Genomic DNA, 71,197 nt, shown 5'->3' on the forward strand with positions numbered 1-71,197 from the left:
AGCACCAGGACTGAGAGCTTTTGGGAGTCCCAGTTACATCTAAGATCATTTAAAACCTTTAGGAGAGCAGTCTCTGTGCTGTGGTTCACCCTAAATCCAGACTGGAATATCTCCAGGATCTGTCTATCATTGAGAAAATCAGTAATCTGAGTAAAAACAAGTTTTTCTAAGACTTTACTTAAAAATGGTAAGCTGGATACAGGTCTGTAGTTATTAAAATCATTACAATCCAAATTGCTCTTCTTCAGAAGGGGCCTCACCACCGCCGTTTTAAAGGCAGCAGGGAAGACACCCAACTGAAGAGAGCAATTCATCATGTATAAAAGCTCAGCCTCAAAGAATCCATAAAGTGTTTTAAAGAGTGAAGAAGGGATTGGATCTAAAAGACATGTGGTGGGTCTCACTGTGGAGAAAACTTTCTGAAGGTTCTCAGCATTAACCAGGACAAAGCTGTCCAGTGTCTCCTCAGGTACAATCGAGCCCTCAGATGTGTTTACAATCATATCGTGAGAAGATAAAATATCAGATCTGATGGTGCTGACTTTTCCCCTGAAGTGGTCTGCAAACTGCTCACAGAGCGAGTCTGTGGGGGTTCTTTTGGAGCTTTTAAAATCAGGGTTAAATAAATGATCTATGGTGGAAAAGAGGACCTTGGGATTATTTTTGTTAATACTGATTATTTTGGCGAAGTATGAATTTCTTGACTTCCTTAATGTATTATTGTACATTTTAAGTTGCTCGCAAAATATTTGATGGTTGATAGTATTTTTATTTTTCCTCCATCTCCTTTCTGCTGCCCTGCAATTTCTTTTGAGTTTTTTGACTTCTTCGTTTCTCCAGGGTGATGCATGTTTTACGTTAATCTTTTTGGTGGTGAGTGGAGCAACGGAGTCAAGGCTTTTCTTCAGTTTGCTGTTGAAATAATTAAAAATCAAATCGCAGGGTGCAGGTAAAATCACAGGGGGGCATTCGTCTAAAACCCTGGTAAAATTTGCAGCCACTTCAGAGGTTAGATAGCGCCTCCTCACAGTTCGCACCGAGGTCTCCCGCTGAATAAAACCGGTGATGTTAAAAAACACACAGTAGTGGTGGTCAGAGACAGCCAAGTCAACAACAGAGGACACGCTGGTGGACAGCCCATGGGTGATGACCAGGTCCAGAGTGTGTCCTCTGTTGTGAGTCGGCTGTGTGACGTGCTGGGTAAAATCCAAACAGTGAAGAATGTTTAAGAATTCTTTTGCTGCAGGGTCAGAAGGATTATCTATGTGCAGGTTAAAATCACCGGTTAAAATTATCATATTATAGTTTGAATGTATGTTTGTTAAAAATTCAGAGAATTCCTTGATAAAAGCAGCGCTGTCTTTAGGTGGTCTGTAAACTGTGACAGATAAAACTGGAGGGCTGCTGAAAACAATAGCATGGAATTCAAAAGTGGTAAAATGATCAAATAAAATTTGTTTGGTGGTGAGTGTGTTGTTGGCTAAAGATGCAGTCCCACCACCTCTCTTACCACTTCTAATAGAAAAAGAGAAATTAAAATTTGGTGGGGAGGCCTCAGTGAGAACAACTGGTGCATCCGAGCCCAGCCATGTTTCAGTTAAAAATAAACAGTCAAGTTTATTATCTAAAATTAAATCATTAATAATAAAAGACTTGTTCGACAGAGAGCGTACATTTAAAAGTGCCATACTGACTGAGACTGGTGGATTTTTGACAATAGAGTTGAATGGATGTTGATATTTTTGAAGAGGCCGGAGGTTATTAATGTTTTTGGAGTTACTGGATTTATGATAATTCTGTTGCTCTCTGTTTGTGATTATGACGGGTATTGTGTTGACTGTGGGAGAGAGAGGTCCTAGTCCAGAGTTTTGTGTATTACTGTTAAAAGTGGAACAAATATAGGAGCTGGGACCAGGGGAACATCAGTCAGTGGCAGACAGATCAGCAGGTAATGTCGGTTTGGGGTAGTGACAGGGCGATGTGCGGGAGTGCTGTACGCCAAATGCCAAATTGGCGGACAGCAAACGGCGTCCCCAGGCGTTGAGGTGGAGCCCGTCTGCCCCAAAAGGATGCCTCCTCTCCCAGAAGGCATCAAAGTTGTTAATAAAACCCAAGCCGTGGGAGACACAGGCGGAGGAAAGCCAGGTGTTAAGACTGAGCAGCCGGCTGAAACGGCCTATCCCTCTGCCACAGGTGGGGGTGGGCCCAGAGATAAAAGCACTCACCTGCAACTGACCAAGGAGGCTGAAGAGTTGGAGGAAGTCCAGCTTCAGCAGCTCAGATTGCTGTTTGGGGATGTCATTGGTGCCGATGTGGATGATGAGCCGGTTAACCTGTGGATGGGATGCCAGAATGTTGGGAATTCTGTCCACTATGTCAACAACAGTGGCTCCCGGGAACGACAGCGTGAGCGCCCCCCTCATCCGCACGTTCCTGACGATGGAATCCCCGAGGACCAGCGTGGAGAGAGGAGGTGCCACCGGGGGCTGTTGGCCATCTGAGACGCCCGCGCCGCGACACCGGGGGTGTTCAGATGGAGATGCGCCAGGCGGACTGCGTGAGTGACTCCCAGGTGGCCGCGCCGTGGGTCCTCTTCTCCGAGGAGCCGGGGTAAAGCACAGCTCTCCGCGGTGAGTTTGCACCACAGCGTCGGGTTGCCCGCCGCGGCTCCGGGGGCGTAGTGGTGGAGATGGCGCAGACCTCAGCGACACAGCGGGATGGCGAGGGCTAGCAGTCAGAGGAGGAAAGTCCACAGGATCCAGGACATTGAATTTATTCTCCAATACTACCGCACCGGAGGGGTGAGGGTGCGAGAGACGGATCCTCCTGCCCCATCTGCAGCCACCATGCGTCTCAACCGTGGTCCATGGTGGAGTGGAGCTGACCAGAGCCTTGGGTCTGGCCCCTAGCTGAAACCAGGAGTTCTCGTCCTTGGCAGAAGCACCAGCGACGCAAGTTGAGAGCCTGTGTTGACTGTTGGCGGGATCTTGGGACACAGCAGCTGGATGGTGCACTGTGTCGGCTAGCTCAGCGCTAGTAGCGGTGGTTTGAGCTTTGCCAAGGAGGATCGTGTCAAGTTCGCATTCAGCCCCCTGGATTTGGTATAGCGTGGATATCCTTTGTTCCAGCTCGATCACTTTTTGGCTCAGGTTGATGCAGCTTTCACAGCTGGATGTTGAGGTAAGTGGTGCCATTCCGGAATCTCGTACTGGCGACAGCGTCAAAAACAAAAACAGAAACTGCCACTTTAGCTTACGTTAGCTAAAAAGTCAGTCGTGACGCAGCAAGAAAAGAGTTTATCATTTAATTTATCATTAGGTTTGTCTCTCTGCTTAGAACAAATGGATGAAACACAGTTCCTTACAGATCGATTTGACTGAGCTTGTTGTACCGGAGTAGCAAGTGACACGGGATGCAGGGCTAGTGGCTGCTGAACAGGAGGCTGAACTGAGGGTGACTGAAACAATGGTTGGGATGACGACGGTGGTGGAATTGGAGACTGAGCTTGAGGCCGGGCGGCTAACTGAGCTTGAGGCCGGGCGGCTAACTGAGCTTGAGGCTGCAGTTCAAAAGAATAAACAGTCCTGGTATTATCAGAGCTGGTGTTAATTGTCTCTGGGATATATGCCACAGTTTTAGCAGACCCTGGGTTAGCTGACATGGGTTTAACAGGTTCAGAAGAAACAGAAGAACAACAGCCCTTTGCTTTCGCTGAAGTCTTAAAAATGCCAACCTGGGAGAGATCGGTTACCACAAAGGTAGGTAAGCTTTGCGAATTAGCTCCCACTGACACACCCCGAACAACCCCAGAAGAAAAAGTCTCAAAGTTCAAATCGGAGCTGTTATCCTTTTTACTCACCACAGTCGGCCGCTCTGATGTCCCGGGGTCCGACTGTGGCGAGGGGCGTCGACGGCGTGAGTGCCGTTTCCTATTCGAAGGCTGGACCGACGGGCCGGGCAGAACACTCTCCGTCGGGTCAGGAAGTGAAGCATGAGTTGCAGGGTGGGTGGTAGCAAGGGGGAGAAGATGAAGCTCGTTCAGAACAAAATTCTGTGTGAGCGGGTGAAGTGAGCTGAGCAACCAGGGGAGACCAGAAACTAAGCGCTGTAGCCGAACAGCTATGCCTTGGCGGAATTCTCTCCCCTCATGCTCCAGCCATAAGTTAATTAATTTGTCTACCGAGTAAATAATGTCCTCGCCCGAGGAGTCAACCCGCTCCTCGGGCGGGTTGACTGCTGCTGGGTCCATAGTGGTCGGATCGTACTGTCACGGCTGGCGGGGTGAGCCGTGTGGTGTAGGAGAAAAAGGACCCAAAATGCAGGCAGTGGACTTGTGATGAGAGCGATGATTTATTTACAGAAGAGGAGCGACCGAACAGGCAGTGAGAAAAGACAAATGACTGAAAAAAACCTAGACTGGAAAAACTAAATGACAAACCTAAGCATGAACCAAGAGCTGAGAATGCAGAGAGACGTCGATACACCGAGAAACACAGACGATCCAACGATGAACAGAAGCCAACACACACTATAAATACACGCTAGGTAATGAGGAGATGACATGCAGGGGTGGACACAGCTGACACTAATGGACATGATGAGAAGCAGACCTACAAAGTAAAACCGGAAACACACAGACTGTTTTGCAACAAAAACGCAGGGACCTGAACAGAGCACAGAGGGGAGACACAGCTGGGAGCAATTAGGCTAACAAAACAGGGGAGAGGTAAAACTGAACACACTGACATAAGACATTAACTTTCAGAATAAAACAGGAAACTAACAGACACAGAGAACCAGACAGGACACTGAACTTGACAGGCAGACTCAATAACACCATGGACAGACAGAGGGAACACAGAGAAGTGGGAGCAGGCAGGCAAAGAACAGAAACCTAACAAATGGCAAAATCACAACAAAATACACACTCGGAATGAACAAAAGCATAAAGAAACACAAAACACTGAGTCCTCAGCCTCAGGACCATGACAAAGAGTTTCAGGTTTCTTCTCTGTTGTCTCCTGCGAGATGAACACACATTCCTTCAGTAACCCCTCTTGAGGGTAATAATCGTAGAATCATTGGTTTACACATATAAATATCTGAGTATCTTGATTGATGACTCGCTCACCTTCAAACCACATGTAAAGAAACTCATGAAGAAACTGAAGTTAAAACTGAGATTTTATTTTCAAAATAAGTTCTGTTTTTCTTTTAATACAAAGAAGTTGTTGCTACAACATTTTTACATGTGATGGTAAAAAAAAAGGTATGAGCATGTACAGCATGAAACATGTGCAGCATTACAGGTTTAGTACAGTGGGGCAAAAAAGTATTTAGTCAGCCACCGATTGTGCAAGTTCCCCCACCTAAAATGATGACAGAGGTCAGTAATTTGCACCAGAGGTACACGTCAACTGTGAGAGACAGAATGTGAAAAAAAAAAATCCATGAATCCACATGGTAGGATTTGTAAAGAATTTATTCGTAAATCAGGGTGGCAAATAAGTATTTGGTCAATAACAAAAATACAACTCAATACTTTGTAACATAACCTTTGTTGGCAATAACAGAGGTCAAACGTTTACTATAGGTCTTTACCAGGTTTGCACACACAGTAGCTGGTATTTTGGCCCATTCCTCCATGCAGATCTTCTCGAGAGCAGTGATGTTTTGGGGCTGTCGCCGAGCAACACGGACTTTCAACTCCCGCCACAGATTTTCTATGGGGTTGAGGTCTGGAGACTGGCTAGGCCACTCCAGGACTTTCAAATGCTTCTTACGGAGCCACTCCTTTGTTGCCCGGGCGGTGTGTTTTGGATCATTGTCATGTTGGAAGACCCAGCCGCGTTTCATCTTCAAAGTTCTCACTGATGGAAGGAGGTTTTGGCTCAAAATCTCACGATACATGGCCCCATTCATTCTGTCCTTAACACGGATCAGTCGTCCTGTCCCCTTGGCAGAAAAACAGCCCCATAGCATGATGTTCCCACCCCCATGCTTCACAGTAGGTATGGTGTTCTTGGGATGCAACTCAGTATTCTTCGTCCTCCAAACACGACGAGTTGAGTTTATACCAAAAAGTTCTACTTTGGTTTCATCTGACCACATGACATTCTCCCAATCCTCTGCTGTATCATCCATGTGCTCTCTGGCAAACTTCAGACGGGCCTGGACATGCACTGGCTTCAGCAGCGGAACACGTCTGGCACTGCGGGATTTGATTCCCTGCCGTTGTAGTGTGTTACTGATGGTGACCTTTGTTACTTTGGTCCCAGCTCTCTGCAGGTCATTCACCAGGTCCCCCCGTGTGGTTCTGGGATCTTTGCTCACCGTTCTCATGATCATTTTGACCCCACGGGATGAGATCTTGCGTGGAGCCCCAGATCGTGGGAGATTATCAGTGGTCTTGTATGTCTTCCATTTTCTGATGATTGCTCCCACAGTTGATTTTTTCACACCAAGCTGCTTGCCTATTGTAGATTCACTCTTCCCAGTCTGGTGCAGGTCTACAATACTTTTCCTGGTGTCCTTCGAGAGCTCTTTGGTCTTGGCCATGGCGGCGTTTGGAGTCTGACTGTTTGAGGCTGTGGACAGGTGTCTTTTATACAGATGATGAGTTCAAACAGGTGCCATTCATACAGGTAACGAGTGGGGGACAGAAAAGCGTCTTACAGAAGACGTTACAGGTCTGTGAGAGCCAGAGATTTTCCATGTTTGAGGTGACCAAATACTTATTTGCCACCCTGATTTACGGATAAATTCTTTACAAATCCTACCATGTGAATTCATGGATTTTTTTTTCACATTCTGTCTCTCACAGTTGAAGTGTACCTCTGGTGCAAATTACTGACCTCTGTCATCATTTTAAGTGGGGGAACTTGCACAATCGGTGGCTGACTAAATACTTTTTTGCCCCACTGTACCCTTGGCTTGGAGAGAACTGCAGAACAACTGGAAAATGACTGAATTCATTTCATTAAGTGATTTTAATTCAAAACTAGGCCAAGTCCATAACATGCAACTGTCTTTTGACCCAGTGTTTTGTGTTTTCTATTATTGTGATGTTGGTTGTGGTTTTCAAGCTCTTTGGTTCTGTTCTTCCTCAGTTTGGTGTTTAGTCATTCCTGCATATGTGTTCCTCTGTGTAAAGTCTGAGTTTCTCAGTCTGTGTCTTTGCATGTGTCAGTCCCTGTTTTATTTTGAAGGTCAGTGTCTCAGGTTATTGTATTCTGTTTTACTTCCCTCAGTATCGTCAGCTCTGATTTCCCCCAGCTGTGTCTCCCTCCTGTCTCCCAGTCCCTGATTGCCCTGTGTGTATTTAAGCCCTCTATTTTCTACTGTTCGTTGTTGTTTCGTCTGTGTGGTTCCCCTGCATCTCCGTTCGTATCTTAAGGTTTCAGATATGTTTTATGCTTAGATTTCCCTGTTTAGGTTTTGTCAGTTCTGTTCTCGCCACCCTCGCCTTTTGTTGTATGTCATTCTCCTCAATAAAGCTCACTCACACCAGAAGTGTCTGCATCTTGGGTCCTTCAATAATTCCCACACGGCTTGCATCGCAAACCGTGACAGTTTCAAATAGATTGTCATTTTAATTGAATTTTTTTTTTTATTTTTTATTTTGCATGTGTTCTGTTGCTGCCTGTGTTTAATTGTATAATTTTTGTAACCGTGCTGCTGCCTATCTTGACCAGATATCCCTTGAAAAAGGGGATCAATGGGATCTTCCTGGTTAAATAAAAAAACACTGAAGAATGGCTCTAAGAGTTTCACTGTTGACAGTTTCAGATCTAGTGTGCCTTTTCTCTCCAACGATGTGAATAAAATCAGCATTAGCTCAGAGTAGGTTAGTTAAGTATAATTCAAGTTTATTATAATCATTTTGCTTTATTATCATTTTTTATTCTGGTTTGCTAAACTGCTTTAATAAAATATCCTGCTATTAAGGTCTAAATTGTGAACATTCAGTTTTTAACTTAATAGTATTAGTTGTAGTGTAAATAGCTCTTAGATGTTACTCCAGCATTTTAAAATATAAGCCTCTTGGGGCCGACTGTCCAGGCCACTAAAATGAACCCTGTAATTAACTGCTAAACTGGTAAATTATCTAGAAGGGAACAGGTGTGGCAGACATAAACTGCACCTGCTCTCAGGACCACCATTTCCATATCAGAGGCAGGAAAGACACCTGGATGGCCTTGCAGCAGTTTGAGCTGGGCGAGTCCTCTCACCCACATTGGTTCCTGTATATGGGTGCTGGCTCTGCAGGGTGACAAATTTTTAACAGTGAAAAATGACTTAAATCATTTTCTGAACAAGCTCTTAAAGTCATTCAGTTTAGTTTTCAGTTGTTATAGATTTGTATTATCCACATGCATTCTGACAAATTAAGAAATTGGTGTGGGGACTTTTGTGTTTTACTTTTAACCCAATCATGATGAAGCTCAGTGTTTAGGTGCTCACCAGTGTTTCTAATATTTTGTCTACTACACATATACAGAGACTAGAATAACTCACCCGGTGTTATAATGTGTTGTTTAGTACATTGGAATCTGTTTTTTAAGGGTCATAAATAATGCTAATGCTGCATTTTATTAATAATAACAGAATGATGGTGATAAACAGAGTTCATAACTGTATTATTATTGTTGTAGCTCCTCACTTCGACCACTGGAGGGCAGTGAACACAATATACAGTCAACACAAACACCACAGAGCAGTTTCTCTGCTTATCACATGACATCATACATTCTGCATAACTCAGTATTTATTATGGTGGAAGATACGGCATGGTGATATAATATAGCAAAACCAATTTCATTATTTGATCTGATTTGCACAAAATGTTGACATTAAAAATTAACCAAATAATTAAAAAGCATCATAGCATCAATCCAGTAGCTCTTCTCCACGGTACACAGTTTATGAAAAATAAGATCACACTTGTTTCTGTATTAATGTGATGAGGGGAAAACAGTTACTATGTTGTTTCTGCTCTGATGAGAGGAAATGAGTCTTGCTGAGGCATCTGGTACACAGATCAGCTGTACCAGGATGCTGTTCACTGAAATCAGTCAAATTGAAATCAGTGAATGATTCTGTAATTGTTTAAAAAAAAATATCAAAGCTTGTTTGCACACTGCAGCTTAAAATGTAACTAGTAGCTACTTTATTTTATAGTAATCACACTGATATGTTCACACCCAGAGCTCTGTTAAACACCCTCTGAGCATCATCAGCAAGCTGGTTAAGGAAATAACTCAGAGTGAAGTAGGTTGTTTTAAAAGAGATGCCCATTGATGCTGCAGTTACAAATAGGAAAGAATTTCTGGATACTTTCCCAGCTTTACCTTGAACTGAGATAAACGTTTTCATGAAGAACTCTGCAGGTATTTTAGCCAGTTCTGACTTGATGACAGCACACAAATCATCATATGACACACCTGAGCTGGCAGCAAGTTTCTTCAGAGACTGCTTATCAAGACCAAACCCAGTTACATAATCTGTGACAACTGAAAGCATCATGCTGTCATCAACATTAACAGACAGCTCAGGAACTGGAACAGCTGCTCCAGCTGCAGACAGAGTAGAGTAGTATTTTATTGTGGACTGAAAAGCTTCTTTCTTCTTGTTGATGATCTACTGGTTGATGTTGGACATGGCACGCAGCAGAGCATCACTCTGGTGTGCAGGAAGTTCTCTCTCTAAGGTCTGTTGTAATTCAGAGAATTCATAAATGTGAGGCTCAAAGCTGGACACCAGGAAGACCTGTGGAGACTCAAAACCTTCTTTCTGAAGACCTGTGTTATAAAAGATAAAAAACAAAAAAGGCTCAGAGTTTAACTTTACTAACTTAATAAACAAAGAATGATGTTCACACTTGTTTGCACTGAGGTATAAAGAAGAGAGAATGAAAAAAAAAATTATTTAAACAAATACAAGGTAAGACAGAGTTCTGTGAAGGCTCTCAGTCATCCAGGTCATGGTACTCTAAGGAGCTTGGTAAGAAAAGGGTATGGACTTCTTTAGGTTTCTTGAAGATGTTTCATCTGAGAAGCCTTTTCAGGGCAAATTGATGGAGAGTCCCAGATTGTTATGCCTTATTGGGAATGTCCCTAAGAGGGTCGCTGACCCACTAATTTAGAGAATTCATAATAGTGAGGCTCAAAGCTGCACACCAGGAAAACATGTGAAGACTTGATGTCTACATCTGAGTCCTGTTTTACAGAAAATACATGCTAACATGAGGGGGAAAAAAATCAAACTAAGTTGTGAATATTTTTAAATAGTAAATTCACAAAGTGATATTACTTTGGTAAAAATGATTAGATAAGAAACTCACCTTGAACAGAGTCGTCTCTGATTTTTCTAAGAGTCCCCTCTTTACTGAAGTCTCTCTTTCTTTCCTCATCACGTATGTTGTTGTCGATCTTTGAGCGAACAAAGTAGAACTTTTTCTTCATCTTCTGAATCTCCTTTGCAAGTTTCACGTCATTTTCTCTGAAGCGATCAGCTGAGACGATGATGAAGACGTCAAAGTTCTCAAATCCAACAAGCTCCAGGTACTTCTTAGCTGGAAACTTGGTGGTGCCGATTCCAGGAAGATCCCATAAAGTAACATTGGGATAGTTTGGATGGAGGTACTCTGTGACCTCTGAGGTGGTTTCCACAACACCAGTGGGTGCAGCGCCCTCATCTTCATCACCAATGCTCTTTATGCCTCTTAAGGCACTAACAAAGGTGGATTTACCAGATTTAGATTCTCCTGTGATGGCGATTTTTAGTGGAATATTATTTGGTTCTTTTGAATATCTTTGAATCTTTTCTACTGCTGCAGCAGTGTCATTGTTCATCAGATCATTTTTAACTGAAGCAAGTACAGCCTCCATGTGGACCCTTAAATAAAAGAAAAAGCAGTTAGAATCACTGCACTCTCATCTCTGAATACAGATGATATCATAAATCCTTCATCACCATATAATCTTGAAAGTTTCTTCGTCTTTGTTTCCAGCTGCTCTGTCACATTTTCAGACTCGCAGGCAAAGAAAGTATCAAACAAATCAAACATGACACTCTGAATTTAAACAGCTAATCTTTGATTTCTTCCAGAAACTGATCAGTGGAGCAGAAACTCAGTCCTAACTCAGACTTTATATTTAAATGGAGACCAGAGAGCATGGGACCATGAATCTGTGCGTTTGACCTGATACATGTGGTTACCCCAGTGTGTATGGATTGCAAGGAGTGACAAAATTAATTAAATACGCCTTTATGTTTCATTAACATATTAAATTTGGAATTAATTCATTATTTAAATTTATTTAATGAATTAAATGCTCATTCATGTCATTTAAAACATTTAAATTATTTATTTCCAATGTTATTTAATGAATTTAATTATATACATTTAATTTTATAATGATTAATTATTGAAACATTTAATTATTTATTTTTTCACATTTTAATTAATTACTGACACATTTAATTAACTATTTAATTTAATACACCACTCCTGGCCCTCCATACAGGTGAGCCTCCTGATGTGATGGAAAGGTACTTTATGCGTACTGTGACCCCCCCCAGGGAGCTGACCAGAAATCTGAAGATTTTCACTTGATTAATAAATAGTTTCAAGTTATTTCAAAAGAAACAATGTTTGATATGACACTAGGGTTTCCAACTGTCCCGTCGTTTTAACCGGGACATCCTGTAAAATGAGCAAAACTGGTTCGTCATATATGTGACCAATTGTCACATATTGACCGTTACCTGCAATGTCACAGTGCATATTTACACTATGCTGAGCTGGTTGTGCATTGTGCTTCTGGTATGCCAGTGTGTCCCTTATTTAATAATTTAACAGTTGGAAATCCTATGTGTGCAGGGTCAGTCCAAGGACAATCAGTTAGTGCTTATTACTTGTGTTTCTCTACACATTTATAAACATTACTACAAACGCGCAAGATTTTGCTACAGTAATAAGAGCCCCATGGTTAGCGTCACTCTCATTGTTGTGTGAAAAGCTTCATATTCATCCTTCAGGTGCATCTAGATCCGTAACAGGTGTGCAGGTGTTTTCTTTGACCGATCGCGGAAGTCGTCCATGTAGAGTCGAGTATGACTGCAGAGATTCACAGCTCACAAACTCAAAAACCAAAACAAAGAAACCCAACAAAAACTGTAGCACCGATGTGTTCAGATTAAGGAAAGGTGGAAAAAAACACCACAGGCTGAAATTTGAGTGAATTTAATTTTGCAGACAGAAAGTTTGATACAGTGGTGGAGGTCTACCTGCGTGTGACGATGGTGGAGCGATGATGAGTGCAGAATGCAGCAGTAGTGCAGCCTTGTATTCGTGGTGGGCGGAGTCATCCAAACGTCGATCGTACCAGTGCCAACGCTCGTATTGGTATCGGATCGATAGTAACACGATAGGACTGTTTATCTCCTGTAAACTCACTTCTTTGCTCCCGGAAGCATGCCTGTGGAAACGCCTCCTCTCAAGCAGGACCGCAGTCAAGCCAGCCGCCTCTTTTCAGCCGCATTAAGTTTTTTGCGCTTCCACACCGCCCTTTACGGCAGCGCCTTTTCTCCTTATTTCCCGATCAAAAGCATAGACCCGCGCACAAGTACACGCGCGCGCGCACTCACACATGCACGCCCTCGCGTACAACGCTTTGGGACAGCCCAATACAGCCATCGGGAAAGTCTGGTTGCATATTCAAAAATTCATTAAAAATCAGTCTTGGTAGTTGATGTCCAACTTTCAACACAATCCTCCTCCTGGACACCTACTGTACCTCTGTGCCAAGTTTCATCTCAATCCGCTGCATCAATAATTGTTTAATATTAATGGATCAAAAATGCTGCTGAGAGAGTCATGACAGGGACTATAAAGAGACAGCATATTTCAACCATATTTTCTTGTCTTCACCAGGGGTGATTTTAGCCCATTTTGGGGGTGCTTTGAATCATTTTGGGGGTGCTGAAGCAAAAAACCTGTGTTTTCCTGGTTAATAGTTTGTTCTTAGGTTTAGTTCAGTGTCTAGTCTGTGGTGGTTATACTTCCTGTTTTACTTTGAAGGTCCGTGTCTCATATTATTGTGTCCAGTGTTACTCTCCCCTGTGTTGTCATTATGTTTCATTTGAGTCAGCTGTGTCCTCATGTGTCGCCACTTCTCCTGATCACCTCGTGTGTATTTAAGTCCTCAGTCTTCCTGTGTTCAGCGTTGTGTCATCTGTGTTTCCTCCTTTCATGCATTCATAGTTATCATAGTTCCTCTGTATTGTCTCTGTTGGCTCACTTTTCTCAGTTTTTCCCAGTGTAGGTTTTCAGTTAGCTCTCTCCCATGTTTGCCTTCGTTTGAGTTGTATTTATGTTTCAGCCACAATAAAGGCTCGCTTTTGGTTTGCGACTCAAGTTCCGTCTCCTCGCCTCTGTCTGCTCCTGCGTCCACCTCCACTCGGTCTGCCCCACTGACAGGGACAGGATAACACGCAACATGTTTTTAAAACTTTAAGCACTTATCTCCAAAAGTTGATTCTGGACGTAGCGTTTTGTGGGAGAAACGTTTCATCATCATCCAGGTGACGTCTTCAGTCTCAGCTGACTGCAGGTTTCAATCTTATAAACAGTACATTTGCATAATGACTGAAACCAGCCCACTGAAGGAACAATGGGCTGTGAGGTCAGTTCCTTAATCTTAATCCAATTTGATAGTTAAGATCATCCACTCAGCAAACAGATCATTTAAAATTCAGCCAATCTGCACAAATTTGCTTTTTGAACAGGTTTGTGCCTACCTTTAAATCTCTTTAGACCGGTCTTCTGTTCGCCTCATATCAGATCCAACCTTCGGCCACATTTGTTCTTTCTGTCACACGAAGAACCGGGCGGAAACACCAAATATTAACCCCGATTCTTTTGTCCCCATGATAGAACAGAGAAAACCGACTCATAGTGTGTTAAAACATTTATATTTCTTTTTATTCTATCATCTTCCGGAAGAGAGAGACCCCTGCACAGCTCAAATGCCAGTTGTAGATCTCTAGAATTAGAAGCCAAAATGTGTATCATATAGGTGTTATTTTGGTCCTTTACACAACTCCTCCTGACCTGACTTGGTGTGTGTGTGTGTGTGTGTGTGTGTGTGTGTGACGTAGTTCTGCTTTTTCTGTCTGGTTTCCTGTTCTTAATATATTGCCTCTGCAGCTCTGCACTTCCTGTATATTAGTCTGGCTGAGCACTTGGTTTATGAGTCAAAGCTGGCCTTTCTTTATACAGGCCTTTATTATTAAAGTACATAAAACAATATAATCAGAAAATAAGCACTAAGAATATATATTTATTCTTTAACAGCTCCCCCTTTTTAACTCATAAAATTTTATGAGTTAACCTAATTAACTGACTCCCTCATTAACCTTAACTTAGATCTACTGCTCCTAAAATGCCTCAGTCCACTGCAGACAGATGGTGATAAGGAACTGCAGGAGGAACTATCATGGAAGACCAGGCTCCAAAATGGATGGAAAATAGAAGAAGTGGCTAACGTCAAGTAAAAAGACAGCACAGATTTTCTGATCCACAGAGGCAGGAGTCTACCAAGGCACCAGGACCAAAGATGCAAAGGTGCCCTGGAGACTATCCAGGACAAATAAACAGGATGTAAAATGCAAGCTAGGACAGCATACACTGAGAGGCACCACCAAGTGGCTGGGATAGTGTAGAAGAACATCTGTGTCACATATGGACTGGGAGCACCCAAGTGCTGATGGGAGACTCAACAAAGGTGGATGAGGACAACAGGGCTGAGCACCTATGGGGCTTCTAGTTCCACACAAACAAGCAGGTGCTGCAGAACCAACCAGACAAAAGGCAAATGCTAACAAACGGCAGTGGCTGTGAGTCCTAGAAACACAAGCAGGGAAATCAAAGCAGGAATGAAGCTCAAAAAGGCTGAAACTCATTATATCCTAATAGTAAATACAAACAGAACTGTAAAGGCCTGCTGGGAAATCAGGAAGTTCTATCAGAAATAACAAAGTCCTTAAAATGAGGATGCTGTAATTATTTTCACCTGCTGAAACAGATTTTCTAATTGTGTTTTCTTCGGGTATCTGTTAGTGTCCAATAATACTGTAATATAGTGTCTGAGAAGATGTGCCTGATACAGCAAACACTCACGTATTCATTCATTATATCAGTGAGATAAGCCATGGAAATGTGAGCCTGAAGCTCTCTCAACACTCAGACTTACAACTCTAATGTTAAAGGTTATTTAACTGCTGTTTCAGTCGAATCATTTCATTTGTCATATCATCTAATGACTACGATCATTTCAAATCCAGCTGATAAAAGTAATAAATCTGTGAGAAGAATTAAAGAATCAATGGACAGAAGCCATATGGAAAAAGACGTTCATGGTTATAGAATAATATTCTATTAAATACTGATGTCATCAGAGAGTGTAGCTCTCATAGATTTACACGTATTATTGTCCTGAGAGGCATTAATATATGTGAGCAGATATGAAAGAGTGACGGATCAGAGCACATATGCAGTAAAAGATCCGTCCAAATATTTTTTGCCTTAATGAAATATTATTGTCATGGGATACAAACATTATACGATACGTGCACTTATTTAAAAGTTCCTTTACAGTTCTCTCCTGCAGAAGGAGCAGTGTGTAACGACTTTGTGCTCTGCTGTGAATACAAGTGTGATCTATACTTAAATCAGCTGGTTTACAGTCAGTGCTGTGACCCACACAAAGACACATTGCCTGGTTTGATCACTGGTTCAGGTCATAATCTAAAATATGAAAAACATAAACATTTCTTTACTCAGCAGCGTGTAGAGAAACACAAACAAATGAGAAGGTCATTTGTTTGAGCAATGATCAGCTGATCCCTGCTCAAACAAATGACCACAGCTCTGTGGTCAAACCAGTTTCACCGCTGTTTTCAGAGGGCGTGGTTAGAGATATTTACCCTCCACCAGCTCATCTATCATCAGACTGACTGCTTCATGCAGAACTTTTCATCACTCCAACAGCTCAGCACGCAGGTAAACCTTTGATTAAATGAGTTCTGTCTATAAAGTTCAATTCACTCAAATTCCAACCAGTGAACCTCTCCAGTCACCTGTTCTTTACCTTTTGCATGCTGGTGTTACGTTGTTGGTGTTTCATAGTTTTGCCCTTTCTGTCTTTCGAGCAGCAGCTCTCCAGTCATACTTCTCTCTGTAAAGACTTGTTTATGTTCTGTGAGTGACCCAAGTGGAAATGTATGTGTTTTCAAGACTTTAGTTTTTGCAAGCAGCAGGTGAATCAGAGAACAGAGCCAAAGACTCAAAAATTGTTTGTTCTTTTTAGATCATTTTCTAAGCACAGTCATTATTGAATCCTTATTCATAGCTAATTTAAACACTTACTGATTCTCCTTAGACTGACTCTAATGCCAAAGAAATCAATGATTAGCTGCTTAAATTCTGAGTTTTATGTTTGATCGGTTTGATAATTTCTTTGTCTTGAGTCTGACAATGTGAAAAAACTTTCAAGATTATTTGATGATGCTGGATTTTTATAGTCTGTATTCAGAGATGAGAGTGCAGTGAATATAACAACTTTTCCTTTTATTTAAGAGTCCACATAGAGCCTTTATCTGCTTCAGTTAGAAAGGATCTGATGAACAATGATACTTCTGCAGCAGCAGCGAGAAGAAACATGTGATATTTCACTACGTATTGCCATCACAGGAGAATCTGGTTCTGGTAAATCGACATTTGTTAACGCTGTCAGAGGATTACGTAATGGAGATGAAGGGGCCGCTCCTACTGGTGCTGTAGAACGCTCAAAGGAACCTATGCCATACTTCCATCCAGACTATCCCAATGTCACTTTATGGGATCTTCCTGGTGTTGGCACCATGAAGTATCCAGCTCATAAGTACCTAGAATATGTTGAATTTGAGATGTATGACTTCTTTATCATCGTCTCAGACACTGGTTGCAGAGAAAATGATGTGAAACTCGCTCAGGAGATTCAGAAGATAAACAAAAAGTGCTACTTTGTTTGCTCAAAGATTGACAACTTTATGCGTGATGAGAGAAGAAATGAAGACTTCAGTGCAGAGAGGAGTCTTACAAAAATGAGGGAAAACTGTGTTCAAGGTGAGTTTCTGTTTTGTTAAGAAAACACTTTATTATCCGAAAGTTGGGACTTATTTACTTTAACTGTGAAAGATATGGTTTCTTTATATTTCTTTATCACGCAGTTCTTCGAGAACAAGGCATCGAGTCTCTACAGGTCTTCCTGGTGTCCAGCTTTGAGCCAAACCTTTACGACTTCTCTCTCTTACAGCAGACCTTAGACAGAGACCTTCCTAAAAACAAGAGGGACACTCTGCTGTTCATCATGCCCAACATCAACCCAGAGATCATCATCAAGAAGAAAAAAGCTTTTCAGTCCAGAATAAAATACTGGGCTGGTTTGTCTGGAACTGTAGCAGCTGTTCCAGTTCCTGGCCTTTCTGTTGCTGTTGATATTGGGTTGATGGTTAGTGTTGTTAAAAGTTATGTAACTGATTTCAGTATTGATAAGTCATCACTGGAAAAACTTGCTGAGAGAACAGATGTGCTGTATGCTAATCTTTGTGCTGTTGTCAGGTCACCACTGGCTGGAGTAGAAATAACTCCAGAGCTCCTCACGAGGGTGTTGACCCAACTAGCATGCATAGCTGCATGTATGACAGCAGAAGAAGGTGTTAGATGGATTCCAGTAGTCGGACTTGTAGCATCAGCCGGTCTGTCTTTTGCTGTAACCTACAAAGCTCTGAATTCTTTCCTCGACACACTTGCTGATGATGCTCAGAGGGTTTTTGAGAAGGCTCTGGGTCTGAACTAGTAAGTAAATGATAATGTGATCCTGTGTTCAGTCTACAGCAGATCTCATTTTCTCTGGTCAAAGCAACAAGAACAGAGTAATTCTTCACAGCTTCATGCTCTCAAACTTTCCTCCTCATCTGTGCCACAGAGGGACTGGAAACCCCCAAGTACCCGAAGGGAGACACAGATGGGTGGTTGAGGACAACAGGGTTATATATAAGACCTCTAGTTCCAGCCCACTATATCAGAATTGTAATCAAAACTAAAGGAATTGTGGACACGTTCCACCCTGTGGATCCTTCCTTTACTTTCTCTTTCTTTATCCTTAAAATGACAATGCTGTAATTAGAAAACCTGCTACAGTGAGTGAAGCTACTTGTGTGAGAAGTTTTCTTGTGGTTTCTGTTAGTGTCCAAAAATACTGTAATTTAGACTCTAATAAAACTCTAATGTTAAAGGTTATTTAACTGCCGTTTCAGTTTAATCATTTAATTTTTAATATCATCTACTGACTATGATCATTTCAAATCCAGTAAACTGATTAAGGTAATAAATATGTGAGAATAATTAAACAACCAATGGTGGTGGAGTGAATTTACAAACCATTCAGGAACAGAAGCAGTAAAACCATGAAAACACCTCCATACACACAAAACTGTATTACTGGAAAACTGGACATAAAAGTGTCAAAAGTACAAATAAGTATTCTGAGAAAAAACTTTCCCCATCATTTCTTATGGCTTAATATTAGTTCTGCAAATGCACAATGGCTGAATTAAAAGGCTTGTTAGCAGGATCTGACATGATTAACTGCCAATATCTGGACAACAGACATGACCAACTTCCTCGTTTCACTGTCACATGATCAGTAGTTACAGGCCAGGTGTGGCACTCTCTGGAATGGTTCCAACATGGAGAGCAGCACACCTGGAGGGAAAGGTGGAGCAGATTAGGTTCCAGATTAGAGCTCAACAGGTATGACATCTGACCTTGGCCAGTTGATGAGCCATTTTGGTGACAGCTTATCCTGATAGTCGATGTTGAGTGAATCCAGATTATTGAAAGAGATCCTGGCTTTATTTAACTCGCTCACAGAGCAGGTTTGCATTAAATATCATGTTTTCAGTTTGGTCTGAGATTGTTGGACACAAGGAGTCCTGAAGGGTGTGACTATGAAGTTCAACACAGCCACACGTCCTTTGTGTTAGCTGGCTCCCAACCAGGTATGTAACATTATTACTATGGAGATTTAGCCAGATGCAAAGAGAGACACTTTGGTGACACATTGTCAGGTCTGCAGCTTGAAATTATTAGGGAAAAATGTTAAATGGATGAAAAATATAAAAGATTGTGCTGCTGATTTTTGATGTGATGTAAACCAAATATTTGAGAAAGAATAACACATGAAAATGATCCTTCCTATCTTCATCACAGCTGTTGTGGCTGGCCTCAAAGAAATCAAAACAGATCTGATGGCTCCGGTTTGTTCATCCTGTCTTCCTTCTCTCACCCCAACCAATCACAGCAGATGGCCCCGCCCCTCCCTGAGCCTGGTTCTGCCGGAGGTTTCTTCCTGTTAAAAGGGAGTTTTTCCTTCCCACTGTCGCCAAAGTGCTGCTCATAGGGGTCATATGATTGTTGGGTTTTTCTCTGTTTGTATTAACAATCTACTGTGCAATATAAAGCACCTTGAGGCGACTGTTGATGTAATTTGGCACTATATAAATAAAAGTGAATTGAATTTAATTGAATTGAACCTGAGGCACTGGTATGGGTAAAGGGAAAGGCACCTATACCAGCAGGTGCTACGAATTCCTACAGGTGTTCCAAACTCAGTTGGTAGTATCTGAAAATATTCAGGTTTGTGTATTTAAAATATCATAAGTTTATTTGGCTCACTGCAGTCCAGTTTGTGGTAGAAACAAAGTGTTTATTCTCAGAGTACCAGTTACAGGAAGCACAGAGATGTCATACCCCTCACTACCCACATTACACAAACAATATTTCCACTTCATGTGCCTGAGTGAGCACGTGTTGTATATACATAAATATTACAAGGCACAATACATGACCCTATGACTTTATGTTCGTGTTTCAGTTGTCCTTCAGTATTTTCTCCTGTTCACTGCGTAAATCCACCTTGCAGTCCATTGGTAGATTGATTGTGATAAAAATTGTTGTCATTGTTGTACTTAAAACTGTAAACCTTGTCCTGAACTGCATATTCAGATATTTTTCTGTCCATCCCCCACATCTAGGATGGTGGGGCATGCAATTAGTTATAGTGTTTAAGTGCAGGCACATTCTATGTAAGGTTCTGGTTTCCTTATTTGGTAAAGAATGTAATTCCTGCCATTTATGGGCTCACCTGCGCTTGTATAAGGTGGACCGTTAAAGAAGTTGAGCCATATACGTGGGTGAGGGGAGATGACCCCTTTGTGGTCAGCAGGAAGTCACACACACACACACACACACACACACACACACACACACACACACACACACACACACACACACACACGCTGCAAGGGGACACTGTTTTTTTGAAGTTGGCTGGGATCAGGTGAAGAGCTTTCAGCGCCAAGATGCTGATCCAACCGGCTTCCCTCCAAGTTTGAAACCGATCGAGTTCTGTCTTGTATCGCTCATGGGGATAAGTCTCTGAATCAGCAGGGCCTACGAGTGCAGACCTAACATCCATCTTCTCCTCTTTTCTTTCTCATCATTTCTCTTATTCTGCTGCTGTTTGCGGCTACAACTGATGCTCTTCACTGACATCACAAACAGTTAGTTTTACATGCTTCCTTTAGGCAGTATTATTGGAAGGCTCACAAGGCATTTGTAGTATTATGCAGATGACACCCAGCTCTATCTGTCCATGAAGCCAGATAACAGACACCAATGAGTTAAACTGCAGGAATGTCTTAAAGACATAAAGACCTGGATGGTCGCTAACTTTCTGCTTCTTAATTCAGATCAAACTGAGGTTATTGTACTTGGCCCTGAAAATCTTAAAAATATGGTATCTAAGCAGATTCTTCCTCTGGATGGCATTACCTTGGCCTCCAGTAACGCTGTGAGGAACCTTGGAGTCATTTTTGACCAGGACATGTCCTTCAATGCACATATTAAACAAATATGTAAGACTGCTTTCTTCCATTTGTGCAACATCTCTAAAGTTAGAAATATCCTGTCTCAGAGTGACGCTGAAAAACTAGTTCAAGGTCAAGCTTATTCATATATATTTCCAAACTGTCCATGCTGCACAAAGTGCTTAACAATGTAAAATGCCACTAAAATAAATAAAATGCACAACAAAGATGGAGTAAAATATAGAAAAACAAATAAATAAAAAAAGTCATGTATGAATACATTATCGTAGTATTAGCTATTTAGTTGTATTAATGATTTTAAGGCATTATATTCATTATTCAGTTAAGTAGGTCATAGGTCAAGTTGCTAAACATTCACACATAGAGCACATAGAACTGGGAGAATAGGTCAGAGGTGCATGTGAGAAGCAGAGACGACAGAGCTGCCGTTAGTGGGATAAGGAGTTGGTAAGCCAAAGCAAGGAGAACATAGTGTGCGAAGAAGTGGGCAGAAAGGACACGAGATAGGGAGGCAGGAGATAGAGAGGGCATTAGCAGGCATCTAGTTTTGAGAGACAAAGGTTGTTGATTTCTATGTATCAATATGTGCTTCTGGGACTGCCCCAGCGGATTTTGATGTTGGATGCTAAGCTGTTAAAATCCCCATGTACATGTAATAAAATTAATTGATTGTTTATTTTGAGAAAAAACAGGAATGGAATATTACAGTGTTTTGTGATGCATTATTCTGCTGATTTATACAGAAATAGTGTTTGCAGAGAATCATGGCCTTGCTTTTCTGATTACAAAGAGAACAGAACATACTGCACGGGAGATTCTCTCTCATCTCACACAGTGAACAGCTTTTTCTTCTATTTAAGAGTCCTCATGGAGGCTTTATCTGCTTCAGTTAAAAATAATCTGAAGAACAATGACACTACTGCAGCAGTAGCAAGGATTTGAAGATATTTAAGAGTTTTAGAAAAACCACATGATATTCCACTAAATATTGCCATCACAGGAGAATCTGGTTCTGGGAAATCGAAATTTCTTAATGCCTTCAGAGGAACAGGTGATGGAGATGAGGGAGTTGCTCCTACTGATGCTGTAGAATCCTCAGAGATACCTATACCATCCACCCATCCAGAGTATTCCAATGTCACTGTATGGAATTTTCCTGGAGGTAGCACCCTAAAGTTTCTGGCTCATAAGTACCTGGAATATGTTGAGTTTGACAGGTTTGACTTCTGGAGGAGGAACTATCATGGAAGACCAGGCTCCAAAAAGGATGGAGGATGGAAGATGTGACTAACCTCATGAAAAAAGACCGCACAGATGTTCTGATCCACAGAGCCAAGACGCCAAGAGGCCAACAGGACCGAAGATGCAAAGGTGCTCTGGAGACTATCCAGGACAAATACACAGGATGTCAGATGCAAGCTAGGACAGCGTACAGTGAGAGGCACCACCAAGTGGCTGGGATAGTGTAGAGGAACATCTGTGTCACATATGGACTGGAAGCACCCACGTCTATGGAAGCCTGTTTCCATGACTCGAAATTTCGAGTTATTTTCTTGAAATTTCGACTTATGTTTCTCCAAATTCCAAGTTAATAACTCGAAATTTGGAGAAACATAACTCGAAATTTCGAGTTACTTTTCACCAAATTTTGAGTTAGCTCTGCCAATCAGTAATCTACGTGAATTAGGTCACTTTCTTGTTACCTGGAAGCATATGGCGCAGAGTAACGTGCACTCAAAACCGTATCGCAACAAATTGGCGCTTTCGTGAGTACGTTTCTGATAGTAACACCATGTGATTCAGCTAATAAGACAAGGATTTCATCAGTTTTGAAGCCACGCTGAAAATACTCAGCAATCTGTGCATTCATGACTGGATATAATACCGGTAGCTTAGCTGTAGCGTTTGTAGCTGAGGGCTTCAGCTTCCGGGTAACAAGGAAATGACGTCATTCACATACATTATTGATTGGCAGCACTAACTCGTTGCTTTTCTCAAAATTTTGAGAAAATAACTTGAAATTTCTAGTTATGGATCCTTTTTCTTTTTTCTAAGTGGTGGAAACAGGCTTCCATACAAGTCCTTGTAACACTCACAATGGTGTCTCTTTAATGTAACATAAGTCGAGGGTTTATGATGTCATTAGTGTGTGCCACTGCCAGAGATGGGCAGTAACACGTTACTTCAACACTGGATAATACAGTATATCGAGTGCGGAGAGAGTATGCCCGTGCAGCGTTTAAAGCGTGGAAGTACTGACCTTACTTTGAGTTTGATTCCGTTAAAAAGTGACAAAAACATTTGTGTCCGTTGTTCACTGCGTGGGACGAAAACTTCTTTTTACAGCGACAAAACCCCTAAACCTCCGAGTCTGCTACCACGTAATGGGAAATTCACAGAGAAACTTGCGGATTCTTCCACCACTGCAGCAGGGTAAACCTCCGCCTGCCCCACTCCTGCTTTACAGGTGAAAATAGAGCAACAGGACCGCTGAGTCTTTGATTTTATTTATTTTCTGCTGTGTTTTACTTGCATCTATTTAAAAGAGTGAGTGTAAACACAAAAAACAATTTTATTTTATGTGCTGGAATATGCAGAAAATAGGTTTAAATGTTAAACGTTTCCATTTGATTGCATTTTTATGATGGATTATGCAGAAAAAGTAGAATTGGGCTGAAAGATCTATCGCTTTATCACATATTCAGGTTGTAAATCATGTTTTTAAAAAGTAACTAAGTAACTGAGTAATTAATTACTTTTGAAAATAAGTAATCAGTAATTAGTTACTGATTACTTTTTTCAAGTAAGTTGACCAACACTGGCCACTGCCCTCTCTGTGAGTTATGGGAGCAATGTACTTGCACGCGAATACATGGAGAGAGACAGACTTTATATGATTTACCTCTCCAGAAACCTTTGTAACGTTATGAACACTGTATGTCATGTTTGATAAGCAGCAACCGTTCAACCGGGCCTCGTATGGTTGATGAAGAGAATGTGCATTAAAGGACATGTTGTGGAATTCCCAGTACCAGTGTGATCGTGTATTCTTCCTACTATCCTGCTAAGGTTTCTACCGCCTCCTCTCAACCACTGAACACAACCCAACGTTACATCCTGATGGGAGACTCTACCAAAGGTTGATGAGGACAACAGAGTTGAGCAGCTATGGGACTTCTTGTTCCATACAGACAAGCAGGTGCTGCAGAACCAACCAGACAAAAGCCAAATGCTAACGTTTGGTAGTGGGTCACAATCCTAGAAACACAAGCAGGAACAGTGATGAAATCAAAGCAGGAACGAAGCTTAAAAAGGCTGAAACTCAATATATCCTAGTAGTAAATACTGCTGGGTGTCACAGTACGGCTGTGTGCAGGCAAGATTAGGACCCAAACGCAAACTCACAGAGTCAAAAGTTAAACTCAAAAAACACAGCTTTATTGCTGGCGTGGAGTGGGACACGAAAAACAATACAAAATAAACTAAACTGGGAAAAACTAAAGCACAAGGAGCCACAGGGAAAAATCACACAGCTATGATGGAGGACGCAACACTGACAAAGAGAAACATGGGGCTTAAATACACTGAGGGATAACGAGGGGGAATGAGCCACAGGAGGAGAGCACAGCTGAGAGTAATTAAGCAGGACGAGGTAAGGGAAGCAAAACTAGAAACATTAACATAGAACAGACTGTGAAAGTAAAACAGGAAACACACTGACGGAACTCAAGACATGTGGACTTAACAGACTGGGGGAGACAGAACATAGGGATCTGAAACATGGAACAGAAAGGCACAGTAGATCAACATGAACATAACAACGCCACAGGGGAAGAGTAAAACTGAACACGATGAACACAGAAACACCAGACCTCTTCACAATAAAACAGGAAACATAATGAGACGTAGACATGACAACCCAAACTTCACAATGTAAGACACAGACATGAAACACATGAAAAGCAGGGGAGATTTACCATAGTTGGAAACACGAGGGGGAAATAATAAGAACTAGAAACACTTAAGCATGATAACAAATGAACTTAGGAACCTGAAGGGCTTACATAAACTAAAACATCAAAATGAACTAAAACTCAAAACACTGGGTCATAAGACCCAGGATCGTGACACTGGGAAATCAGGAAGTTCTATGAGGATGCTGTAATTAGAAAACCTGTTCAAGTAAGTGAATAATTGTGTGAGAAGTTTTCTTTTGGTATCTGTTAGTATCCAGTAATACTGTAATATAGTGTCTGAGAAGATGTCCCTGACATGGCAAAACACTCTCATACTCAACTATTATTCATTATATCAGTGATATAAGTCATGGAAATGTGAGCCTGAAGCTCTCTTAACACTCAGACTTACAACTCTAATGTTAAAGGTAATTAAACTGCTGTTTCAGTCGAATAATTTCATTTTTCATCTGATCTACTGACTACGATCATTTCAGATCCAGTAAGCTGATAAAAGTAATAAATCTGTGAGAAGAATTAAAGAATAAATGGACATAATTCCTGTGGAAGGACCTTCATAGAGCCATGGGTAATATAGTCTTTGGTCACAGAGGGTCATATGATTGTTGGGTTTTTCTCTGTATGTATTATTGTAGGGTCGACCTTACAATATGAAGCATCTTGAGGTGACTGTTGTTGTGATTTGGCGCTGTGTAAATAAATTTGGATTGAATTGAATTGAATGTGCTACGACCGGTTGATGAGGGAAAGAAGAGGGGATAAAAGACATGCTGTGGATGAGAGCCAGAGATTTATAACAAATATTTAGTTCAGAGAGGTCTATGACACATAGTGACTGAGGAAGAAACACTCAATGTGCAGATAAACAGCATCTGCTTTCTGCCAATTGCTAAGCATTATGATTGAGCATGTGTCAACACGTCTCCCAACTCTACTGGTCCATTTGAAATCGAAACAATAATCAGCTATGTGACTGTCGACCTAAGGCTACCCAGGCATACAAATACCCACAACTCTTTTCATATTTCCCAGTTAAAATCTGTCCATTCCAGTCCTCTGACCATGCAGGTCTGAATCTGAACCCAGACAGATAGAAAACCAAACCCAGCTAAACAAACAGCCTCAGAGATGTGGAACCAGTTTTTTCTCACTCATCTTATTTGCGTGTTGTGTTTCCTGGTCTTTGGTCTCTGTGTTGTGTGGGAGAGCACACAGTTCCTACATTGTTTGCAAAGAAGATGTACTGAAGCACAGGTGTTTTCATAGAACAGTGGGCGTTGCTGCCTGAAAAAGCAGAACAGATCATGTTGCATGAACTAACATCCTCTTTAAAATATCAGTTGTCAACCGATGGCTTTGTTAAACACAAAAGAACAAGTACCTACAGTATAGTATTACAGTACATCTCACAGAATGACTGGAACAGTTTTCAGTACTCACAGTGAAGAAAGGTGATTAAAAGTATTTGTGTCTGACCTTTATTCCTTTACTCCTTTCCTGATCTTTGAGTTTGCTGGGTTTGAGTTAGTTCTTTAAATAAGTCACTCCCTTGTTTTCACTCTATGAGCTCCACACTAAAGTTTCCTGCGATCACTGCACATCCTACTTTATTTTCACTCATGTCTATCTGTGTGATGCTAAATCCTCCACAGAGACCATTAGATGAAAACAAACATTAGCCAGTCGAGTATCCTCGCAGGTCGGGCCTGGATCAAACAGATTCCAGAGGTGCTGCTATAAATCATGTCGTCAGCAACCTGCTGCTGTGAAAGGAGTGACACTCGTTTCAACACAGTATATTTTCACATTGAATACACATTTTCCTCCGTGTAACATCTAACATTTCTCAAAAATACAGTGTGATACCATAACCAACACACAGCCAATAAAAACAGTGTCCTTCAAACAAAATCAGTAACCTCCTCAGCTCTTGCTGGGACAGTGGCGCGGCTGCCCCTCTGTTGGTTTTCCATGGTCTCTTGCGTTCTGGGGGCCTCTGGATGTCTGGAGTTTTGATCTCCTCCATACCTGCTTCATACCCTGGAGGACGGGGCTGTGGCCCCCCCACACTCCCTAGCAGATCGTTACATGGAGAAACCTTTGGAATACAAGCACGCTGATCCACACAGGTATGCACACGGGTGTTCACTGCTCGTAGACTTAAATTACACCCTTCTTGGCTACTACTTCGAAGCACATCTGTCCTGCGTGCTGCACAACAACATTGAATATTTAGTATTTACTGCTGTTTACACTAAGCTAGATTAATGCGATGGTGTTGTGTTTAGTATATTGCTTTGTTTTTTTTGTTTTTTTGCTTGTCTTCTATTCTTCTCTCAACAGGTGATCCAGGAGATTTTTATTTTTTTTCTCCCCCCCTTTCTCACTGTCCCTCTCCCCTTCTGTTTTTCCTTTCCTTCCTCTTTCTTTCTCCCTTTCCTATCCCTCACTGATGTCTGTCCCGTCTGTAACATCTGAAAATAAAATATAATAAATAATAAAAACAAAGATCGACCAAATGGACCAATACGGCAATGCCACGAAGATCCATTTGGCAAAGTAAATCCATTGGGTATCCTTGTTGGTCTTCAGACAACAATTCTGATGGCTAAAGAACCAAATGGGACAGGCAAAAAACAAAAAAAACAAAAACAAAATCAGTAACACAGAAAAGTGGCAGCTAAAGGGTTAAGTCTGCAGGTCCACACACTCATGTGAACTTAGAATCTCTCTCCTCTTGGGTCTGTGTCATTCTCCTGCTCCTGCAAATAAAAGACATCCATCCACCCTTTTTGCACTATTTGGGTGAATTAGGCACTAGAAATGAAGTCTCTAATCCTAAAATAAGTCAAGTCTTTAATCTCCATTTGAAGTCAGTCAAACCTTCAGTCCATCACAGTCCAGTCACATGCATTTATACCAATTATTGCTGACAGTGGAAACCCGCGCACTCATTTGAGTATCCACTGACAGCAATCTGATCTAAAAAAGAAATTAAATAAAAACAATTCTTTATGATTTTGTTATGGATTGAATCGCTACAATCCTTTTAGACCCATTGGATGTGGTCAGTGTCCCAGACAGGTGTACCTCTGCTAAGCCCATTGTAATCTGAAGAAGCTCACCTTGTACCTGCTCTCAGTGAAATATTTCATAGCACTTTTAATTCCAATCTTGGAGGCCTGTGTGGAGAGCAGGGAAATTATTTTTGCTGCTATTGTTAATAATCATCATCCTTACCATTGCATTGATAATATAATCTACAGCATTGATATTGCATTCAGATGTTTAAACAGTGTGTGTCTTTCAGAAAGACTAAGTTGCAGGCTGACAGGAAATTGCAGGTTTGCAGAGCGTGCTTTTGTAGAAGTGAAACCGAGAGCAGAGTCTAAGTGCAGGTTATTCTGAGGAGCTGGTTAGACGAGGCTATTTGAATAACCAGGTTATTCAAATTGTCTTTTATACTTTTACATTCTTTGATTAAGCTTTCAGTAGAGGTTCTTGATTAAAACATTTATTCAACATAGTACATACAGTTTCAGTTAGGTTGTTACACATAAGGATGAGCCTCTGTTCTGGTAAAAGGTCAGAAGTGCAATGGGTGACATGAGAGAACATGTAAGGTCGACACATACACACATACACACACATACACAGTAGATAGACGCATTTATAGGTGAGAGGTTAGTCATGTTTGTCTCTGCAAAAAGAGGAACAGTTTCTTGCAGGATGTGTGCCTTGTGTTCAAGACGAGAAGTGAAAGTCAGAAGGGACAGGAAACACCTGCCGTGAAGACGGAGACAATGTTCTTTTTAAACTGTGTTAAAAGTCATTGTGGCTTTGATTTGACGTATGCATATATTCTGTCTGAGGACGCATGAAGGGGCGTCATTAAATTCAAACCCTGATGGTATAAAATATCTGCTTATGCTTTGAGTAGTCGGAGATCAGCGCTGTCTGCGAACAGAGCTGGTCCCCCCACGCGTGTATTCATTAAAATCAATTGTTTGACCAAGCTCTTCTGGACCATGGTTGTTTGTACTCTCCTTCCTCAATATTTGAACCTTAACACCTGCTTAAAAGAGAGATGATTATTAAATCATCAACACAGAAAATATCATCACCGGAGGGATGACCCCTGACAGCTTTTCTCTAAGTCCACTGTTACAAAAATATTAGGCCCAGTTCCAGACATGTCCCAAGTATGAAAAACACTGTCCCTCTCTCAGAAGGAGAAAACAACCCAAACCTAACTGGCAGAATCAATCTAATTGTTGAGTCGCAAATTTTAGAGACCAAGTACCGCTCAGGTTAGAAGGAGTTGATTTCTGTGTCGACATTCCAATTAAAAATCAAAAACAAAATGATCACAGGTGAAGAGCAGAGTTCTGTGCCAGCTGTTTATTGAAAGATCAAATTCAGCAAAAGATCAGAAGAAGCAAAAAGCTCCCCCGGGGTGTTCGCCGTAAGAACATCCAGATCAAAAACAAACAGACGAACAGCAGCCAAAAAGCTACCCAGGGCGCATCTGACCCATCTTTTTATCGGGTCAGTGACCCCTCCTCCTGCTTGATAGTTTTCCATTCCCTGTCCGTCTTAAATTCAAACTATCAAGTTTTCCCTTAACTTTACAAATCTCAATATCACTCCCTTTATCAATGTAAAACGTTTGTCAGTACTTTGCCCTAATCAGTTATCCTACTTGCACTTTGTACCTTTTTTAATCTCCGTCGCTCAGGTTACATAACATTCTGGCACTACTCCAGGACTTTCTGGGCGCTGTTCTCACACGCTGTCGTCCATCATTTTTAATGGACTCCCTCTGACAGTTTTTGGCCAAAGTGAGTCCAAAAGCCCGCAAAATTGCAGATATCAAGCCAACTGCAGGGTAATAACAATCAATCCTCCTGACAACTTTCCCGGCTTTGGAGCCAGGAGTACTATATCCACTAAGGAAGGGTTTTCCCTGCCTTTGGGCAATTAAGGTAGCCCAGGAGCGTCCTCAGGTGTGCCCAGTCCTCCTGCTGTATAGGCCAGTGCACTACGTTTGGCAGTGTAGGCTGGCAGCAATGTTCCCTCTAATGTTTCATGTGTCTGAGCGAACACACAAACTCCCTGAGCGTCCCTTGGACCACTGTGAGCAAGAGCAGACGTGTGCACTGTGGTCACGCCAGCATCGAATCCATCCAAGTTACATGGTTCATAAAAGTTATCAAACTACAGCATTTACATTTATGTTAGACTACTTTTAATTAACTGCTTTAGCCCACTTACAATGAAAATTAAAAAAAAATCTTGTTCATGACCTGTGTAGGATGTTAACACTATTGGAAGTAAAAATAACTTGAACTCCAATTTTGAAAACACAACTTTCTTGTTTTTAAAAATAAAGCTCTGACTTGTATTATGAGTCTGTGGTCTGGAAGATAGGTCTGTAACTCTGCAAAACAGAATTGTTAAGGTCCATCCATCCATCCATTCGCTTCCGCTTATCCTTTTCAGGGTCGCGGGGGGCCCTGGAGGCTATCCCAGCTGTCATAGGGCGAAAGGCGGGGTACAACCTGGACAGGTCGCCAGCCTGTCGCAGGGCTAACACACAGGGACAGACAACAGACAGACAATTGTTAAGGTATTTATTTTAATAACATTTAAATTCAAGTTAGATTTTTTTTTGTGCGCAACACACATTTACTGTGTGCAGAGACCGTGCCAGCAGTGCGCAATTGCGCACGCGCGCAGCTTAGAGGCAACATTGGCTGTCAGAGAGGCTCCCAGGTGCAGCTTGAGCCAGGTTGAGTTCATGTTCTGTCAAAATGTAAAAGAACCCACCCACCACTTTAATCACACTCTAGATCTTGTTTTAACATATGGCATAGAAACTGAACATTTAACAGTGTTTCCTGAAAACCCTCTCCTGTCTGATCATTTCCTGATAACATTTACATTTACAATAATTGATTACACAGCGGTGGAGAGTAGACTTTATCACAGTAGATGTCTTTCTGAAAGTGCTGTAACTAAGTTTAAGAATATAATCCACCCACTGTTATCATCTTCAATGCCCTGTACCAACACAGAGCAGAGCAGCTATCTGAACGCTACTCCAACAGAGGTCGATTATCTTGTTAATAATTTTACCTCCTCACTACGTACGACTCTGGATACTGTAGCTCCTGTGAAAACTAAGGCCTCAAATCAGAAGTACCTGACTCCGTGGTATAATTCTCAAACACGTACCCTAAAGCAGATGACTCGTAAGCTGGAGAGGAAATGGCGTGTCACAAATTTAGAGGATCATCATTTAGCCTGGAGAAACAACCCCAACCCCAGGTTTCTCTTCAGCTCTGTAGCCAGGCTGACAAACAGTCAGAGCTCTGTTGAGTCAACCATCCCTTTAACACAGAGGTGGGGGAACTCCAGGCCTCAGGTCCCGAAGGCTTTAGATGTGTCCTTGATCCAACACAGCTGATTTAAATGGCTAAATTACCACCTCAACATGTCTTAAAGTTCTCCAGAGGCCTGCTAATGAACTAATCATTTGATTCAGGTGTGCTGACCCAGGGCGTGTTATCTAAAACCTGCAGCACACCGGGCCCTGGTACCTGGTACCTGGAGTTCCCCACCCCTGCTTTGACTAGTAATGACTTAATGAACTTCTTTACAAATAAAATGTAACCTGCAGTAGGTGCTCGCAGGAGTACCAAGGGTCCCTTCATGCAGCTGCTCAAAGTATCAGAGGAGATGAAGACAGACTTTAAGTTTGACTATGTTCTAGTGGTGGACACTGAAGGTCTGCAGGCTCCTGAGCTGGACGGTAACAAGACTTGTTACCGTGACAACGAACTGGCGACATTTGTCGTTGGTCTGGGAAACGTGACACTGATCAGCATCTTTGGAGATGATCTGTTGAAGATCCAAGATATTCTGCAGATTGTTGTTCAGGCTTTGATGAGGATGAAGAAAGTTCAGCTTTCTCCCAGATGTGTGTTTGTTCAGGATGTTCCAGATGTTGCAGCAGCAAAGAAGAACATGGACGGAAAGAGACGCCTGCAGGAACATCTGGACCAGATGACCAAACTAGCAGCTGAAGAGGAGCTTTGTGATGCTGAGCGCTTCAGTGATGTCATTGAATTTGATGTTCAGGAAGATGTGAAATACTGTGGGCAGCTGTGGGAGGGCAGTCCACCCATGGCTGCTCCTGATCCAGCTTACAGCGAGAGCCTCCAAGAAGTGAAGAACACCATCCTCTCTAAAGCTTCAAAGTTTGCTGGGATCACTCTCTCACAGCTCAGAACCAAAATTCAGGACCTGTGGAACGCCCTCCTCAGTTTCAAGAACACACCTGAAGTTGTATTGTACAGAAAACTGGAGGCCCTGGCCAGAAAGCAGACCTGGATCCTGATAAGAAGCATGAAGACCACTGAAGACCAGCTTTTTAACACAACTGAGAATGGAACGCACTACGAGGCAGCAGTAAGTTATCTTTATAAAGAAAATAAACTGAAGATATGAAATATTTACAAATTCTTCATTCTAACATAAAATTTGAATTTTACTTATTTTTCTTTTGTTTAGGATCAGCACGGAGGAGCCAGAGGATTCAATGAATCAGAAGAAATTCCTGGACATAAAGAAGACCTGCAGCACAAAGACATTGCTGCAGCAGCTGCAGAGATTCAACAACATTTAGAAAAACAAGATAATATTCCACTAAATATCGCCATCACAGGAGAATCTGGTTCTGGTAAATCCAGCTTTGTTAATTCCTTCAGAGGTGTGAGTGATGATGAGGAGGGAGCTGCTCCTACTGGTGTGAAACAAACCACCTCAGAGGTCACACTGTACCCCCATCCCAACTATTCCAATGTTACTTTGTGGGATCTTCCTGGATTCGGCACCACCAAGTTTCCAGCTAAGAAGTACCTGAAGCTTGTTGGATTTGAGAAGTTTGACTTCTTCATCATCTCAGACACTCGCTTCACAGAAAATGACGTGAAACTCGCTCAGGAGATTCAGAGGATGAAGAAAAAGTTCTGCTTTGTTCGATCAAAGATCGACAACGATATAAATGCTGAGAGGAGAAAGAGAGACTTCAGTGCAGAGAGGACTCTTAAAGTAATCAGAGACGACTGCGTTCACAGTGAGTGTCTGATCACAGCTGAGTGAGATCTGGATTCACTTTTTAAACATATCCTTGTTTTAAATTATTTATTCTTTGTCTTGGTTCCTGGGTCAGTGACACAGTGTTTTGAGTTTGTATGAGTTCCGTGGGTGTTTGTTCCCTTTGTGGTCGTGGTCTCCTCAGGTGTGTCCTTGTGTCTCCGTGTTCCCTCTCTTGTCTTGTTAGTACGTCTCTAGTCCTACTCTTTGTTTCTCCCTTTCATGTTCCCATGTTCTTCTCTCTGTGTTTCATCCTTTGTCTACCCAGTCTGTCATGTGTCTCCATGTCTGTTCATTCCCAGTCCCAGTGTCAAGCTCACGTGTCTTTGTCAGAGTCGGTGTGTTATTTCCTGTTTTATTTTGACAGTCTCATGTGTGTGCCCTCATGTGTGTTAACTTCCTGTATCATCAGTTAACTACTGTAGTTACTATTTCTCCCACTGTTCTTTGTCATGTTGTCATCATATCTGCTCCAGCTGTGAGCTCTGTTTGGAGAGTTCCCTGATTAATATTCTTAGGTTTCTGCTGTAGTTTATCTTGTGACCTGTAAATCCAGCATCAAAGCTTCTCTTGAGTCCTGCATATTGGATCCACGACTCTTCCTTCCACACAGGATCCTATGATATTATTTTATAAATCTAACCATGTCAACATGTTTCTCTATCACACAGGTCTACAAGACATCGAGTCTCCACGGGTCTTCCTGGTGTCGAGTTTTAAGCAGCACTGGTGTGATTTCTCTCTTTTACAAGAGACCTTAGAGAGAGAACTTCCTATGAAGAAGAGAGATGCTCTGCTGTGTGCCATGCCCAACATCAACCCAGAGACCATCATCAAGAAGAAAAAAGCTTTTCAGTCCAAATTAACATACTGGGCCACTCTGTCTGCACTTGGAGCAGCTGTTCAAGTTCCTGGTCTTTCTAGTGCTGTTGATCCTGCTTTGCTGGTTGGTGCTGTCACACATTTTGTTCATGCGTTTGGTCTCGATATCCTGTCTCTGAAGAGACTTTCTGCCAGAACAGGTGTGCCCTACGCTGATTTGTGTGCTGTCATCATTTCACCACTGGCTGCAGCAGAAATAACTATAGAGCTCCTCTTGAAGGTGATGACCCAAGTGGGATGCACAGCTTCATTAATGGCAGCAGAGGAAGTATCCAGATTTATTCCATTAATTGGAATCCCAATAGCCATGGGTCTCTCTTTCACTACAACTTATAAAATTCTGAATGTTATCCTCAATCAGCTCGCTGATGATGCTCAGAGGGTGTTTGAAAAAGCTCTGGGTCTGTAAAGATAAAAGACAATGAAGCTGATCAGTGTGTGAGGGGCTTCAGCAGGTCTCATTTCCTCTGATCAGAGCAGAAACAGATTAACTTCTCCCAGCTTCACACACTGAAAGTTTCCTCTTCCTCACATCAACACAGGAACAAATGTGATCTCATTACTCAGATATGAACTGTGTCAACGTTATAAACTTTGTAATATATAGAAGAGCTGCTGAATAGTGTTATTGTTGTTGTTGGTTTTTTTTGTGTGTGTAATGAGTTTCAACACTATGAACAGTAATGTTCATCTTCATCATTCCTGTCTGGTATTAATAAAATGTATTTTAGCGTATTTCATAATATCCTCCTAAACTTGGGGGGGATAAGTAAACCTGGTGAATCACTGAACTCTCAGCTTCATTAAAATGGATCATTATGGGTAAATGTAATATAGAGGTCCCCATTTACTCCATAACGCAATGATTTATTTGGTACATGTATACAAATCTATAATTATAATCTGAAACTAAACTGAGCGACCTTCAGTAACTTGTTCTAAAAAAAAATCAACCTACAGTCATTTTACAGTCATCAGAAATATGAGTCTTGGTTTTCCTGCAGAACATTTCAGGCTGAGCAGCCAATCCCAGTCAGAGAGAAGTGGCTGTGACAGAAACACAGCAGAGAGAAGGACAGAAGGTCAGAGCTCTGAATTCAAGGAGCAAACACACAAAACAAGACGGGAAGAAATTTTATAGGCTGGAAATACAAAAAGCAAATGAAGGACAAGCTGGTAAAAGGTGGATGAGGGTCAGCAGTAGAATAAAATGGATAAAATAAAATAAAAATAAATTTCTCATTATAATGGTCTGAAATAATGAGAAACTGTGACTGCAGTTTTTAAATTTAACAATTATTTGTGATGCTGTGTGTATTAATAATAGCAAACTATATAAGGACAATAAATAGAGGAAAGATTTACAGGAAAATTAAACATTCCTCGTGTTTTCATCTAGTTTCAAAAATCTGATCTTAAACATCAAGAACCCTGAACAGTTTTTATTCTCCTGCTGCAGGTTTGGAGGATGTTGTTTTATTCTTGTCACACAGTGGTGACAATTATTGAATAGATTATATTAATGGACCAACAGGTTTGATTACAGGAGCACAGCCGTGTGTTTAAATGAGACACAGAGGCAGGGATGCAAATTTAAAGAACAAACCAGCTTTGGTGAACCGAACCACAGATTTGACAACCACAGGTTTATGCTACTACACACAATTATGAAAAAAAAATTACAAAAACATTTTAATACATAAAACTACCAGCATAAAGACTTAGCCACGTGTTAGTCCTCAGGTCTCAATGTCGGGCGCACCCTGGTAACCTGACTTTGAAACGCTTCTAGAAAAATCTGATTACATAAGTTGAATTTCCATGAAAATCCCAAACATCACTCACACAAAGAGAACATCCCTCACAGCAGCTTATTGTACACAGACCCAAATAAAAACTTATCTGAAGGGTAGAGTCCAAAAATCTCTGGGTTCAAAAGAAAATAAGAATCCAAAAATGTGAGCCAGTGGTCTTAAGCATCACCAGCTGTGTGTGAAAGTGTGGATGAGACAGTGGAAAAGAAGGGAATCAGTCTCTCTGTCTCTGTAAGTAAGTGGGCTAAATCACAGGAGGAGTCCACCTCAGCACCAGAGGACCTGTCAGCAGAAAGGGTCTGAGGAATAATACAGATATTAATTATGCTGTTCTAGCTAAAATCCACAACTTAGGTCTTTGCAGACATCATATTTCACATCAATTTGTAGGTAAAATATCAACATTTGCAAAAAAAAACCCAACATTTGTCTTGTACAAACTTTGCATTGCTGCAATATATCTTTGAAAATCTTTTTTTGTTAAAATTTAGAAAAACAAACACTTTCCAAACACAGTGTTGGAGCCATATGGACTTTGTGGTGATAAAGTGTTGTGTGTATGGTGTTGCTTGTCTATTCCAGAGATTACGGTTAGCTTCTTTGTCACGTGGGAGGTGTTACCCTCATGCCTCACTGTGTTCAGTGGAATATAACCAAACTTGTCAAAAGATTTTTTTTTTTTTTAATTTTAAAATTTCAGTGTGAATTTCTTAATGAACGAGTGGGAAATACATTCACCTGGTTACCGGTCGGGCGGCCTTGAGAATGGGTGAGTAGGGACAGTGTGGTTTTTGTTGACCGTGTTCGCTTGTGCGTGTCAGTCGTCTTGTCTTGTCTCGAGCCTTCAAATAGTTTGTACGTGCTCGGGTTTGACTGCGATGTGGATGGATTGCTGAAATATTCGATAAATGCTCAGTGGAAAATGTTTGGAGACTGATTAAAAACAGCAAAGCAGCATTCCCTACTTCATCCTTGGAGTGGATTCATTGATATCAAGTCACTTCATCCACATTGAAATACTGCAGTTATTTGCTTTTATGGATTTCAAGAGGTCATTGAGACATGGAATCACTTCAGTGTGAACAGACTCACGCTGCACTGAAACTGTAATTGTACACACAGAATCTCAGCTGTGGAAACATAAAGCCAGACATGCAATAAACGGCTGTGTATGGAAGAAAACACTGATTGCAGCGGTTATTTGTGACGTGTCCACTGGTGAAAAGTCTGCTGAGCTGTTTATGATGCATTAAAGACGTGTAACTTATCGCGTTCATTATGAATTTGAAATGAATGATTTGTCAAAATGTGGTTTGAATCATCTGTAATAAGCTGAGTCAGGGATTTTTCTAAAGTCAGAATGACTAGAAAAGTCTCCAAAAACTTGAAGCATTTGAGGGTCTGGCTGCAAAACACAATGTCAAACTCACTGCAGAGTCTTTGGGAAATAAAATTGAAAGGTTGCAAAAGGAGCATAAAATAAATGTGAACAAAATTAGAAATCTGATTCCTTCAATGAAGGTCTTGATGGATGCTCAGTCATCCAGGTAAGTAAATCGCAAAAGGTTCACATTCAGATGAACAGAATCAACCTTTATTTCTGCAGCATTCATCCTTTGTCTTTTTAGTTGCTGCAGTTCTTCAGATTTTTAATCACTGTTTTATCGTCATTTAATGATGTTTCTCATTGGAGGAGGCGGCACTCGAATCATTTCATGCAGAAGTAAATGATTGTAGATTAGACGCAGGAGGGGGAGGAGACGCAGGTGAATGTAATTAACAACAATCAAATCAATAAATCTGAAACAGGAGAATAATAAACACAGAGATAAGAGGACTCACACTACATTCAGCCAAACGATGAGTCTGATGTTCAGATGTGTGGCGTGTAAGACAGCACTGTTTGTGAATGAAGACATTTGACTCAATGAGAAATGAATTTAACTGAAATATTATTTTCATTTAACTAAAATTATATCAGTGCTCTACTTAATATTGTTCTTTTTTAAATTTTGTATCTGCAGAATTTCACTTCAGCATAGATCAAATGTTTGTTTTTCATTTCATTTTTATTAACTTAATTGTGACACATTAAGCAGAGTATGCTAAGTTTTAAAATGTTATGATATTCACAAGAATATCATAACATTTGTTCTTGTGAGCATGCTCACAAGAACTGTTCTGCTTCGTTCGCTCAAAGATTGACAACAATATACAAGCTGAGAAAAGAAAGAGACTCAAGCAAAGAGGAGACTTCCTATAGGAAGGTGAGTTTCCTATGTGATCATGTATTTCAGAGTGAGACAAATTTTGGGATGTTTTCTGGGATGCGTCTCCCTGGAGGAAAATGGCCCTCTTCCTAATGATGGCGATGCAGCTTTTTTTTTTTTTTTTTTTTTTTTTCCCCAGTGGTTTTTAACACTCAACACAAATTAAAATTATTGGTTTGGCTCCTCTTAGCTTGCTGATCCTTTCTTGATATATTTTAGGCTGATAACAGCAGATTTTCTTTTTTTAATGTATTAAAGTAGCTTTGCATCAGCTTTAGGCAAACATTACTGTTTGTTAGACTCCCTTGGTGTCCTTTCTTTAAAGGGTCATTAATGATTCTGTAACCTGATTTCTTGTTACTGCTGTTCAGACTCTGGGCTGTGGGTGAAGGCTGAGCTACTACAACTAACTTTCCATAATAAACACCAACACAGCAGACCTCAGCTTTGCTACCTCTGCTCGTGCATGTACCCTAACCCTAAGCTCTGATATGGTGAGCTGTATTACGCGAGTTGTGAGAAGGTGGTTGCTCTGAGAACAAGACTGACACACTGTTTAAACCATATGTCAAAACATTTTTGAAATTCAAGCAGCAGGCATCTGGTTACCCAAAAAATGTGAAAGCAGCTGAGAAACAGCAGAAGTTTGAAGACAAAGGACATCAGAACCCACTAAGATTGTTTTGTTTTTGTTTTTTCTTTAAACACAAATCAGCAGTTGTAATAAACTGCGGTTCTCCATGTGAGCAGAAATGCCATCTTGTGAGCTGATTACAGACCCTGACAGATGATTAGTGATGTTTAGTGACCACTATGACATCAGCTTTGTTTCATCTCTGATGATGTAGCTATGGTCCAGTGGTGTCACGCTGATGGTAGAGGGTCGCCGGTGAAGGATGTGAATGTCTTTGTCAATGACAACAGCTTATGCAAGGCTCGTGTTGTATGACTTGTTACAGATTCAGTTGTCTTCACCTCTCATCCCAGTGAGTGGGTGCTTCCATTAGGCTCATATCTCGGCGAGCTGACTGATGAGCTCAGTGATGGTGGGTCTGGAGAGGAGGATGATCACAGTACAGAGTTTGTCTCCGGTGGTCCAAAACCCTATGCTTTAGCACAAAAAAGGGTAAGACTCAGGTTAAGTGTAAAGGTGTAACACTCAGTGCTGTTAACTCTAAAGTCGTTACCCCCGAATCATTGAAAGGCTTAGTCCGGGTATTTGTGGCCAACAGGGGATGCACATTTAGTTGCTGTGTCTGACACCATCAGGTCAGGTGGTCTATAACAAGGGAAGGTGCTGCCTGATTATACAACGCTCCCTCATGGATACTGAGCAGGATCAAGCCTTTGATGGAACGCTTCAGCACCCATTTAGTCTGGTTATTAGTGGGCTGAGTAATTGTAGAAAGACTTTCTTTGTCAAAAGCGTCATTGAAAATGCGTCCAGCATTATTTCAACCAAAACTGATAATATTGTTTACATCTACTCCTGCTGGCAGCCTTTAAACAGCTTCTCCAGATAAGAAAAATCACCTTTGTGAATGTTGTACCAGAATCTCTGCGTGACGATGACCTTTTACCTCCCGATAAGAGCAACTTGCACATTATCAACGATGTTACAGCTTCTAACAGCGTAGAACTTCAAAACATGTTCACACAATACGTTCATCAGAGGAACTTGGGCTGCATGTGTTTAGTTCAGAATTGGTTTAGGCAGGGAAAATCCAGTAGAACAATTTCACTGAACACTAGTTACTTAATTCTGTTTATTAACCCTACAGATAAATACCAAATCTCAATTTTAGGTAGACGGATGTTTCCACGTAGTACAAAATACTACTTAGAAGCTTTTAATGATGACACATCTACCTCATACAGGTATTTTCTAATAGATTATAAATCGAGAGTGCCTGACTATTTAAGACTTGGAACCAAATTGTTATCAGACCGTCAAGTTGTTAAAGAGGTAAAAAAGGATGTCGTCTTCACGGATGTGGAAAAACTTTGCACTGCTGGAGGAGTTGTATAAATCCCTGCCTAGTGTATGGAGGAATATTATTAGTAATGCCTAACATGGATTTTATTAATGGGCTGTGTGAGATGGCTCTCAGTGCTTTGAAGGGTAACGTCCTGCTGACTGACCAACAGCAGACAGCAAAAAAAAAAAAAAAAAAAAAAGGGGGGGGGGGGGATCAGGCTGGTTGCAGACAAAAAGGACAATTTTGAAAAAGATGAGATCCATCAACTAATCTGGAGGATTTTTGTTGCCGTTATTAGGGGCTGCCATACCCTTCATCACCAGTCTTACAGCAAAAGGTGAAAATGGAGCACACACAGAAAATGTTTTTGGTTCCACAGCAGCAGTTGGACATGTTAAACCATCAGCAGCAAAATGCAGCTTCCATCAGACATGTAGTGCAAAATGAGCTCAACAAAGCTATGGCTGAAGTGCTGCAGCTATCAGATTTGGAAGTATATGAGAAGGCTGAAAAGTATTCTGGTATTCTTCAGAGATGCCTTTCACTTGTGAGACAGGGCAAGAGTGGAAAAAATGTACTGACTCTCTTTGCCCGATGATGCTAATCAGGATGCGTCTGACTGTCAAGCTAATGTCGGCGGAGGTCGTGATGGTGGTGACAGACAAAAGGACATGTTCGTGGACAGAGATGGGCAGTAACGCGTTAACGCGTTACTGTAATCCAATTACTTTTTTCAAGTAACGAGTAAAGTAAGGGATTACTATTGCAAAAACGGTAATTAGATTACCTTTACTTTCCCGTAGGAACGCTGCGTTACTGCGTTACTAAAACCGTGATTTTTTTGCGAGAATGTCTCACGACAGTGACGTAAGCGAGTGCGCCGTTAGTGACAACAGCTGTGTGCAGATCAACAGTGGATCATATATCGAGTACGGGAGAGAGTATGAGCGTGCAGCGTTTAAAGCGTGGAAGTACTGACCTTACTTTGAGTTTGATTCCATAAAAAGTGACAAAAACATTAGCGTCCATTAGCATTGTGCGTGGGAAGAAAACTTCTTTTTACAGCGAAAAAAACCCCTAAACTTCCAAGCAAGCTCCGAGTAGCTACGATGTAATGGGAAACTCACAGAGAAACTGCCGTATCCTTCCACTGACTGCTGTGGCACACCTGCACCAGGGTAAACCTCCGCCTACCCAACTCCTGCTTTACAGGTGAAAATAGAGCAACAGGACCGCTGAGTCTTTGACTTTATTTATTTTCTGCTGTGTTTTACTTGCATCTATTTGAAAGACTGAGTGTAAACACAAAAAATATATATTTTATGTGCTGGAATGTGCAGAAAATAGGTTTAAATATTAAACAAATTTCTTCCAGTCAGAGAATGTTGCATATAATAAAATTTTTGCTTGATGCATAAAGTTAAAAGATTAAAACTAATAAAACAAGTTAAAAAAAAGAGACTTTTCCATTTGATTACATTTTGTATGATGGATTATGCAGAAAAAGTAGAATTGGGCTGAAAGATCTATCGCTTTATCACCTATTCAGGTTGTAAATCGTGTTTTTAAAAAGTAACTAAGTAATTAATTACTTTTGAAAATAAGTAATCAGTAAAGTAACGGGATTACTTTTTTGGGGGGGGGGTAATCAGTAATTAGTTACTGATTACTCTTTTCAAGTAACTTGACCAACACTGTTCGTGGATGAGGTTTTATCATATATGCCATATTTCTTTTAAGACGTACAAAGACAGTGAGAACAGAATCTAACACCAACACACGTGTGGTCAGTGTCCCCTTCGCTGTTGGCTTTTGTGTCATACTTAGCCTGCACTGTGACAGACAAGAGAACACACAATAAATAATCAAAACAGTCTGTCTACAGTTCAACCAGCGTTTCAGCACCACAACCTTAGACTTCAATATGATCTCAAATTTCAAGTGTAGTATCTTCAGTACAGTTACAACTTGAATGTTGCTTTGAATTTCACTGTTACACAGTTTGAAGGTTAGCAATGTGCATCCTTAACCAACTCACACATATTTAACTTGGCCTCATTACAAGGCACATAAATGACCTGTATGCAATTTCAGTTTCTCATGAAGGCAGCTGAAAACATTCACAATAAATAAGGTGATGGTGCCTGACGTAGTCTTTGAAGTCACACGTGCTCACAGTCAGCTAACATATCTAGTTTAGAGTCAGTCACATTGTAAAGTGCTTCACATGTTGTGTGTAGGAACCAATGAGAACATTCTTAAAATGATATATATCTTCCTTTTTATCACTGATTGTGTTCATTTGTTTTTGTGCAGCCCAGGAGTTTGAAGGAGCAGCCAAACCTCAAGGTAAGACTCTTTCACTTCCCTTTTTGACCTTGTTTAGTTCACTGGTAAATAAGCTTTTAATTAACAGCAACAAATAGTCAAATCAAATTCAAACACCTCTCTCTGCAGGCCACAGTAGAGAAGTTTGGATATGTATGAATGTGTAAGCTTATTAAATATAGTGCCCATATTTTTGGCACCCCAACTAAGGATTGATTGGAAAGAATGCTGTGGTGAAACTGATGAGCAATAGGAATTTTACCTTTTGTCAAATGTCTTTACTTACTTTACTTTACTTTAAATACATTTTCTCTCCCATTAAAATGTCATTTTAATATGGTTTTTGAGGCTGTTAAACATGCTATAAAAGCATGATCAAAAGTAAAGAAACAAAAGTAGACACAATAATGAAGTATTCATCACTGTCTGCCTGCAGCTCGTTTTAGCTTCTGTCCAGATGGCTGGTTCAGCTATGGTCCTCGCTGCTTCAGCTATGGTCCTCGCTGCTTCAAGTTCATCAATAGTCCCAGGTCCTGGTTCTCTGCTGAGGTACTGTCATTGAGCTCAACTATACATTTACACCTGAACAATGAGATGTTCCATGGTTTTTGAATTAGCTGAGCAAATTTTTAGAAACACCCTTTCATGGAAATCATAGAAATGGCGGTCTCTTCTTCACCTGAACTAAAGCTTTGGTGATTGTATATATTTGTAGGACAGTCAGTCTCCCACATGACTCACAGAGCTTTAAGTTCACACTGCAGCTTAATGATACATCTCTTTATGTTCATCTATCCAATAGGAGTACTGCAATAGTCTGGGTGGCAATCTGGCCTCAGTTACCAACCTCAGAGAGTACAGCTTCCTCCAACAGATGACACAGACAGCGGGTCAGACTACTGCTTGGCTGGGAGGTTTCAGCCTGCAGGTAGAGTTTTAGAAAAAAAGAAACACCACCTCAGTCAGTCCAGATCAAACTTTGGTCCTGGTCGGAAGTGGGTCTAGACTTACACAGAATGGATATGAGAATAAATGAAGAGACTAAGTCAACACTCCCTCACACATATGTTCTTTGCATCTCAGAACCAGTGGCTTTGGATTGACCGTGAGGGTTTCTATTACACCAACTGGTACAGCCAGTCCTCTTCCAGCAGCTACCCTTGCCTCTTCCTACGATCCACCTGTGAGTAATATCAGCATCTGAAAATGTTATATTATTTTCTTTTCTTACATAGAGCATTGCCTGTAGAGTTAACCTTGATATGTCAGTTCAGATCAAATTTGATACATGGCTTCTTTCAAGCTATGAGACTGACACACCCTGTGTTTAAATGTATGCCATTTTGTTAAATCTGATATACAGTGTGTCAGTAAAGTGTATTATTGTGCCCAAACACATAAGGGTTTGTTTACTGGGAATAACGGTGCAGAATTTGTCAGTCTGCTGCAGAGAATGCCAAACTGCTGGGGCACAGGGTAACTGCAGGTGGGGTGTTAATCTAGGTGAAATATTTCAACTTGGATGAAATGAATATATTTTTAAATAAGAATCAATAGGTGCTGACCTCTATTTAAATGCTGTTAATTGCTGATAAAAACCACTGCCTTGATTAATTTAGTGTTAATTTTGATTTGTCTCTTTCTAATTCCAGATGGTTGGGGTAACACTCTGTGTACTTCCAGTTATTCTTTCATCTGCTCTAAGAATCCATTTGGTTGTTAACATTTATGCTAAACATCTGAGGCCTGTGGGTGGACCACATTGTATTTTTTTTCTGTTTAAAAGCATAAACTCTGTTGTATGTGTTATTGAATGGGAGATTTTTTTTAATTTCTAAAAATGTATTCTTCAAAGACTTAAATAATGAAGTGCTAGTAAATTTTAAACTTTGTTGGTCAGTGTAACAGTTTCTTTTCTATAATAAAGACAATGTGTAATTTCCTTTCTTGTACCTCTTGTAAGTCTCCTTAAAATTCTTTCAAACCCAAATAACAATAAACAATACCAATACCAGAAATTAAAGGGGCAGTAAAGCCATACATCCCAAAATTAGATTTATGTGATTTGCCTCTGGTCTGTAATGCTCCTTATGAATCTAGGTTGTTTTGTGTGAGAGATTTGGTTAAATTAATAGATGAACACATGCATGCAAGTGCAGAAACACCATCAGGGATGTTCACTGATAACAGGAAAGAGGATCTGGGTTGAAATACCCAGGCAGGCAGGAACTGTTTAGGAGGTTTATTTAAAGTCTAAAATACAGAGGAAACACAAATGACCATGAACCAGAGCAGAAATCCAGAACAACAGCTAGGCAGCATGACATTGGTGTGCATAAAAGACAATCAGATTATAAGATGGTAATTCATTTCAGTTTTCAAGTTTATTTACTTTGTGCAAAATCACATTAACAAAAACAAAATGAAACCTTTGGAGTGGTCTAGTCAAAGTCCTGACCTGAATTCGTTTAAGATGCTGTGGTATGAACTTATGAAAGCGATTCATGCTCAAAAACCCCCCAAAGACACGTGGGCCAAAATTACTCCAAATGTTTTTCCAATGTGATATCTGTCCTATCAGCATTTTGATTACAGCACATGTTTTGGCCTGTGAAAATTGAATCATTGCGTAATAAAATAATTGTTAAAAAAAACCAAACAAATAACAACAACAAAAAAGAAAACAAACCCCCCAAAAAACAGAAATGTGCAGTCACTCTAAGAACATCTTTTAGCACCCCTACTAGGTCAAGAATTGTTTATGGTAAAATGGTAAATGGCCTGCATTTGTATAGCGCTTTTCTAGTCCTTAAGGACCCCAAAGCGCTTTACACTACATTCAGTCATTCACCCATTCACACACACATTCACACACTGGCGATAGCAAGCTACATTGTACCCACAGCTGCCCTGGGGCGCACTGACAGAGGCGAGGCTGCCGGACACTGGCGCCACCGGGCCCTCTGACCCGGTGGCGCCTGAGTAAATGTCATAATCCTGGGTCTCTGACCCAGTTTTTTTGAGTTCTGTAAAATTTATGGTTGTTTGAGTATTGTATTTTCCATGAACTTTTGAGTTTTCATCATAGGCTATATTTAGGTCCTTGAATTTTCTGTTTATTTTATCTCCCCTGTGTTCCTTAATGTGTTCCTTAAAGTTTTTCTAGTAGAGATCACAGTCAGACACTAGTAGGGGTGAGGTACCATGCAAAGCAATCCCAACTCTCTAGTACCACAGGCCCTTTGCCCCTCAATCCAGTCAGAATAGCCTGATATGACAGTCTCACACATTAGAACTTTCCACTCTTGGAATGTTGGGTTTGTGGGCAATGTCTCAGTATAATTCTGGCTGCAGAGACAAACCTGACTGTGCACCATTTTTGCAGTGGTGGAATTACTGTTTTATCTCGTAGAAGACCTAAACATAGGGACAGTGGCTTAGTCTTACTCATTTCTCTTGGAGCTTTATATTCTATGCCAAAATAGCTTAACATTGGCACATTCCAATATGAAATGTGTTACACCCCTCAAAACAGGGAGAAAAGAATCACGAGAGTGATTATGACTTGCGTCTCTCATGCAGTCGTTTATTGCAGTGAGGAGAACGCGCGAAAGCCCCCTAGTGGAGAATAGAGACACTACTAATCAATCCCAAAAAAGGCTTACTAGCCAATCAGAGATGTATAGATTGTAGTTCTCTTAAGTAACATGAAAGCCATTAATATAACATGAAAAATAATAAACTCTTAACCATTTTCTTACCATATTTACATTATTTTCGTCCTTATATCAACTGATATGAATTAGTATTAACTGAACAGTTTTATATGCAGTAGTCCTTCAACCTGTCACAAATACAGAAAGGTGGCAGTTTCCTTTTCACATTTACAACAGACATTTTTATTTATAGATCCTGTTCTAAAAAGCCTGCATGATGTCCATGATGTTATGTCTAACATGTCTGTTACTTTTACCATTATCAGCCAAGATATATTCCCAGGTATCTATTTCACAATTCTATTTCTCTCTACTAGATAATTCTTAGATTGTCACATGTGCTGGTGGTCATGTGAATTGAGTTACTGTGGAATAGTAATGCCTTGTGATTAGATGGGGTTGGGTTAACTACTGAATTATCTGCTTTGTTTGGCTGAAATTTTTCTATGCAATGTCTAATCTGCAAATACTTCCAGAAGTCACCCCTATCTCATAGGTTGTACTCTTGAACTAACTCAACAAAAGATTTAAGAATACCATCTTTACAGAAGTCACTAATTGTATGAATTCCATTACCAAGAGTTCTTTTTCAAAATAATATTTGTTTCTCTATTTTTAATTCTGGGCTATACCAAAGTGACGCATATTGCTGTTTGTAATCGGAGAGTTTGTACATTTTGTAGCCTTTGCCCAAACCTCCTGAGAGTGTTCAGTAATTGTGTCTCTTTACCACTGGATTGTTGTGATGACATCTGTATAGGGTGAAAGGGTGTGACAAGAATCTTTTCTATGGTGGCCCACTTTAGGCTTCCTCCCTGCCCAGAGAAATTCTTTAATGAGATTGTGGTATTGTTTTAGTATACAATCAGGTATGCTGTGTAATGGATACATAGTTAAACAGGTAAAATTTTGAAATATTTCAAAAATGAAGCCATAGTCTATTTCTGACTGATTAGTAGACAGGTTGATTATAAAGGGTTGTAGTCCAATGTGAAGATATTCAAAGTGTGATGTTACACAAATGAATTACAGTTATTTGGATAACCAGTGGTGGTCCTAGCCTGTTTGGCGCCCTGGGCGAACACTCCCTCTGGTGCACACACAGACACACACATAAAACATATTAAGGATTGTACATTAACATAAAGCTAAAACTGTTGTCGGAACCATACTGAATTTCACCAGAGAAACACACACACATATGAAGAGAGAGAGAGAGTATGCATTGTATGCAAACGGCTACAAAACAGCTATCAAAATACGTCATACAATGAGAACAGGAGAAATCAACAATTGACAATGACTAATTAACAGTGTTGGTCAAGTTACTTGAAAAAAGTAATCAGTAGCTAATTACTGATTACTTCCCCAAAAAAGTGATCCCGTTACTTTACTGATTACTTATTTTCAAAAGTAATTAATTACTTATTAGTTACTTAGTTACTTTTTAAAAACACGATTTACAACCTGAATAGGTGATAAAGTGATAGATCTTTCAGCCCAATTCTACTTTTTCTGCATAATCCATCATACAAAATGTAATCAAATGGAAAAGTATCTTTTTAAAACTTGTTTTATTAGTTTTAATCTTTTAACTTTATGCATCAAGCAAAAATGTAATTATATGCAACATTCTCTGACTGGAAGAAATTTGTTTAATATTTAAACCTATTTTCTGCACATTCCAGCTCATAATAAATATATATATATATATATATATATATATATATATATATATATATATATATATATAGAGAGAGAGAGAGAGAGAGAGAGAGAGAGAGAGAGAGAGAGAGAGAGTCTAGAGAGTCTTGTAATCGGAAGGTTGCCGGTTCGAGCCCCGGCTCGGACAGTCTCGGTCGTTGTGTCCTTGGGCAAGACACTTCACCTACCGCCTACTGGTGATGGCCAGAGGGGCCGATGGTGCGATATGGCAGCCTCGCCTCTGTCAGTCTGCCCCAGGGCAGCTGTGGCTACAACTGTAGCTACCTCCACCAGTGTGTGAATGTGAGAGTGAATGAATAGTGCTATATAAATGCAATCCATTATTATTATTATTTAGATCTCTGTCCAGAAGAGTGCAGTCTTGGGAACAGCTAAGATACTGCACAGGACCCTCAAGCTCCCGAGCCTCTCGTAGAGGACCCGAGCTTGGAGGACTGACCGCCCGCAGGGGCGAGCGGTCCTAGGTATGTAATACCTGGCAGGTAATGTCCCAGGTATTTAAGCCCTAGTGGGAGTTGTCCCTTAAGAGGGTTGCTGACCCACTGTTGATTATGTGCCTTATCACAAGGTGTGAAAAAAGGAGTTCATTTTCGATAGAAGTTTGGGGTTAAACCATTGCGAAACCTTGCCTCACCCTATCATATGATCCATTGAGATCATTTGACACAAAATGTGAGTGGGGGTTTTGGGACCTGGGAAGGATGTCAAAACTGCATTGAAGGTGGCAGAAAGCTGTTGTCCCTTACGCTCTGTTTGAGGATGGTCGTTCAGAGCGTAAGGGACAACCCCCGCTAGGATTTCAATCCCTGGGACTCTCCACCATTTGGTTTTAGAACTGAAGAAGCTTCTCAGCTGAGAAGTGAAATGTCTTCAAGCATCTTAAAGAAGTCCAGTTGTTTTCTTTCCAAGCTTCTCTTATCTAACCAGAATATTGATGCTTGTCTCCACAGTGTTAAATTTGTGTCACGTTCAGTGTGTGGAATAAGGAGAGAAAGGACCCAAACGCAGGACTCGCCAGCTGGTTTAGAATATGCACACTGCTTAACCCTTTAAGACCTACCATAGAACCAAGTCCGCCAGAGCTTATATTATATTTTTACATGCTGTGGTGCCATTTTTGGGAGCATTTCAAGTTGCTATACATCAATACAACAATTATAGCCCAGATTTTAATAATATGTATTCATTAAGTGCATAGTAATTATATAAATTGCAAAAAAGTGCAATAAACTACAAAAAAATTGAAAATCGTTTTTGCTTTTTTAACATATATTTCTAGTTAGAGAAATTTAAGAGGCTTATCCCTCAAAACTGTAAATACAAAAAAGTTGCACAAAATAGTTTCCCACCACAGGAAATTTATTTTGAGTGTCTTCATAGTTTTATTTTTGAAATACACCAATTTTTATACACTGCAGGAAAAACGAAAATAAATATTATACTGCAAATTTGCAAAAAAGCAGCATATGCATCAAAATCAACTATTTCCAGCAGTGCAATATGAGTCCTAAGCATCCCAGAAACGACACAGAAAGTCATGAAGTCAAGCATAACTTTTAAAAAGAGCAGTATAGGCCCTGAGGCCCTGATGGTAAAAAAGACTATTTCCGCAAAATGACGTCACTTCCGGTTTCGGGCAGGTAATGGCGGACATGCAAAAGTTCGCGCTGACGTCTATTCCAACATAGGAAGTGTTATGAACAGCTGATCGGATCGGCAAAGCGTGTTTCTGGAATATTATGTTTTTGTTGCTGCAAGTGCTTTTTATGCAGTTTTTGCAAAGCTATATGTGGAAGGAAACCGTGACCTAGGACAAGCTGATGGCATAAGATGTAAGTACAACTCCTCCGGTTTCATATGCAAAAAAAATTATTGCGCTAGCTTACGTGGTTGCAGAGCTACCGGGATTTAAAAATAGTTACGTAAAACAGGGCGTGCCCGCTCCGACCGGCTCTAAAGGGTTAATGACTGAACTAAGAGGACTGCACATGACTGAATGAACAGGAAACACACATGAGGAGTTGACGACAATGAAACAAGGAACTGGGAGAAACTGAGGGCTTAAATAGACAGGCTAATGAGGATATACACCTGGGGTAAATATAACTAATGAAATAGAGGAAGTAGATGTCACGAAGTACAAGGTGGACTCACGCGCTGGACTCCGGGGATGTTGCACACAAGAGAATTTATTAAAGAACAATGTCCAATGAGTGTATATACACAGATGCGGGGCAGTGCTATGTACAAAAGGTGAGGGGGGCAGGGCTCCGTGGAAAATCCAGGGGAACACGCTCGTCTCTCTCCACACAATCCAAACACAAATCCACTCGCACACCAGGGAAACAGTCCAGGGAATCTGTACACAAAGAAACGCTTGTTAGATTCTAAACACACACTGCACGGGAAAATACTTGCTGGGACGCTCGACTTTCACTGACACGATTCTCACAACGATCCAGCGAAGAACAGCCGTTGCTTCCTGTAAGCAACGGCTTACAGGAAGCTCTCTCTGTCTTTCTTTCTGTAAGTCAGAAAGAAAGACAGAGAGAGATAAGGTGTGGGTGGACATTGTGTGCTTACAAACAACTCGATTGGATGGCCAAAATATGTAGATGCAGCGTTCAGTAGATAAAGCCGGGGTGATTGTGGCTCAAGAGTTCGGAAGGTTGCCGGTTCGAGCCCCGGCTCGGACAGTCTCGGTCGTTGTGTCCTTGGGCAAGACACTTCACCCGTTGCTTACTGGTGGTGGTCAGAGGGCCCGGCGGCGCCAGTGTCCAGCAGCCTCGCCTCTGTCAGTGCACCCCATAGTCCAAAAAGGCCCAGATGGACAAGTTCAGGGGGCCGACCCGGAGGCCGACAGCAACGGCGAGGAAACAGTTCCGGGGGCCGACCGTGCGGACGGCAGCAACGGCGAGGAAACAGTTCCGGGGGCCGACCGTGCGGACGGCAACGAGGAAGCAGGTCCGGGGGCCGACCGTGCGGACGGCAACAGCGGTGCGAATGCAGTCCTGGAGGCCGGCAATGCGGAAGGCAGTGGCGGCGTGCAGGAGGTCGTCCACGCAGAAGGCGGGGGTGGCAACAGAAGTCCGGAGGGCGGTCACGGTGGTGATGATGCCCAACAAGCGGCCTGACAAATGCTCGAAGATGTTGCGGCGGTAGTTTGGGACCTGAAGGTGGCGTGATCCCTGCGGCACCAGGCGAGGCGGAGGCTGGACCAGGCGAGGCAGAAGATGATGAAGCTGAGGCGGAGGCTGGGCCAGGCGAGGCAGAAGATGATGAAGCTGAGGCGGAGGCTGGGCCAGGCGAGGCAGAAGATGATGAAGCTGCGGAGGCTGGACCAGACGAAGATGCGGAGGCTGGGCCAGGCGACGCTGATGCTGTGGAGGCTGGACCAGACGAAGATGATGAAGATGCGGAGGCTGGGCCAGGCGACGCTGATGAGGATGCGGAGGCTGGACCAGGCGACGCTGATGAGGACGCGGAGGCTGGACCAGGCGAGGATGAAGCTGATGGTGACGCTGAAGCTGGACCAGGCGACGGCGTGGGTGAAGGTGAAGCTGGACCAGGCGACGGCGTGGGTGAAGCTGAAGCTGATGAGGAGGCTGCTGCAGGCGAGGATAACGAGGCTGCAGCTGGCGACTGGACGGGCTCCTCGGGCCCTCCAGCTGCCAAAGCAGGAAGCTGGCTTGGTTCTCCTGAACCTCCAGCTGACGAGTCTTGGGGCTGGACGGGCTCCTCGGGCCCTCCAGCTGACGAGGCAGGAAGCTGGCTAGGTTCTCCTGAACCTCCAGCTGATGAGTCTTGGGGCTGGACGGGCTCCTCGGGCCCTCCAGCTGACGAGGCAGGAGGCTGGACGGACCCCTCGGGCCCCCCAGCGAAAACAGTCTCAGAACCAGTGGGCACTGAAGCCCCTGGCACACACAGAGCAGAACCAGCAGGCGCGGGCACCTCTGGCAGGGACAGAGCAGAACCAGCAGGCACAGTGGCCCCTGGCAAACACATAGCAGGCTGCAGCTGCCCAGAGCATTGACTCTGCTCGGGCATTGACTCTGCTCAGGCAGTGACAGCCGGGTGCAGTCCTCAGCTGGGTTCCCAGCCTCCAGGGGTCCAGAGTGGGCTGAGGGCTGAAACTCAGCCTCTGGGGAGGCCCTGTCCCAGTCTCTGAACTAGCCAGTTTTTTAGGACAGATTACATTATCATTAGGTTTGTCTCTCTGCTTAGAACAAATGGATGAAACACAGTTCCTTACAGATCGATTTGACTGAGCTTGTTGTACCGGAGTAGCAAGTGACACGGGATGCAGGGCTAGTGGCTGCTGAACAGGAGGCTGAACTGAGGGTGACTGAAACAATGGTTGGGATGACGACGGTGGTGGAATTGGAGACTGAGCTTGAGGCCGGGCGGCTAACTGAGCTTGAGGCTGCAGTTCAAAAGAATAAACAGTCCTGGTATTATCAGAGCTGGTGTTAATTGTCTCTGGGATATATGCCACAGTTTTCGCAGACCCTGGGTTAGCTGACATGGGTTTAACAGGTTCAGAAGAAACAGAAGAACAACAGCCCTTTGCTTTCGCTGAAGTCTTAAAAATGCCAACCTGGGAGAGATCGGTTACCACGAAGGTAGGTAAGCTTTGCGAATTAGCTCCCACTGACACACCCCGAACAACCCCAGAAGAAAAAGTCTCAAAGTTCAAATCGGAGCTGTTATCCTTTTTACTCACCACAGTCGGCCGCTCTGATGTCCCGGGGTCCGACTGTGGCGAGGGGCGTCGACGGCGTGAGTGCCGTTTCCTATTCGAAGGCTGGACCGACGGGCCGGGCAGAACACTCTCCGTCGGGTCAGGAAGTGAAGCATGAGTTGCAGGGTGGGTGGTAGCAAGGGGGAGAAGATGAAGCTCGTTCAGAACAAAATTCTGTGTGAGCGGGTGAAGTGAGCTGAGCAACCAGGGGAGACCAGAAACTAAGCGCTGTAGCCGAACAGCTATGCCTTGGCGGAATTTTCTCCCCTCATGCTCCAGCCATAAGTTAATTAATTTGTCTACTGAGTAAATAATGTCCTCGCCCGAGGAGTCAACCCGCTCCTCGGGCGGGTTGACTGCTGCTGGGTCCATAGTGGTCGGATCGTGGCTCTGTGTTCCCTCTGTCTGTCCATGGTGTTATTGAGTCTGCCTGTCAAGTTCGTGGCTCAAGAGTTGGGAGGTCGCCTTGTAATCGGAAGGTTGCCGGTTCGAGCCCCGGCTTGGACAGTCTCGGTCGTTGTGTCCTTGGGCAAGACACTTCACCCGTTGCCTACTGGTGGTGGTCAGAGGGCCCGGTGGCGCCAGTGTCCGGCAGCCTCGCCTCTGTCAGTGCGCCCCAGGGTGGCTGTGGCTACAATGTAGCTTGCCATCACCAGTGTGTGAATGTGTGCGTGAATGGGTGGATGACTGGATATGTAAAGCGCTTTGGGGTCCTTAGGGACTAGTAAGGCGCTATATAAATGCAGGCCATTTACCATTTACTGTCACGGCTGGCGGGGTGAGCCGTGTGGTGTAGGAGAAAAAGGACCCAAAATGCAGGCAGTGGACTGGTGATGAGAGCGATGATTTATTTACAGAAGAGGAGCGACCGAACAGGCAGTGAGAAAAGACAAATGACTGAAAAAAACCTAGACTGGAAAAACTAAATGACAAACCTAAGCATGAACCAAGAGCTGAGAATGCAGAGAGACGTAGATACACCGAGAAACACAGACGATCCAACAATGAACAGAAGCCAACACACACTATAAATACACGCTAGGTAATGAGGAGATGACATGCAGGGGTGGACACAGCTGACACTAATGGACATGATGAGAAGCAGACCTACAAAGTAAAACCAGAAACACACAGACTGTTTTGCAACAAAAACGCAGGGACCTGAACAGAGCACAGAGGGGAGACACAGCTGGGAGCAATTAGGCTAACGAAACAGGGGAGAGGTAAAACTGAACACACTGACATAAGACATTAACTTTCAGAATAAAACAGGAAACTAACAGACACAGAGAACCAGACAGGACACTGAACTTGACAGGCAGACTCAATAACACCATGGACAGACAGAGGGAACACAGAGAAGTGGGAGCAGGCAGGCAAAGAACAGAAACCTAACAAATGGCAAAATCACAACAAAATACACACTCGGAATGAACAAAAGCATAAGGAAACACAAAACACTGAGTCCTCAGCCTCAGGACCATGACAAAGAGTTTCAGGTTTCTTCTCTGTTGTCTCCTGCGAGATGAACACACATTCCTTCAGTAACCCCTCTTGAGGGTAATAATCGTAGAATCATTGGTTTACACATATAAATATCTGAGTATCTTGATTGATGACTCGCTCGTTGTATTTTTACTCAGTTGTATATAGCATTCGTATTCTATTTTTATCTTATTGTATATTTTTATTCTATTTTATTCTACTGTATATAGTATATTATTTTATTCTATTCTGTACAGCTGTGTACTGTATTTATTCTTATTGTATTCTAATTTTTGCGTCATAACTTTTGCACTGTCCACTTCCTGCTGTGACAAAACAAATTTCCCACGTGTGGGACTAATAAAGGTTATCTTATCTTATCTTATCTCACCTTCAAACCACATGTAAAGAAACTCATGAAGAAACTGAAGTTAAAACTGAGATTTTCAAAATAAGTTCTGTTTTTCTTTTAATACAAAGAAGTTGTTGCTACAACATTTTTACATGTGATGGTAAAAAAAAGGTATGAGCATGTACAGCATGAAACATGTGCAGCATTACAGGTTTAGTACCCTTGGCTTGGAGAGAACTGCAGAACAACTGGAAAATGACTGAATTCATTTCATTAAGTGATTTTAATTCAAAACTAGGCCAAGTCCATAACATGCAACTGTCTTTTGACCCAGTGTTTTGTGTTTTCTATTATTGTGATGTTGGTTGTGGTTTTCAAGCTCTTTGGTTCTGTTCTTCCTCAGTTTGGTGTTTAGTCATTCCTGCATATGTGTTCCTCTGTGTAAAGTCTGAGTTTCTCAGTCTGTGTCTTTGCATGTGTCAGTCCCTGTTTTATTTTGAAGGTCAGTGTCTCAGGTTATTGTATTCTGTTTTACTTCCCTCAGTATCGTCAGCTCTGATTTCCCCCAGCTGTGTCTCCCTCCTGTCTCCCAGTCCCTGATTGCCCTGTGTGTATTTAAGCCCTCTATTTTCTACTGTTCGTTGTTGTTTCGTCTGTGTGGTTCCCCTGCATCTCCGTTCGTATCTTAAGGTTTCAGATATGTTTTATGCTTAGATTTCCCTGTTTAGGTTTTGTCAGTTCTGTTCTCGCCACCCTCGCCTTTTGTTGTATGTCATTCTCCTCAATAAAGCTCACTCACACCAGAAGTGTCTGCATCTTGGGTCCTTCAATAATTCCCACACGGCTTGCATCGCAAACCGTGACAGTTTCAAATAGATTGTCATTTTAATTGAATTTTATTTTTATTTTTTTATTTTGCATGTGTTCTGTTGCTGCCTGTGTTTAACTGTATAATTTTTGTAACCGTGCTGCTGCCTATCTTGACCAGATATCCCTTGAAAAAGGGGATCAATGGGATCTTCCTGGTTAAATAAAAAAACACTGAAGAATGGCTCTAAGAGTTTCACTGTTGACAGTTTCAGATCTAGTGTGCCTTTTCTCTCCAACGATGTGAATAAAATCAGCATTAGCTCAGAGTAGGTTAGTTAAGTATAATTCAAGTTTATTATAATCATTTTGCTTTATTATCATTTTTTATTCTGGTTTGCTAAACTGCTTTAATAAAATATCCTGCTATTAAGGTCTAAATTGTGAACATTCAGTTTTTAACTTAATAGTATTAGTTGTAGTGTAAATAGCTCTTAGATGTTACTCCAGCATTTTAAAATATAAGCCTCTTGGGGCCGACTGTCCAGGCCACTAAAATGAACCCTGTAATTAACTGCTAAACTGGTAAATTATCTAGAAGGGAACAGGTGTGGCAGACATAAACTGCACCTGCTCTCAGGACCACCATTTCCATATCAGAGGCAGGAAAGACACCTGGATGGCCTTGCAGCAGTTTGAGCTGGGCGAGTCCTCTCACCCACATTGGTTCCTGTATATGGGTGCTGGCTCTGCAGGTTGACAAATTTTTAACAGTGAAAAATGACTTAAATCATTTTCTGAACAAGCTCTTAAAGTCATTCAGTTTAGTTTTCAGTTGTTATAGATTTGTATTATCCACATGCATTCTGACAAATTAAGAAATTGGTGTGGGGACTTTTGTGTTTTACTTTTAACCCAATCATGATGAAGCTCAGTGTTTAGGTGCTCACCAGTGTTTCTAATATTTTGTCTACTACACATATACAGAGACTAGAATAACTCACCCGGTGTTATAATGTGTTGTTTAGTACATTGGAATCTGTTTTTTAAGGGTCATAAATAATGCTAATGCTGCACTTTATTAATAATAAGAGAATGATGGTGATAAACAGAGTTCATAACTGTATTATTATTGTTGTAGCTCCTCACTTCGACCACTGGAGGGCAGTGAACACAATATACAGTCAACACAAACACCACAGAGCAGTTTCTGTTCCACACACCTCTGCTTATCACATGACATCATACATTCTGCATAACTCAGTATTTATTATGGTGGAAGATACGGCATGGTGATATAATATAGCAAAACCAATTTCATTATTTGATCTGATTTTCACAAAATGTTGACATTAAAAATTAACCAAATAATTAAAAAGCATCACAGCATCAATCCAGTAGCTCTTCTGGAAATGAGTGTTGCTGAGGCATCTGGTACACAGATCAGCTGTACCAGGATGCTTACTGTTCACTGAAATCAGTCAAATTGAAATCAGTGAATGATTCTGTAATTGTTTAAAAAAAATATCAAAGCTTGTTTGCACACTGCAGCTTAAAATGTAACTAGTAGCTACTTTACTTTATAGTAATCACACTGATATGTTCACACCCAGAGCTCTGTTAAACACCCTCTGAGCATCATCAGCAAGCTGGTTAAGGAAATAACTCAGAGTGAAGTAGGTTGTTGTAAAAGAGAGGCTCATTGATGCTGCAGTTACAAATAGGAAAGAATTTCTGGATACTTTCCCTGCTTCCATTAATGCAGCTTTACCTTGAACTGAGATAAACGTTTTCATGAAGAACTCTGCAGGTATTTTAGCCAGTTCTGACTTGATGACAGCACACAAATCATCATATGACACACCTGAGCTGGCAGCAAGTTTCTTCAGAGACTGCTTATCAAGACCAAACCCAGTTACATAATCTGTGACAACTGAAAGCATCATGCTGTCATCAACATTAACAGACAGCTCAGGAACTGGAACAGCTGCTCCAGCTGCAGACAGAGTAGAGTAGTATTTTATTCTGGACTGAAAATCTTTCTTCTTGTTGATAATCTCCTGGTTGATGTTGGACATGGCACGCAGCAGAGCATCACTCTGGTGTGCAGGAAGTTCTCTCTCTAAGGTCTGTTGTAATTCAGAGAATTCATAAATGTGAGGCTCAAAGCTGGACACCAGGAAGACCTGTGGAGACTCAAAACCTTCTTTCTGAAGACCTGTGTTATAAAAGATAAAAAACAAAAAAGGCTCAGAGTTTAACTTTACTAACTTAATAAACAAAGAATGATGTTCACACTTGTTTGCACTGAGGTATAAAGAAGAGAGAATGAAAATAAAAATTTATTTAAACAAATACAAGGTAAGACAGAGTTCTGTGAAGGCTCTCAGTCATCCAGGTCATGGTACTCTAAGGAGCTTGGTAAGAAAAGGGTATGGACTTCTTTAGGTTTCTTGAAGATGTTTCATCTGAGAAGCTTTTTCAGGGCAAATTGATGGAGAGTCCCAGATTTTTATGCTTTATTGGAAATGTCCCTAAGAGGGTCGCTGACCCACTAATTTAGAGAATTCATAATAGTGAGGCTCAAAGCTGCACACCAGGAAAACATGTGAAGACTTGATGTCTACATCTGAGTCCTGTTTTACAGAAAATACATGCTAACATGAGGGGGAAAAAAATCAAACTAAGTTGTGAATATTTTTAAATAGTAAATTCACAAAGTGATATTACTTTGGTAAAAATGATTAGATAAGAAACTCACCTTGAACAGAGTCGTCTCTGATTTTTCTAAGAGTCCCCTCTTTACTGAAGTCTCTCTTTCTTTCCTCATCACGTATGTTGTTGTCGATCTTTGAGCGAACAAAGTAGAACTTTTTCTTCATCTTCTGAATCTCCTTTGCAAGTTTCACGTCATTTTCTCTGAAGCGATCAGCTGAGATGATGATGAAGACGTCAAAGTTCTCAAATCCAACAAGCTTCAGGTACTTCTTAGTTGGAAACTTGGTGGTGCCGATTCCAGGAAGATCCCATAAAGTAACATTGGGATAGTTTGGATGGAGGTACTCCGTGACCTCTGAGGTGGTTTCCACAACACCAGTGGGTGCAGTGCCCTCATCTTCATCACCAATGCTCTTTATGCCTCTTAAGGCACTAACAAAGGTGGATTTACCAGATTTAGATTCTCCTGTGATGGCGATTTTTAGTGGAATATTATTTGGTTCTTTTAAATATCTTTGAATCTTTTCTACTGCTGCAGCAGTGTCATTGGTCAGATCATGTTTAACTGAAGCAAGTACAGCCCCCATGTGGACCCTTAAATAAAAGAAAAAGCAGTTAGAATCACTGCACTCTCATCTCTGAATACAGATGATATCATAAATCCTTCATCACCATATAATCTTGAAAATTTCTTCGTCTTTGTTTCCAGCTGCTCTGTCACATTTTCAGACTCACAGGCAAAGAAAGTATGAAACAAATCAAACATAACACTCTGAATTTAAACAGCTGATCTTTGATTTCTTCCAGAAACTGATCAGTGGAGCAGAAACTCAGTCCTAACTCAGACTTTACATTTAAATGGAGACCAGAGAGCATGGGACCATGAATCTGTGTGTTTGACCTCATACATGTGGTTACCCCAGTGTGTATGGATTGCAAGGAGTGACAAAATTAATTAAATACGCCTTTATGTTTCATTAACATATTAAAATTGGAATTAATTAATTAATTAATTAATTCCAATTTTAATTTTATTTATTTATTTAATGAATTAAATGCTCATTCATATGATTTAGAACATTTAAATTATTTATTTCCAATGTTATTTAATGAATTTAATTATATACATTTAATTTTATGATTAATTATTGAAACATTTAATTATTTATTTTTTCACATTTTAATTAATTACTGACACATTTAATTAACTATTTAATTTAATACACCACTCCTGGCCCTCCATACAGGTGAGCCTCCTGATGTGATGGAAAGGTACTTTATGCGTACTGTGACCCCCCCCAGGGAGCTGACCAGAAATCTGAAGATTTTCACTTGATTAATAAATATTTTCAAGTTATTTCAAAAGAAACAATGTTTGATATGACACTAGGGTTTCCAACTGTCCCGTCGTTTTAACCGGGACATCCTGTAAAATGAGCAAAACTGGTTCGTCGTATATGTGACCAATTGTCACATATTGACCGTTACCTGCAATGTCACAGTGCATATTTACACTATGCTGAGCTGGTTGTGCATTGTGCTTCTGGTATGCCAGTGTGTCCCTTATTTAATAATTTAACAGTTGGAAATCCTATGTGTGCAGGGTCAGTCCAAGGACAATCAGTTAGTGCTTATTACTTGTGTTTCTCTACACATTTATAAACATTACTACAAACGCGCAAGATTTTGCTACAGTAATAAGAGCCCCATGGTTAGCGTCACTCTCATTGTTGTGTGAAAAGCTTCATATTCATCCTTCAGGTGCATCTAGATCCGTAACAGGTGTGCAGGTGTTTTCTTTGACCGATCGCGGAAGTCGTCCATGTAGAGTCAAGTATGACTGCAGAGATTCACAGCTCACAAACTCAAAAACCAAAACAAAGAAACCCAACAAAAACTGTAGCACTGATGTGTTCAGATTAAGGAAAGGTGGAAAAAAACACCACAGGCTGAAATTTGAGTGAATTTAATTTTGCAGACAGAAAGTTTGATACAGTGGTGGAGGTTTACCTGCGTGTGACGATGTTGGAGCGATGATGAGTGCAGAATGCAGCAGTAGTGCAGCCTTGTATTCGTGATGGGCGGAGTCATCCAAACGTCGATCGTACCAGTGCCAACGCTCGTATTGGTATCGGATCGATAGTAACACGATAGGACTGTTTATCTCCTGTAAACTCACTTCTTTGCTCCCGGAAGCATGCCTGTGGAAACGCCTCCTCTCAAGCAGGACCGCAGTCAAGCCAGCCGCCTCTTTTCAGCCGCATTAAGTTTTTTGCGCTTCCACACCGCCCTTTACGGCAGCGCCTTTTCTCCTTATTTCCCGATCAAAAGCATAGACCCGCGCACAAGTACACGCGCGCGCGCACTCACACATGCACGCCCTCGCGTACAACGCTTTGGGACAGCCCAATACAGCCATCGGGAAAGTCTGGTTGCATATTCAAAAATTAATTAAAAATCATTCTTGATAGTTGATGTCCAACTTTCAACACAATCCTCCTCCTGGACACCTACTGTACCTCTGTGCCAAGTTTCATCTCAATCCGCTGCATCAATAATTGTTTAATATTAATGGATCAAAAATGCTGCTGAGAGAGTCATGACAGGGACTATAAAGAGACAGTATATTTCAACCATATTTTCTTGTCTTCACCAGGGGTGATTTTAGCCCATTTTGGGGGTGCTTTGAATCATTTTGGGGGTGCTGAAGCAAAAAACCTGTGTTTTCCTGGTTAATAGTTTGTTCTTAGGTTTAGTTCAGGGTCTAGTCTGTGGTGGTTATGCTTCCTGTTTTACTTTGAAGGTCCGTGTCTCATATTATTGTGTCCAGTGTTACTCTCCCCTGTATTGTCATTATGTTTCATTCGAGTCAGCTGTGTCCTCATGTGTCGCCACTTCTCCTGATCACCTCGTGTGTATTTAAGTCCTCAGTCTTCCTGTGTTCAGCGTTGCGTTGTCTGTGTTTCCTCCTTTCATGCATTCATAGTTATCATAGTTCCTCTGTATTGTCTCTGTTGGCTCACTTTTCTCAGTTTTTCCCAGTGTAGGTTTTCAGTTAGCTCTCTCCCATGTTTGCCTTCGTTTGAGTTGTATTGATGTTTCAGCCACAATAAAGGCTCGCTTTTGGTTTGCAACTCAAGTTCCGTCTCCTCGCCTCTGTCTGCTCCTGCGTCCACCTCCACTCGGTCTGCCCCACAGACCGTGACAGGGACAAGATAACATGCAACATGTTTTTAAAACTTTAAGCACTTATCTCCAAAAGTTGATTCTGGACGTAGCGTTTTGTGGGAGAAACATTTCATCATCATCCAGGTGACGTCTTCAGTCTCAGCTGACTGCAGGTTTCAATCTTATAAACAGTACATTTGCATAATGACTGAAACCAGCCCACTGAAGGAACAATAGGCTGTGAGGTCAGTTCCTTAATCTTAATTATGCAAATTCTCATGACCATTGATCAACAACCACTGAAAACCTGTGTTTTCCTAAACACACATTGGTCTCTTTTCTCTCTTAACATAACATCTCATGTTACTTTTATCTCAGTACTGTCTTTTTCTCACAGTTTCATTATCCTTACTTCAAAGCTTCACTTTATTCTCAAGAATTTAGTTTTACCACTACTGAGCCAATTTGATAGTTAAGCTCATCCACTCAGCGAACAGATAATTTAAAATTCAGCCAATCTGCACAAATTAGCTTTTTGAACAGGTTTGTGCCTACCTTTAAATCTCTTTAGACCGGTCTTCTGTTTGCCTCATATCAGATCCAACCTTCGCCCACATTTGTTCTTTCTGTCACACGAAGAACCGGGCGGAAACACCAAATATTAACCCCGATTCTTTTGTCCCCATGATAGAACAGAGAAAACAGACTCATAGTGTGTTAAAACATTTACATTTCTTTTTATTCAATCATCTTCCGGAAGAGAGAGACCCCTGCACAGCTCAAATGCCAGTTGTAGATCTCTACCATTAGAAGCCAAAATGTATATCATATAGGTGTTATTTTGGTCCTTTACACAACTCCTCCTGACCTGACTTGGTGTGTGTGGGTGTGTGTGTGTGTGTGTGTGTGTGTGTGTGTGTGTGTGTGTGTGTGTGTGTGTGTGAGACGTAGTTCTGCTTTTTCTGTCTGGTTTCCTGTTCTTAATATATTGCCTCTGCAGCTCTGCACTTCCTGTATATTAGTCTGGCTGAGCACTTGGTTTATGAGTCAAAGCTGGCCTTTCTTTATACAGGCCTTTATTATTAAAGTACATAAAACAATATAACCAGAAAATAAGCACTAAGAATATATATTTATTCTTTAACAGCTCCCCCTTTTTAACTCATATAATTTTATGAGTTAACCTAATTAACTGACTCCCTCATTAACCTTAACTTAGAGCTACTGCAGACAGATGGTGATAAGGAACTGCAGGAGGAACTATCATGGAAGACCAGGCTCCAAAAAGGATGGAAAATAGAAGAAGTGGCTAACCTCAAGTAAAAAGACAGCACAGATTTTCTGATCCACAGAGGCAGGAGTCTACCAAGGCACCAGGACCAAAGATGCAAAGGTGCCCTGGAGACTATCCAGGACAAATAAACAGGATGTAAAATGCAAGCTAGGACAGCGTACACTGAGAGGCACCACCAAGTGGCTGGGATAGTGTAGAAGAACATCTGTGTCGCATATGGACTGGAAGCACCCAAGTGCTGATGGGAGACAAAGGTGGATGAGGACAACAGGGCTGAGCACCTCTGGGGCTTCTAGTTCCACACAAACAAGCAGGTGCTGCAGAACCAACCAGACAAAAGGCAAATGCTAACAAACGGCAGTGGCTGTGAGTCCTAGAAACACAAGCAGGGAAATCAAAGCAGGAATGAAGCTCAAAAAGGCTGAAACTCATTATATCCTAATAGTAAATACAAACCGAACTGTAGAGGCCTGCTGGGAAATCAGGAAGTTCTATCAGAAATAACAAAGTCCTTAAAATGAGGATGCAGTAATTATTTTCACCTGCTGAAACAGATTTTCTAATTGTGTTTTCTTCGGGTATCTGTTAGTGTCCAATAATACTGCAATATAGTGTCTGAGAAGATGTGCCTGATACAGCAAACACTCACGTATTCATTCATTATATCAGTGAGATAAGCCATGGAAATGTGAGCCTGAAGCTCTCTTAACACTCAGACTTACAACTCTAATGTTAAAGGTTATTTAACTGCTGTTTCAGTCGAATCATTTCATTTTTCATATCATCTAATGACTACGATCATTTCAAATCCAGCTGATAAAAGTAATAAATCTGTGAGAGGAATTAAAGAATCAATGGACAGAAGCCATATGGAAGAAGACGTTCATGGTTATTGAATAATATTCTATTAAATACTGATGTCATCAGAGAGTGTAGCTCTCACACGTATTAATGTCCTGAGAGGCATTAATATATGTGAGCAGATATGAAAGAGTGACGGATCAGAGCACATATGCAGTAATAGATCCGTCCAAATATATTTTGCCTTAATGAAATATTATTGTCATGGGATACAAACATTATACGATACGTGCACTTATTTAAAAGTTCCTTTACAGTTCTCTCCTGCAGAAGGAGCAGTGTGTAAAGACTTTGTGCTCTGCTGTGAATACAAGTGTGATCTATACTTAAATCAGCTGGTTTACAGTCAGTGCTGTGACCCACACAAAGACACATTGCCTGGTTTGATCACTGGTTGAGGTCATAATCTAAAATATGAAAAACATAAACATTTCTTTACTCAGCAGCGTGTAGAGAAACACAAACAAATGAGAAGGTCATTTGTTTGAGCAATGATCAGCTGATCCCTGCTCAAACAAATGACCACAGCTCTGTGGTCAAACCAGTTTGACTGCTGTTTTTCACAGGGTGTGGTTAGAGATATTTACCCTCCACCAGCTCATCTATCATCAGACTAACTGCTTCATGCAGAACTTTTCATCACTCCAACAGCTCAGCACGCAGGTAAACCTTTGATTAAATGAGTTCTGTCTATAAAGTTCAATTCACTCAAATTCCAACCAGTGAACCTCTCCAGTCACCTGTTCTTTACCTTTTGCATGCTGGTGTTAAGTTGATGGTGTTTCATAGTTTTGCCCTTTCTGTCTTTCGAGCAGCAGCTCTCCAGTCATACTTCTCTCTGTAAAGACTTGTTTATGTTCTGTGAGTGAGCCAAGTGGAAATGTATGTGTGTTTTCAAGACTTTAATTTTTGCAAGCAGCAGGTGAATCAGAGAACAGAGCCAAAGACTCAAAAATTGTTTGTTCTTTTTAGATAATTTTCTAAGCACAGTCATTATTGAATCCTTATTCATAGCTAATTTAAACACTTACTGATTCTCCTTAGACTGACTCTAATGCCAAAGAAATGAAAGATTAGCTGCTTAAATTCTGAGTTTTATGTTTGATCTGTTTGATAATTTCTTTGTCTTGAGTCTGACATTGTGAAGAAACTTTCAAGATTATGTGATGATGCTGGATTTTTATAGTCTGTATTCAGAGATGAGAGTGCAGCGATTATAACAACTTTTCCTTTTATTTAAGAGTCCACATAGAACCTTTATCTGCTTCAGTTAGAAAGGATCTGATGAACAATGATACTTCTGCAGCAGCAGCAAGAAGAAACATGTGATATTTCACTACGTATTGCCATCACAGGAGAATCTGGTTCTGGTAAATCGACATTTGTTAACGCTGTCAGAGAATTACGTAATGGAGATGAAGAGGCCGCTCCTACTGATGCTGTAGAATGCTCAAAGAAACCTATGTCATACAAACATCCCAAGGTCACTTTATTGGATCTTCCTGGTGTTGGCACCATGAAGTATCCGGCTCATAAGTACCTAGAATATGTTGAATTTGAGATGTATGACTTCTTTATCATCGTCTCAGACACTGGTTGCAGAGAAAATGATGTGAAACTCGCTCAGGAGATTCAGAAGATGAAAAAAAAGTGCTACTTTGTTCGCTCAAAGATTGACAACTTTATGCGTGATGAGAGAAGAAATGAAGACTTCAGTGCAGAGAGGAGTCTTAGAGAAATGAGGGAAAACTGTGTTCAAGGTGAGTTTCTGTTTTGTTAAGAAAACACTTTATTATCCGAAAGTTGGGACTTATTTACTTTAACTGTGAAAGATATGGTTTCTTTATATTTCTTTATCACACAGGTCTTCGAGAACAAGGCATCGTGTCTCCACAGGTCTTCCTGGTGTCCAGCTTTGAGCCAAACCTTTACGACTTCTCTCTCTTACAGCAGACCTTAGACAGAGACCTTCCTAAAAACAAGAGGGACACTCTGCTGTTCATCATGCCCAACATCAACCCAGAGATCATCATCAAGAAGAAAAAAGCTTTTCAGTCCAGAATAAAATACTGGGCTGGTTTGTCTGGAACTGTAGCAGCTGTTCCAGTTCCTGGCCTTTCTGTTGCTGTTGATATTGGGTTGATGGTTAGTGTTGTCAAAGGTTATGTAACTGATTTCAGTCTTGATAAGTCATCACTGGAAAAACTTGCTGAGAGAACAAATGTGCAGCATGCTGATCTTTGTGCTGTTGTCAGGTCACCACTGGCTGGAGTAGAAATAACTCCAGAGCTCCTCACGAGGGTGTTGACCCAACTAGCATGCATAGCTGCATTTATGACAGCAGAAGAAAGTGTTAGATGGATTCCAGTAGTCGGACTTGTAGCATCAGCTGGTCTGTCTTTTTTTGTAACCTACAAAGCTCTGAATTCTTTCCTCGACACACTTGCCGATGATGCTGAGAGGGTTTTTGAAAAGGCTCTGGGTCTGAACTAGTAAGTAAATGATAATGTGATCCTGTGTTCAGTCTACAGCAGATCTCATTTTCTCTGGTCAAAGCAACAAGAACAGAGTAATTCTTCACAGCTTCATGCTCTCAAACTTTCCTCCTCATCTGTGCCACAGAGGGACTGGAAACCCCCAAGTACCCGAAGGGAGACACAGATGGGTGGTTGAGGACAACAGGGTTATATATAAGACCTCTAGTTCCAACCCACTATATCAGAATTGTAAAGAAATCAAAATGGAAATCCAAACTAAAGGAATTGTAGACACGTTCCACCCTGTGGATCCTTCCTTTACTTTCTCTTTCTTTCTCCTTAAAATGACGATGCTGTAATTAGAAAACCTGCTACAGTGAGTGAAGCTACTTGTGTGAGAAGTTTTCTTGTGGTTTCTGTTAGTGTCCAAAATACTGTAATTTAGACTCTAATAAAACTCTAATGTTAAAGGTTATTTAACTGCTGTTTCTGTTTAATCATTTAATTTTTAATGTCATCTACTGACTATGATCATTTCAAATCCAGTAAACTGATAAAGGTAATAAATGTGTGAGAATAATTAAACAACCAATGGTGGTGGAGTGAATTTACAAACCATTCAGGAACAGAAGCAGTAAAACCATGAAAACACCTCCATACACACAAAACTGTATTACTGGAAAACTGGACATAAAGTGTCAAAAGTACAAATAAGTATTCTGTGAAAAAATGTTCCCCATCATTTCTTATGGCTTAATATTAGTTCTGCAAATGCACAATGGCTGAATTAAAAGGCTTGTTAGCAGGATGTGACATGATTAACTGCCAATATCTAGACAACAGACATGACCAACTTCCTCGTTTCACTGTCACATGATCAGTAGTTACAGGCCAGGTGTGGCACTCTCTGGAATGGTTCCAACATGGAGAGCAGCACACCTGGAGGGCAAGGTGGAGCAGATTAGGTTCCAGATTAGAGCTCAACAGGTATGAAATCTGACCTTGGCCAGTTGATGAGCCGTTTTGGTGACAGCTTATCCTGATAGTCGATGTTGAGTGAATCCAGATTATTTAAAGAGATCCTGGCTTTATTGAACTCGCTCACAGAGCAGGTTTGCATTAAATATCATGTTTTCAGTTTGGTCTGAGATTGTTGGACACAAGGAGTCCTGAAGGGTGCGACTAAGAAGTTCAACACAGCCACACTTCCTTTGTGTTAGCTGGCTCCCAACCAGGTATGTAACATTATTACTATGGTGATTTAGCCAGATGCAAAGAGAGACACTTTGGTGACACAGTGTCAGGTCTGCAGCTTGAAATTATTAGGGAAAAATGTTAAATGGATGAAAAATATAAGAGATTGTGCTGCTGATTTTTGATGTGATGTAAACCAAATATTTGAGAAAGAATAACACATGAAAATGATCCTTCCTGTCTTCATCACAGCTGATGTGGCTGGCCTCAAAGAAATCAAAACAGATCGGATGGCTCCGGTTTGTACATCCTGATGGCCCCGCCCCTCCCTGAGCCTGGTTCTGCTGGAGGTTTCTTCCTGTTAAAAGGGAGTTTTTCCTTCCCACTGTCGCCAAAGTGCTTGCTCATAGGGGGTCATATGATTGTTGGGTTTTTCTCTGTATGTTGTGATTTGGCGCTGTATAAATAAATTTGGATTGAATTGAATTGAATGTGCTGCGACCGGTTGATGAGGGAAAGAAGAGGGGATAAAAGACATGCTGTGGATGAGAGCCAGAGATTTACAACAAATATTTAGTTCAGAGAGGTCTATGACACATAGTGACTGAGGAAGAAACACTCAATGTGCAGATGAACAGCATCTGCTTTCTGCCAATTGCTAAGCATTAAGATTGAGCATGCGTCAACACGTCTCCGAACTCTACTGGTCCATTTGAAATTGAAACAACAATCAGCTATGTGACTGTCAACCTAAGGCTACCCAGGCACACAAATACCCACAACTCTTTTCATATTTCCCAGTTAAAATCTGTCCATTCCAGTCCTCTGACCATGCAGGTCTGAATCGGAACCCAGACAGATAGAAAACCAAACCCAGCTAAACAAACAGCCTCAGAGATGTGGAACCAGTTTTATCTCACTCATCTTATTTGCGTGTTGTGTTTCCTGGTCTTTGGTCTCTGTGTTGTGTGGGAGAGCACACAGTTCCTACATTGTTTGCAAAGAAGATGTACTGAAGCACAGGTGTTTTCATAGAACAGTGGGCGTTGCTGCCTGAAAAAGCAGAACAGATCATGTTGCATGAACTAACATCCTCTTTAAAATATCAGTTGTCAACCGATGGCTTGTTAAACACAAAAGAACAAGTACTTACAGTATAGTATTACAGTACATCTCACAGAATGACTGGAACAGTTTTCAGTACTCACAGTGAAGAAAGGTGATTAAAAGTATTTGTGTCTGACCTTTATTCCTTTACTCCTTTCCTGATCTTTGAGTTTTCTGGGTTTGAGTTAGGATGACAAAGGGAACTCCTGCCATCTTTGACATTGTTCCTTATTTAAAGCCATGTTGATGCCTCCTGTTAACTCTCAAGGAGTGTAGAACTTAGTGTTGAGTTTCAGTCAGTCTTTTTTCAATGATCTAAGCGCCCAAACGACTGTTATGGAAATTTTAACAACAACCTGCAAAAGCCTCGATGAGCATGATTTGAAGTGAGTGTAATAACATATTGCAATATGGAGAGACTGGTCAAACACCCAAGCAGTCTCTGACCATGTCTTCACATCTTATATACAGGCACAGACACTCTCAAGCAAAGAACATTCCACACATTTTAGCTCTGGGGGGGGAAAAAAAACAACCTCATTCTCTAGGTACTTCCAGCACAATTGTGGCCTAGCAAAATCAATGAAATGTGATGAACCAAAAATCCTATTCAGGGTTTCAAACAAGGTTTCAGAGTCCAGTACACATGTCAAAGGAACTCACAGCTGTTGTTACTATGTTTACTCAGACAATGAGGATCTAATGCACTTACATCAGGAACTGAGATGCTAGAAAAGCAGTCTAGCTACCTACAAAATGTATACAAGTAACTGTAGTTGTAAACCTTGCATACTATAATTACTCCAGTCACTTTTAATCAGGCCCAGGACTCTAAAAAGAGTTTGTGATGTTTGGAGAGTCTTGCGCGTGTATCATTTGTAAAATGATTAGAAACGTCACACCAACGACCACCTTAACTTAAAACAGTGAACATTTTCAGGAAAAACTGCCTGACTTTAATCAGGTGTTATCTGTATTCCCTCACTGATCCCTCTTTTTGACACATGGTCTCTTCCTTGCATCAACTCACCAAAACTAGGAGAATAAAAAAATGACAAGGTTAGTGACATTGTCTCCCAGATAACTGAGTTCTCCTCTGTAGTAGCTTCGCTCCAGGTCTGTAAACCTGTGTGGAAATGAAATCAGTATGGTTTTCATGTTGAATCTGTTTAACTCCAGCCTCCACTTGGAGCCTGCATCCACACCACAGCTGCATGGAAACAAAATCTGTGAGTTAATATAAACTTCACATTTGAAAACAACTGAAGGTCACAAGATTAATAAGGCATCCAGCACTAAAGACACAAGTGTGCGATGTGCAGTTTATTTCCCCAGATCATTAGAACTCTACAGTTGCCATAATTTCCCAAATCATAGATCATCCCATGTGTTTTTTCACAACTACTGTAAACGGTGATTGTTCTTTAAGTAAGTCACTCACTTGTTTTCACTCTGAGCTCAACACTAAGGTTTCCTGCGATCACTGCACATCCTACTTTATTTTCACTCATGTCTGTATGGAGGCCTGCTTAAAAGAGAGCTAATTATTAAATCATCAACACAGAAAATACCATCACCGGAGGGATGACCCCTGACAGCTTTTCTCTAAGTGCACTGTTACAAAAATATTAGGCCCAGTTCCAGACATGTCCCAAGTATGAAAAACACTGTCCCTCTCTCAGAAGGAGAAAACAATCCAAACCTAACTGGCAGAATCAATCTAATTGTCGAGTCACAAATTTTAGAGACCAAGCACCGCTCAGGTTAGGAGTTGATTTCTGTGTCCACATTCCAATTAAAAATCAAAAACAAAATGATCACAGCGAAGAGCAGAGTTCTGTGTTTATTGAAAGATCAAATTCAGCAAAAGATCAGAACAAGCAAAAAGCTCCCCCGGGGTGTTCGCCGTAAGAACATTTAGATCAAAAACAAACAGACGAACAGCAGCCAAAAAGCTACCCAGGGCGCATCTGACCCATCTTTTTATCGGGTCAGTGACCCCTCCTCCTCCTCCTGCTTGATAGTTTTCCATTCCCTGTCCGTCTTAAATTCAAACTTAAGTTTTCCCTTAACTTTACAAATCTCAATATCACTCCCTTTATCAATGTAAAACGTTTGTCAGTACTTTGTCCTAATCAGTTATCCTACTTGCACTTTGTACCTTTTTTAATCTCCGTCGCTCAGGTTACATAACATTCTGGCACTACTCCAGGACTTTCTGGGCGCTGTTCTCACACGCTGTCGTCCATCATTTTTAATGGACTCCCTTTGACAGTTTTTGGCCAAAGTGAGTCCAAAAGCCCGCAAAATCGCAGATATCAAGCCAACTGCAGGGTAATAACAATCATTCCTCCTGACAACTTTCCCGGGTTTGGAGCCAGGAGTACTATATCCACTAAGGAAGGGTTTTCCCTGCCTTTGGGCAATTAAGGTAGCCCAGGAGCGTCCTCAGGTGTGCCCAGTCCGCCTGCTATATAGGCCAGTGCACTACGTTTGGCAGTGTAGGCTGGCAGCAATGTTCCCTCTAATGTTTCATGTGTCTGAGCGAACACACAAACTCCCTGAGCGTCCCTTGGACCACTGTGAGCAACAGCAGACGTGTGCACTGTGGTCACGCCAGCATCCAATCCATCCAACTTACATGGTTCATAAAAATAATCAAACTACAGCATTTATGTTAGACTACTTTTAATTAACTGCTTTAGCCCACTTACAATGAAAATTTAAAAAAATCTTGTTCATGACCTGTGTAGCATGTTAACACTATTGGAAGGAAAAATAACTTGAACTCCAATTTTGAAAACACAACTTTCTTGTTTTTAAAAATAAAGCTCTGACTTGTATTATGAGTATGAGTCTCTGGTCTGGGAGAGAGTCTGTAGCTCTGCAAAACAGAATTGTTAAGGTATTTATTTTAATTTCAATTCAAGTTAGATTTTTTTTTTTGTGCACAACACACATTTACTGTGTGCAGAGACCGTGCCAGCAGTGCGTGATTGCGCACGCGCGCAGCTTAGAGGCAACATTGGCTGTCAGAGAGGCTCCCAGGTGGAGCTTGAGCCAGGTTGAATTCATGTTCTCTCAAAATGTAAAAGAACCCACCCACCACTTTAATCACACTCTAGATCTTGTTTTAACATATGGC

At 41.3% G+C, this 71,197-nt stretch overlaps 5 protein-coding genes and 1 pseudogene across 8 annotated transcripts; 4 read left to right on the plus strand and 2 right to left on the minus strand.

The window, feature by feature from the left end:
- Window positions 1-8,720: 8,720 nt before the first annotated feature.
- On the minus strand, window positions 8,721-59,984 carry LOC146551751 (interferon-gamma-inducible GTPase 10-like; annotated as a pseudogene). The gene is made up of 3 exons (XR_014889970.1): window positions 59,962-59,984; window positions 10,343-10,896; window positions 8,721-9,800 (listed from the first exon to the last, which is right to left on the minus strand). The product of XR_014889970.1 is annotated as an interferon-gamma-inducible GTPase 10-like (transcript).
- On the plus strand, window positions 16,029-18,292 carry LOC146551752 (interferon-inducible GTPase 5-like). Of its 2 annotated transcripts, XM_085257982.1 has the most exons (4): window positions 16,029-16,066; window positions 16,643-17,170; window positions 17,275-17,555; window positions 17,666-18,292. In XM_085257982.1, the coding sequence occupies exons 2-4, from the start codon at window positions 16,693-16,695 to the stop codon at window positions 17,765-17,767; spliced, it is 861 nt and encodes a 286-aa protein (XP_085114108.1). In that variant the 5' UTR covers window positions 16,029-16,066; window positions 16,643-16,692; the 3' UTR covers window positions 17,768-18,292. The 2 variants fall into 2 exon arrangements, with proteins under 2 accessions (XP_085114108.1, XP_085114107.1); XM_085257981.1 differs by having other exon boundaries at window positions 17,275-18,292.
- Window positions 31,689-34,425, plus strand: LOC146551753 (interferon-inducible GTPase 5-like). Its single transcript, XM_085258269.1, has 3 exons — window positions 31,689-32,447; window positions 32,550-33,114; window positions 33,806-34,425. Exons 1-3 carry the CDS (start codon window positions 31,689-31,691, stop codon window positions 34,423-34,425), a joined length of 1,944 nt encoding a protein of 647 aa, XP_085114395.1.
- On the plus strand, window positions 42,350-44,307 carry LOC146551754 (ladderlectin-like; the record flags this gene model as incomplete). Its single annotated transcript, XM_085258270.1, has 5 exons — window positions 42,350-42,428; window positions 42,844-42,956; window positions 43,210-43,335; window positions 43,491-43,590; window positions 44,060-44,307. Coding segments are annotated over 5 exons (489 nt in total), but the record flags the coding sequence as incomplete, so codon positions are not given.
- On the minus strand, window positions 56,720-58,538 carry LOC146551755 (interferon-inducible GTPase 5-like). Its single transcript, XM_085258271.1, has 2 exons — window positions 57,995-58,538; window positions 56,720-57,451 (listed from the first exon to the last, which is right to left on the minus strand). The coding sequence occupies exons 1-2, from the start codon at window positions 58,536-58,538 to the stop codon at window positions 56,823-56,825; spliced, it is 1,173 nt and encodes a 390-aa protein (XP_085114397.1). The 3' UTR covers window positions 56,720-56,822.
- Window positions 59,985-63,900: 3,916 nt separating the features above from the next.
- Window positions 63,901-66,279, plus strand: LOC146551756 (interferon-inducible GTPase 5-like). 2 transcript variants are annotated; one of them, XM_085257501.1, is made up of 4 exons: window positions 63,901-63,937; window positions 64,516-64,644; window positions 64,864-65,034; window positions 65,139-66,279. In XM_085257501.1, exons 2-4 carry the CDS (start codon window positions 64,566-64,568, stop codon window positions 65,765-65,767), a joined length of 879 nt encoding a protein of 292 aa, XP_085113627.1. In that variant the 5' UTR covers window positions 63,901-63,937; window positions 64,516-64,565; the 3' UTR covers window positions 65,768-66,279. The 2 variants fall into 2 exon arrangements, with proteins under 2 accessions (XP_085113627.1, XP_085113626.1); XM_085257500.1 differs by having other exon boundaries at window positions 64,516-65,034.
- Window positions 66,280-71,197: the final 4,918 nt, after the last annotated feature.

The sequence above is a fragment of the Mchenga conophoros genome, linkage group LG19 (genome assembly GCF_057382185.1).
Source record: "Mchenga conophoros isolate Kocher_MC1m ecotype Shallow Benthic linkage group LG19, M_conophoros_male_GT1.1, whole genome shotgun sequence".
Lineage (NCBI taxonomy): Eukaryota > Metazoa > Chordata > Actinopteri > Cichliformes > Cichlidae > Mchenga > Mchenga conophoros.

Excerpts from the sequence above, each read along its gene's own strand:
- LOC146551753 (XM_085258269.1), top strand. The coding sequence starts at position 31,689 with ATGCAGCTGCTCAAAGTATCAGAGGAGATGAAGACAGACTTTAAGTTT. Across the intron at positions 32,448-32,549 it reads GAACGCACTACGAGGCAGCA|GATCAGCACGGAGGAGCCAG; the intron begins GTAAGTTATCTT and ends TCTTTTGTTTAG. Across the intron at positions 33,115-33,805 it reads CAGAGACGACTGCGTTCACA|GTCTACAAGACATCGAGTCT; the intron begins GTGAGTGTCTGA and ends TCTATCACACAG.
- LOC146551756 (XM_085257500.1), top strand. The coding sequence starts at position 64,566 with ATGATACTTCTGCAGCAGCAGCAAGAAGAAACATGTGATATTTCACTA. Across the intron at positions 65,035-65,138 it reads GAGGGAAAACTGTGTTCAAG|GTCTTCGAGAACAAGGCATC; the intron begins GTGAGTTTCTGT and ends TTTATCACACAG.
- LOC146551752 (XM_085257981.1), top strand. The coding sequence starts at position 16,693 with ATGATACTTCTGCAGCAGCAGCGAGAAGAAACATGTGATATTTCACTA. Across the intron at positions 17,171-17,274 it reads GAGGGAAAACTGTGTTCAAG|TTCTTCGAGAACAAGGCATC; the intron begins GTGAGTTTCTGT and ends TTTATCACGCAG.
- LOC146551755 (XM_085258271.1), bottom strand. The coding sequence starts at position 58,538 with ATGGGGGCTGTACTTGCTTCAGTTAAACATGATCTGACCAATGACACT. Across the intron at positions 57,452-57,994 it reads CAGAGACGACTCTGTTCAAG|GTCTTCAGAAAGAAGGTTTT; the intron begins GTGAGTTTCTTA and ends TTTATAACACAG.